This window comes from Diadema antillarum, unplaced genomic scaffold, assembly GCF_040938485.1.
Source record: "Diadema antillarum isolate AM-2024a unplaced genomic scaffold, OU_Dant_1.0 seq00000993_RagTag, whole genome shotgun sequence".
NCBI classification, from domain to species: Eukaryota; Metazoa; Echinodermata; class Echinoidea; order Diadematoida; family Diadematidae; genus Diadema; species Diadema antillarum.
Window position 1 is genome coordinate 270647 of NW_027271831.1, and position 60585 is coordinate 331231.

The following is a 60585-nucleotide window of genomic DNA, read 5'->3' on the forward strand; positions in this document are numbered from 1 at the left end:
TTGAAACATTATTAAAATCAGTCTGCAAGGGTCATCTCTCCAAAGTGTACATAGACTTGTTGTTTGTTAGACACGTTTAACCAAATCTTGGCCAGGAGGCCCTTTTTGTGTGATTCACTCAGATAAGCTGCACATAATTGTTGTGCTGGTATTACCGTATGTAATACTCACACCATTTGCTGAGTCTCTGTACTTTCAAGCCTAATCTGACGAGGTAGCATTAATCTGAAATAGCGAGAAGAGAACGGGTCATTTTGTCTTGAAAGAGTCAATTTCACTTGTACCAGGTACTGTATATGCCAAATATTTCGCGAGGTTTTTTATTTTTGCAAATTTCGCGAGTCAGGTGCTATTCGCGAATTTAAAGTCACATGAAAATATTGATTCTGACCCTGATATGAATGTGATGTGCACGTAAACATTTCTACGTTCAGTACTGTGCTCCACGATCACAAATTTAATCACTCGCAAAATCGTTGGGAAGTCCAGATTCGCAAAAATTCAGACTCGCTAAATATATGGCGTATACATTAATTCAAAATATGAATCAAATGTGCTTGTTGTATGATGATGTGAATTTATTGTCAGGTTGTTTCTATTTGTACTCATTACCAGTCAGTATTATATTTCCTCTTTGTTCTTATCATCTTTATTATTATTATCATCATTACATCATCATCATCATTATCACAGTTGTCATTATCATCATCATTATCTTTATCATCGTCATCTTTATCATCATCATCTTTATCGTCATCATTATTATCATCAAATTCATTGCCACCACAATTTTGACCATCATCACCTTAGGTGTCGTCCTAATCACCATTGTTGTCACCACCTAAATTGTCACAACTATCATACAGTTATCATTTTGTCATAGGTCATGTGATTCAACTTTGTAAACAGTGGCATATCTGTGATGGGTTGCTTCATGCAGGGCTGGCGGAGCGTTTTCAAAAGTGTGGGGGCCCGTTTCCGGGTTTCATGAACTAACAAGCAAAAAAAAAAAAAAAAAAGGTCCTCAGCTCATCTCTCCCCTTCCATTTCCGGGTTTCTTCAGCTGACAAGTGAAAAAAAAAAAAAATCCTCAGCTAATCTCTCCCCTTCCATTTCCATTTTTTTTTTCAGCTGACAAGTAAAAAAAAAAAAAAAATAAATAAATAAAGGTTTTCAGTGGAAAAACACAAGCTTACCACGCTCACACTTCAAGATCTATTTCTATTTAGTGCCACTTACGTACTTCCGGGTTAAAAAAAAGTGTGGGGGTCCAAAGTAATGACACCTTATGTATTCCTTTGTATGGTGCGCAAAAAGTGGGGGGGGGGGGGGGGGCGAGCCCCCATGGCCCCCATGGCCCCCATGGTTCCGCCGGCCATGTCATGGAGGAGGCGCTAGCACTTTTGAGTGGTAGAAATGCATGGAAGCAGAACCTTGTAGGTCAGGGTCAATCTTGAAAGGGAAGTAGGAGGGCTGGCCTGAATGCCATTGTGGGAAACATTTTAAGATTTATGATCAGGGCCCTGTTTCATAAAGCTGTTCGTAAAGTTACGCATGACTTTACGAATGTCTTAGATATCATAACAACATGGCAAGCCAATAGGGTTTCGTAAGCAATGATAATTTCAATAGTTAAAGTTGAAATTTGCAGATGATAATGATTATTCTCACATGTTAACACATGTTTTTAGTTGAAAGTTTATTTTTGCCTCAATGTAAATGAGATAGTGACATACAGTCACTTTATTAAAATGTAAGGAAAAATAATGGGCACACATATTGGCACTTCATATTCCAGTCATTTGTAAATTCATGCGTAACTTTACGAACAGCTTTATGAAACAGGTCCCTGACTGGGATGCTTTTGTGCAATTGAACAGGCTCAACCTGACGGTCACCATTATGGGCACTTGCTCTAGTAATTTTATACAACTCATCCAGTTCAAAACAAGAAGTCATTGTCTGTGATCTCAGAATGCAAATAGATACATGTATTTCAGTTTTATTTTGTGACATGGAGAAACTTCCTGTTTTCATTCAGAGTAGAATGTGTAGATGTGCATCTGATGCAAAAAAAAAAAAATCAGAAGTCATTTAAAGAGGAAAATGACTTTGAATTTAAATTCACTCTTTTGCAGTTGTGGATTTTTACTTCTGCTTTTGAACTAAAAAAAAAAAAATTGTGGCATTCGTAAGCCAGTTTCATTGATGGCTATTCTTAATATCTGCTGGGTTTACCATTATTAAAAAACAATCATAGATTATCTAAAATTGGGTAAAAAACATTAAAAAGTTTTGTAGGTCTTACCACATCTGTCATGTTCTAACTTGAGGAAATGAGTAGAAAGAAGAACAACAAATAAGAACCCATCTCTGCTTGGAGAATCTGTGCATTTTTTTTTCCAGATTTACCTCATTTTCTCCATCCATAGGTCTTAAACACCATCCCAGAGTTTCTGTAGAAATATCCTCTGTGTGGATGAAGGCAAGATGAAAACTTTATTATGACGTAATCAAAATGAATCAAAGTAATAATGAAGTTTGCACTGGTTTCAGAGGTTGTTAGAGCAATGCCTATGTCTCATCTCACTTTCACAATTATCAAACAGTTTACATTCTTTCCTCCTCTTGCTTTTGTCAGTATTATTTTCCCAGTATTATTTTGTTTCTCACTTTAGCATGTGACACAAGTCATGAAAAAAAAAAGGTCAGAGTCAAAATGGCAACTCTAAAACACTTTTTTTTTTCATGATTGACTATTTTTTCTTGTGGCTTTTTTTTCTCTCATTCTTCTGTTCCCTCAATTCCAGGTCACTTTTTCCTTCTGTTTAAACTCAGATTATTTTCTTACATTCCCCTTGTCTGTGTTCCAATCGGGTAGACAATTATTCTAGATATGTGACATGATTATGTATGTCGTCTTTACCTATAATCAGCACTATTTAAACATTTGAAGTGACTTTATCATGATAGTACTGTAGGTTTAATCTTCCTATATAGCAGTGTATTTTGTCAAAGAGAAACCATGTTTCACTATAGGGAATTGATGTGAAAGTAGCATATAAACTATATTTATCATACATATATATTCATCATGACATATCCTACAGTCTGTATATCATGTAGCAAGAGTTGTAATATATATCAGAATGATTCATGGTGTATATATATATCATATTTCATTGAAATGAATGTCGAGTGTGCCTAAAGTTGTATAACATGCTACGCAGTCAGAAAGATCCTCCCTGCCAAATCTGAGTTGCTAGATTTGCCAAAGGTGAGAAATAAACCTGAAATCAAAACATTTGTAAGAGCGAAAAGCTACATATCATTTGCTGCATTTAATGTTGTGTTGTATAGGTTATAAATGTGCAAATGTTAGTGTAATCAAGGTTCAGACACACATGATGTGCCATCCCCATGTCATATCATTGTCAAATAGGTTCGGTTAGTATTCAGAGGAAAACTTTTACCCTTATTGTATTTTTTTTTAACCAATTGACACAGATACCTAGGAACTAATTGTCAATGGAATGAGAATACCCAGTCCCCTTCATTCCTACTGTGTCTCGTTGGCCTTCTTGTTAGACTGAGGCACATTGCTACACCTGAATGGGCTTACTAACTTTACAAAGTAGATTAACTTTGGAGGGATTACTATAAAATGCTGATGAAAAAGCTTGGTGAGTTGACTGAAGTGCCTAGACACATAAACAGTTGCCATGGTAATGACAAACATTCAAGACAGGGACAATGCCATAGCACACCAAAATGTTACTCTGTGCAGAGCTTACAGAGTCATGGGGTATTTGTATGAAGATGGCCAAGCAATCAATCAGGTGATCATGTAATCAATCAGGTGATCATTTTATAGAGCTGTGAAGCAATGGACATAATCTCACATGTGTTGCTGGAATGAGTGCAAGAAAGGAGCTTTGATAGTTTCCACTTGCACTTTTGTTAGCACATGATCTGGAAGTGTGATTTGTTTGTTCTTTGCTTTTTGCTTTTTACTTTTTCCTTTTACCAATATCCATTATTGGTATTGCAGATGTTGATATTAATATTGATATTTTATTGATTTCAGCTTTCTGTCAACATAAAGTACATTGCAATTGATTGCCATTTGCACAAAGTATATTATTGCAATTTTTCACAATTCGCTGATAGTACAGACGCACAACAGAGACTGAAAGCAGAGGAAACTGCCGCTTTATCACAGCCTTGATATACTTGTAGATCCCAGTCCACACCTGTGCATTCAAACTGCCAGTAGTAAGTCTTATTATGACAAACTTAGCTTTTCTTCACAATGCAGAACCAGATCTGGAGTATAATTTTCCCTCCTCTTAATAACCTCTGCGTGCATTGCTTTTGTGGTCTTTGTGTACACGTTCAGTCGGCAACAAAAACAGAAGTCCATTCATATTACACTTTGGACACTGCACCACTTCATGAAGCCAATGGCATATATTAATAAATGACAAGCAAGAAATTATACACCTGCAAGAGAGAGAGACTGAAATTGAGACTATATTGTTTTAGAAAGTATATGTTTCTACTACTTTGCAATGATTATTTGTCTTCAATAGTAGCTTTTGTTCTACCTCATTCAAATACACAAAAAGAAGAAGATAGATATAGAAATGAATGGGTACACATGTAGCTCACGGAGTGTGTGCAAAGATAGTGTTTTTCATACTGGCTGTAAGTATCTAATGTTCATATAGAAGTATACTGTAACTCAATCGTGTCTAAGCTGAAATGCTATGGTATGACATAGCAAGCAACTCAAAATCTTCAGGGAAACCAAAGCAAGAGAAATCGCAGTCCATTTTTATTTTTGTTTGTTTTGTTTACCAAGTAATAACAAGTGTTTTCACATTCTGTTAGATTTGTGGCAGAGGAAGAATTTGTCATAACAGATCTGAAAACAACAACAAAAGAAAGATTATGTGTCAGTATATGCACACTAGGGTCATGTCGGTGTACTTACTGTAAGTGTTATCAAGCGACGCTGAATTAGCATATTGCACCTACTCTGGACTTTATGCATGATGACTGTGTGATAGGCATACAACATGATTTTCTTCCATTGTGAAGTTGTTACAATCAAGAAATTCTAAATGACTTACAGTAGTATGTGAGGATACATTGTCACGGTCAAATAACTGTTCTTGTTGTTTGTTTGTTTTTAACTGCAGTGTGCAGATATTGTAAATCACAGTAATGGCAGTTGTCGTAGTGACAAGTGAAATACTCAAAGCTGAATGGCTGTTGCCTGGCTGTTACCATGGTAGCTGCAACTGTTGTAGCTTGCTAATTGTGTCACATTAATTAGTCACATAACACCAATTAACAGAAGTGGCCAGGTCATTAGACGGCATGGCCCATGCTGAGATGAAGCCTACAGATAATATCTGTCAATCCTGTCACACAGGTAGATAAAAAAAAAGAACATGCATAGCCTATCAAATATCTTCTTTTTTGGCAATTACAGAAAATTCTATATAATATTGAGTGTATGTTAATAATGCATTCAGTTTGGCATTACATTGTTGGCAGATGTTGTGTTTCAATTTATCTGTATGATATATCAAGTGTCAAATATGGTACGGCAAATCTGTCTGTGCAAAAAAGGTGTTGTAGTTTTTGTTCTATAACACTGCAGAAATGCAGTCAGAATGAGACTGGTATTTCAAAGGCTTGGTAGCACAGGAAGCCTGTGTAATTGGAAGGTTGGCCCAATTGAATTGATCTACATTCACTGCCCACCAGAGTGTGTTAAAAAACCACACCTAGCACAGCCCTGCTAGAGCAAAATAGCCAATTGGCAAATATGTGCACCGAAGTGCATGCTCATCGGTAACATTTGACTCCAATTGAGATTCTTGGGCTGTGTATATTCTGCATGTGGAGCTCTACACATTGTATTGGTTCCCCAATATATTCAAGTTGGGACAACCTTTGCAATACACAGCCTCCCTATGCTTTGGGGTCTTTAAGAATGTGGTTGGTGGATGATATCTTAATTGTGATTGTGTATGGAAGATGGGACAGAGCAATAATGACATGTCTACAAAAATTAATCTGAGGTCAGTGGTGTACTTGAAAATTCGACCTTGGATTTTTGAAACTGCTATAAAAAGTTCTTCAAGCTTGAATTTATTTGTGCCTTTGCAACTAGCAGTGTGTGTAGAACTAGATAATGCAGCATGAAAGGTGATATTAAAGCTTTACATTGTGGCTGCTCAGCTGATAATGCCTGCAAAACTGGGCATCAATGAAATCAAACTAGATGTATTTCCAGGTACACATGCAAATAGATAAGCAAATAAAGAAAGAAGAGATATAGATCAAGCAACTTACAGTTTCTCCAATTATTTATCACAAATTACTTCCTTTTATTTTTATTTTTTTATTTTTTTTAAACCACCAATTGCCCAGGAAAAACACCTGAAAGTTAGAGGGAGTTTAGGGATCATGGTATTGGTTTCCTAAATCAACTAATCAGCAAAAATTAGGAGAAAATTGATCAAATGATAATACAAATGTTAAACACTATATATATTATATTGATGATATTTATATTTATTTATATGTTATGTATATTGCTTATATTTAGGGCCTTTTAGGACAATCTTGCAAGTGGTCAAATTTGTGATTGAGAACCACACTGACAGAGTTATTAAGGAATATTATCCCATTTCAAAAGCAAAAGTTATTCCCCAACATGAAGACGATATACAATGTATTTGTGTAACACTAGGCAATATTATTGCAAGTATCGGGTATGTAATTTTCTTAATAGTGGTCAGCTCATGAAATTCCCCCCCCCCCAAAAAAAAAGCACAGCAAAATGATATAATGAATAAACAGTATTATGTAGCTGTGAGACCACAGTATCTTTCAAAATGGCCGCCACCACCACAATGGTGTGACATATACCGTTATGCCACTCCGTCATTTTGTAGAGCCATTGCAAGGATGCCTGTTGTATGCCTTATTCAATGACACTGAAATACGAATGGTCAATCCTTCTTAATATTTGTCCAATGTCAATCTGATGTTCACTTTCAGTGTTTGCTCGTAGCTTTCTGCCTCTGTTAAAATTTGCTTCCTTTACTGCATATAAGCTTTTAAAATGGGAATGTTAATGGTTTTCTTCGTAGGCAGTAATTGTATTGCACATGATATACAAATGTACATGTTTTCTGCAGTGAAGCACCTTGTAGCTTTTTCAGTACTGAATTTCTGTTTCTTGCACAGCTTGATTTTGTGCCAATCAGGACTCAAAAAAGAAGACACGAGTCCAACCTTGCACTCACTCACCATTTGACTTTCATGTGTGCTATTATTTATTTTTGTAAAAATCTTTATGTGTATTATATCAACTCCCTTGAGTCAGCATATTGGCCCAGAATGCAAATGACATTCATGCACCAATGACTTTAAGATATAAACAGGTGATGTCAAATATTGTATACGCTGAATATGATACGAGTCAGGTACCATTCGCGAATCTAAAAACACTGATCCCGACATGAATGTGACGTGCACCCATACATTTCTCCGTTCAGTACTGTACTCTGCAGTCACAAAATCATCGGGAGGTCCTTATGCGTGAAAACTCGCTAAATGTATGGCGTATACAATTTAGTGGATGAACAAACTTTTGATTCATTCTTTCAGTATGCCAGTGTCATTTCAGTACTTACTCAAAATTTAAAGTTTACAAGGTGAACAACACCTCAAGAAAGTACCGAGTACTTAAAAAAAGAAGTGTTACCGTTACAGTACGACATGAATGCACCGTACTCAGCCTGACATCAGGTGAAATGTACTTTTGAACATTATTTTTGATCCAGCGAGATACAGGTTGTTTATTATCGCAAGCAGACAATCAGCTATATGTTATCCTGGTTCAGAGCGGATTCTTAAGGAGAAACAGTACTTTATTTTATCATTTCCTTGTGTTAGATGTTGTTTCTGCAGGTATGCTCTGATTGATTCCAGTCACTAGTTGAGTTAGTGTTCTTAATATATTTGTGTATGATGTATCTAGCTTTTTCAAAGCAAGGATTCAACTGGATATCATGTAATCACGTGTCTCATTACGAACATTATGCTTGTTGTGTGGAGTTGACATTTGTTGCTGAGCATCCATTGATATTATCATGAAATATAACAATTTTACACTTATTTTGTGGCTAGCGTGTCAAATTCTTTTGTACTTTGTTCGCATGTCAGCATTGCTCACCAGAGATCTGATGGGGCTGCTGTAGTTTCAAATTTCAGAGAAAGTGATTGTTGGTGTGAGTTTGTGAGAAACAGACAGACTGACAGACAAACAGACACTGTGGGAAGGGTAGCTGATCAAAAAGCACCAACTTTCTCTTTGATACAACAGTTCACTCCTGTTATAACGAAGATGGTTATAACGAAATTCTGGTTACAACGAAATATAAATTCAGGCCACAAACTTATCCTATTGTTTTTTTATTATTTGTTCAGTTATAACAAAATTTCAATAAAACAAAAGAAAACTGCTGGTCCGGAGGACTTCGTTATAAGGGGGAGTCCACTGTAGTACATTATCATTGGAAATATCCCGAAATCAATTCTTATGTGATTTACAGCTTTTGAGAGTTACATCAATAGCTTTTATTGTCTGTATCTTTGTGTGATGGTGTGCATGTGTATGTGTGTATAATTGTGTATGTGTATGTGTGTGCGAGGATGTGTAGGAAAGAGAGCATTATATATTGTATTCTCTTTCTCAATGCACACACATTTTCACACACACATGAAACACATAGACACAAACATTCACATACACACACACACAGTCACACCACACTAATTATGTCCCCTGGCCCACCTGATCCCACTCACCTGCTCTTCTCCCCATACACAATATGTAAGGGTATGCAAATTCATTTACACAGACACAGACATATACTTTATTGAAAATATGCACAACACCTTCACACACACACACACACACACACACACAAGCATGCGCACGCACACACACACACACACACACACACACACACACACACACACACACACACACACACACACACAGCCAAACACACAAAGACAAATACTATAAAGAGGGAAACAGAGAATATGTTTATATATGATTTTATAATAAGTTCTCTAAGCCAAATCATGATCAAAAACAGCTCCCACTCTTGCTTGACTATTCTGTCTAAAACAAATAATTTAAACTACTGTACTCCTGTACTCCCATGATACATATGAAAAGACGTGGTAACAAAGCACACATTGCACCAAACACATGAAAGGTTTTTCCTGACGGGATGTCCGTTTCCAAATGTGGCAGGTAAATTCTAAACGATCTTTTGATGGTTACTCAAGAGCTTCTGTCAGAAGTAGACTTGTAAAAATCAGTACCGGGTACTCTATATTTTGCTGGTCCTTGTACCAGTTTTAATACAAGGTGCACAAAATTCTGAACAAACTTCATTCATTCATTTCATTTATTCATATTATGCATCTGCTATGGGTGTACTGTAAATCCAAAGTTGACTTAGGAACATAATAATAATTCATCCACTCATGAAACTTCAAAGCCCATGGCTGAGATTGAGAACCACAGACACAAAACAGTGTACATGTACTTCTACGCATTGCTTCCAGTGGTAGGGGATATCACAATACCCAACCGTGTGAAGACAAGGTTCATTGCATATACATGTATATGAAGTTGACCAAAAAAAAATAAATGCAGTACTTTAACAAATCCCCTTAAATAGTACTACTGTAATGTATACAAATTAGTGTAACTGCTATTTTAAAAAATCTTCAGCATATCATGAGATATCGATCTTGTTTTCTATGACTGGTCCATCAAATACAGTAAACCCCATCTTAAGCGGTCTTCTGTCTACAGTGGCCACCTGCCATATATGGCCACTTTGAAATTCCCTCTGAGAGAGAACTCATGTTAAAAACCCTGTCTATAAAGGCCAACCGTCTGTAGAGGCCACCTTTTTTTTGTCTCCCTCGGGTGGCCGCTATAGACAGGTTTCACTGTTTATATGTACCACATTATGTGAGGATTAACATTCACTGCATGATTAAATCACCCAAGCACAGCATGGACAGCTTTCTCATGCACTAATTGGATGCACTTAACCAGCTCTCTGGGGCTTTTGAAGCTCAAGGACATTACAATGTACAAATGGAGATATTGTTTCACATGCCACATATAGCAAGTTTGCAGTGCCGCTCACAGCAGTGCACATTTACATTTACCATCCATTTCTGAATAAATCTAAAGGGTATAAATGTGCCATTTGGTAGACCATGGATAGCATGTTATCAGGTAAAGTGGTTTCAAGGTTTTTAACATTAGAGCCTATGGAATACAGCTGATATACCGGTAGTCAAATCTGCCTTGGTTACCATCTGTCTGTAGTGACTGTCTGCTTTACATGGCAACTACATTCTCTGAGATCACAGAAATATGACCTGTTTAAAACCCTAGATATTGCATTCAACTGCATAACACTGCTAGTCATCACCTAATTTGTTGTTTGTGCATCATCTCTGCAGTACAAATAATTCCACAACACCATACATACTCTGTACTTCAAAAAATGACCAAGTGCATGTTAGTAAAATACTGCACGAAAATAGCATTTCTATACATGAAAGACACATCGTTATTTTTTTTTCTGCATTTTCCTTTGGTCTCCCCCCAACCCTGCATTGCCCATAAGCTTGGCAGTAGTGTACGTAGCACAAGTAATCTACATGTATGCACTGATGAGCAGACCAAAAGCATTATCATGTACTGCATTAGGGTTAAAAATACAATTTGTAGGTAAATAAACATTTTTAAAAATCCATGTGCCAGGGGTCAAAGGTCATGGTTTCAACAGTTTGCACTATGTAAATTATGTATTCAGGTTATGTTACTTGCAGATTTTAATGTAAGTGCCAACATCCCTCTATTACATGACATTAATGCCACTACAGCATGATGTATCTCATTGGAACTTTGTATATTGAAGATGCAAATGCCATGCCAATGATACAAAACTGCATAATATCCTTCCTTTCTCATAAATGTGGACAATTGTCACACAGAATGCCTAGCAAATATAATTTGTGACTGTATGTAATTCATTTCTATTCATTGGCAAGAGTTGGCATTAGATGCCATGACTCCAAAGAACATGGGGAAGTGAGACCAATCAGTAATTAACCCAATGAGGACGGACTAATTTTGCTATAACACACATTCCCCATTGACTCCTGCCCGAGTATTCTCAGGACTCATCCTCAACGGGTTAAAGAAACATGAGCATATACATGTAGTAGTGGATCATTTATATTGTTCTCTCATGAGCAGAACATTATATAGATGATGACTGGCGGGGGAGGGAACATACCGAATGTTCCACCCGAAATAGCATTTCAAACCCTGAGGGTGGAACGTTTGGTACATGCTCCCAACAACAAAAGTCATCATCTGTTATATTATATGGGTTAGTCAAATACGTCAACGTCAACCACCAGCACAATATGATACATGCACAACGCACTCGATCGCTCGCTCGCGCAGAGCCGAATTTACTGTGCGCGCGCGGTCCTAGGCCTTCTGTCATTTGCTACGTGAAAATGTTTTCCCATGGGAGAACATTCACAAGAATGTTCGCCCATGGATGAACATAACGAATGTACCTCCATCATGTGACTGTGTTCAGCCAATCACTAACTGGTATTTGACTAACCCATTTAATATAAAGAGATGTGCTCCCAAGGGGCAGAATATTCAGAGATCTTCTCCCATCGAGAAACATTTTAAAGAAAACTAATGGCTAGTGATATGACTCAACAGAACATTTTGCAGCAAAACTGATGGAAATGGATTATCTAATTCTATACATAATGCTAAAGCTCAAGTGTCTGATGACTTTTATCATTTACAGAAATGCCACCCACCAAAACAAAAAGAGAAAAGTTTGAAAACATCATATGCTAAAATTGGGTGCAAATTCCACATATTTGTGTTTGGTCTTGTTTCCTCTCTCAGTTGCTCATTTCAAGAGGAAGAACTAACAAAATATGTCAAAAATGACAAAAGAGTAGAGATATTACATTCAAGGATACCATATACGTAGTTGAACTGATACCATCAAATTGCTATGCTTATCTAACTTGAAGTAGTGTGTTGATAAAAAAACATCTTCCACAGAAAGTATTAGAAGACAAATTCCAGTTCAACCAAAGTCTACATTATTTGCTTATAACTGGAAAGCTCAAGTGCATTACATTCTTTATTATCTATTTTGTAAGAAAGGGCTGGAGCATCAAAGGGATGTGCAAAATGCATCAACAATGTTTTTATACTATTTCTTTATAAATAATATTTTCTTTCCTTTTAAGTGATTATAATATGATTACTGTAAAGTAAGTAAGTGGTTTCTTTCGCGGTGGTTTCATTTTCGCGCTTTTCGCGCTTTGAGGTCGAACCGCGAATTTAACATCATGCGAAAATGTTTTGAACTCTCCGCTTGTTACAATGCTATTGTGCACATGCGCACACGAAGATTCCGCGCATTGAGTGTATTGATGGTCAACACACACACAGCGATACCGCCCAACGTAGGTACACTGTACAAGCATGTTATAAAGTACTCGAGAGATGGGATTTCAGGTAAGCCTGCATTTAATGTTAGTTTCTATTTAATAAATAAAAGAATAATTGGATCATAGTTTGGGTTTTCATATGCAAAATAAAACAGTTTTTGCCGACTGTGCATTCACAGATTTTGCAGACCGCTTATTTAAACACACGCGAAAAAGTCGGCACCAATGGAAACCGCACAAGTATCTGTACGCGAAAGAAACCACTTTTACAGTTACACTTGCAGTGTTTGTAGACAAAGCCTTGCCTTCAGCATTTCTACATTTCTTTAGTGTGAACTGGGTTAAACGTCAAAGTACGCAATATTTGTGTCAGTGTTTCTTGACATTTCTTTAAATATGATCGGTTGAAACCTACTTTGCAATCTTTACATTATAACTATAAATAGTTTTAAATGAATTAAATCTGTGACACCACTACTTGAGGAATCATTTTGTACTCATTCGTATTCCTAGAATAATTTCATTATATTGTGTATGCAGTATCATCTCGTCAACTTTGTTCTGATAGCAAAGGTTTGCTAATAATAACCTGTAGGGTGATCTTCTGCACAATATCTTTTTAATAATGAAAAAAAAAAACCAACAACCCAGTATTCCAAATAAAGATCTTAAGTGCTTCAAGTACACTGTTGGACATTGAACACAACATATTACTGTATGATAGAAATAAACATTGTAAACCATCCAATGATACCGTACAAGTATGTACTTTTATGCAGTTATAACCTGGCAGGCTCTTCTTCAACAACTTAGAACCAAAGTCATTCCAACATGAATAACAATGTGATTAAAGAGTACCTAGGACACCATTTTTGAGAAGCTCTTGAGAAGTTCAGGTACATATTGTATCCTGTTTTACAATGTCACAAATCATATGTGACTGCACTGATTGCCATCAGATGACTGCCCATTGAACATGGAGGCACACAGCTTACTTTGCAAGAGTAAGAATGCATTTTTAGCAAACTTTTCTTGTCAGAAAAATGGTCTTAAAACTGTGTTTTGTGGTTTACATTCTGTAAACAATGCGGGTAATGATTACAAACATGGTTTTGAAATGCGTGGTGGAGGTGCAATCAAAAGTTACATTTCATTAGAAACAAGATTTGAAAGTCTTAATGCGACTGTGATCTAAACACAGTTGTTTCATCTTTTTGCCAAGGGACAAGCTATGCATGCATAATGAGATGCACAATGACACACTTGAACACTTGGATGGCGCAACTCTTAAAATGCTCCTAACCTGTCAAACTATGTACCGGTTCTTAAATCTGTGTTTAGGGGTATGCAAAATCTTACAAGTGCAGTCTCAGTTTGGCATGATACATCTTGTACATTAAAAGCAGCATGGTCTTTTCAGCCAAGAAAAGTGAATTACTTTGTGCTGACATGTATCACTGTTAACAGCTGCATCTCTAAAAAGAAAAAAAACAAAACAGTTTCTAGAATGGTAGCCTATGGAATGATAAAAACAGCCATGTAAAAAGGTACAAACACGTAAGGTCAATTCCATTGTGACTTATGGGACAAAGTGACAATTTTCGGCAATTTCAAACCAGTATTTTGAGAAAATAGTTGCATCAAATGCATTTTTCTCAGTTCATGGTTAGATCTATCATATCACAGTTTATGAAAACACCATACTTAGTTTGAAAAGTATCATTGCATTACATACAGCAATGAAAAATTGCTGTCGTGACTTATGGGACATCTGAGGACCACCGTTTTTCACATGGGAAAGTAAGTTCTGAAATATTCTTAAACACAGAGACTCTGGAAAGATATTTTCTTTCCTGAATGTAGCAAAGGGTTGGTGCTTACCCTGAGCCAAGTGGTATGAATATCTACTCATTGGTACAGTAGTAGGATAGGGAAAACCAGTGTGACTGATGGGACACAAAAACGTGACTTATGGGACGCTATCAACTACCACATTTTGAGATTGAGAGAATAATATTTACTGATGCCGGAACAAGTTCTAGAACATCATAAAACCAATCTATGACCAAAGAACATTCAGAAAATAAGCCATCTGAGAATTACACAAGCTGTATTATGGTCATAATAGTGTATCAGAAATGATACATAAATTCTGCAAAAATTGGCAATTTTCATGAAAAATGAAGGTTTTTCGGACATAACTCCTCTCCACGTTCACCGATGTTCACAAATGAGGTATCAAAATATCCGTTGTGAAAGGCTGCTTTGAGTAAACAATACCAGATCATCTAATTAAGCTTCATTAATCATCTATACTCAATAGTTTGATTTTCAGAAAATGCAACCTTTCGGTGGAATTGACCGTAATTCAAAATTATCAGCCCACAACCAGGGGATCCATGCCCGACAAGATTCTCAATATAGACTTTGTGGTACTACCAGGATCCTGTACCATACTTGCCAACAGTTTCATTTGAGAAAGCGGTAGAATCCAGGCTGCCTATGCGAACAGCGCTAGCTTGAAATCTCTCAAAAGCAGTAGTCTACAGCCAAAAGCAGTAGAGTTGGCAAGTATGCTGAGCTGTGGACAACAGGTTAATACTGTACAAGGTAATGGAGTCCACACCTTCATGGATCTCAACTGATCATGCCATGGGTTAATAAAAAATCCTGTCAGCTCTTGAGGTCAAGCGTGGCATTATCTTGATTAAAAGATGTGGTGGTCTGGAGATATTGATACCACCCAAAAGAGCTTGTTGCCTTCTAAATTTTTACAATTAAAACATTTTCAGATTTACATTAATAGTTCTTATAAATATGAAAACAACATGTAGCTTGTAGGTTTTACCTATTACCAGGGAGGTGGAATTTCCACCTTCCTGTGGTAACCAAAGAGGTGTGAGTTTATATGTGACCTGCTACAACAAAAGGATCCGAAAGTCGGGGGAGGACAATTTTCTGAAACTGACATGACATTATTCCCTTAATCTTCTTCTTTAATTTCATATATAGCACAACTCATAAAAGTACTCGGTTGCGGAGATATCGATGATTTTATTAGCGCATGTCAAGTGGTGGAGGAAATCAGAGTTTGAGAAAAACGCCTTCAAAGTTTTCCTTCCGACGCTATCATGATCAAGGGGAGGCGAGACAGTTTTCACCGCTTGACAATAGAAGGCACGCTCCTAGCGACCTCCGCGATGTTCATTCAAGCTTAGCGCCAGCTGTGTACGCATGACCAATCAGTAATCAGGATGCCACCCACTGACCAATAAGATCACTCCCTCGTTGCTAGGGGCGGAGTCTAGCTGAGGCGCTAAATCCAAATCTTCGGACACGTTTCTGTTTCTTTTAAAGTCGGAAAATCATGGCTTAGAAAAACGGTGATCTCTTGCCTTTTCTTTGATCATTTAGCTTCGAAATTTCGGCAGATGATAGAAAAAACATTAGACTACAAAATTATGCCAAAAACAGAAATTCACTGGTTTTGACCAATTTTGATGATGTGACTTCAAACTCGATTTTCTCGGCTCAGCCGTCAGCGACTTTAGGATCCTTTTGTTGTAGCAGGTCACATATAATTTTGAGTAAGACAAAAGGGGCTCTGTTAGCGTGACTGTTGTTTGCACCCTTCTGGATTCCAACAGGAGATATAAATAATGAAGAGTGACGAGTTCAGTCCGAGTGTTACCATGAAAAGAAAAAGTACACCAAGATCAGTTTTTGAACAGTTAAGTGAGCATCCTTGAACGTAATCCTCCACATTTCTAGGCAGAATTCTTTCACAGCAATATTTACGTAAACATCCCTGATTCCACATGGACGAGTTGAATTCATTATTCTGCATCAATGTAAAAATCATGCCACCTTACATGGATTTTCACATAAAATGGGCAGATTTAGTAGTACTCTCACGCCCCTGTGACTGATGATTACTGTTCATACTGTCGTAGACTGGGATTCTTCATCATCCTCAACATCTGAAATTGAAAAGCTTCTGTTAACTGCCACGTTGTATGAATTCACGAACGGTCCGCCGGCGGGCCGCCTGCCCGGCCCCGAATCGGAGTACATCGTTGGCCCTCCCGTATGCCCGGACTCTCCTGTTACCCCGGTAGAAACATCCATACGCATACCAACATTATTATGAAGCACACCACCCGGTCCCGATGACACACAATTTGGGCTCGCCGGTCCGCTGGCGCTGCGAGATCGCGCACCGCTGGCGGCGGCGGCGCTGGCGTGACGACTTCTGACGCCTCCCGTGCTCAAAATGAGATCGTGTGCCTGCTTTAGAGTCCACACGCAACTTTCTAGAGCAGGCAAACTGTCGCATGCATCTTCAAGAAAATGGACCTTGGCTTCTAGTTGCTCAATATGAGCATCTTTTTCTCTGTTTTGGCCGAGAAGCTTTTGGACCCGTGCCTCCGAAGCCGCCATACTCTTGTGCAGCTCCGCGATTTCAAGACCTTTCTTGCGGACGGCTTCCCTGATGTTCGCCTGGCTCGTTTCATCTCTGTGCATGAGAGCCGACGCCTGTTCCTTCACAGTATTTTCCAGCTCCGCGATTCTCTGGTACAGAGCTTGTAGATGATCATTAGCCTCCTTAATGCTGGATTTGGTCGGTGAGAACATGATTTGCGGAAAGATGCGGTGATTGCAGAGTCACTGAGCATGTAAGAATTAATAGGTATTAAAATTTCACTGGGTACGCCTTTCATCGAAGTCCACGCTGAATCAATACAACACACGTGTAACCGGAAGTAAATTTCGCGGACTTTCGCAACCTCGCCCCCATTGATGTCAAGACAAGTCTACTGCCGGTAGTCAGCTGTATGCAGGTTTTTATTTAGCTGTTTATACAGGTATAGTCTATCACAAATCAATTTCATTTTATTTCCAGTCACAACTCACATCGAGCAGATCATATTTGATAGAACATCCAGATGTAGAATGCCATATTTGGGGAGTTGTAGAAACTACATTTAGAATGTCTTTCACTACAGTCCCATCTGTATAAAACAAAGTAGGTTAAATTATAGAAACTTCACAGCGACAATGTCTGGGTGAACAAGATCTAACGTTACGTTATTTGAGTACCATAACGTTCATAACACTTGAAAAGACAAATCCCGACCAACGTATCATGTCATGCATCTACTAGCAGGACATTATCACTTCAATTTTCCCTCTGTTTGCAGATTTTTAATTATCCCCCTAGCCTCGGCCTCCCCATCCCCTCCCCTACACACAAGTTGGCAGCTCTTCAGTGTTCACTCAACAGCTGCAGTACCCAATGTGTTCTGTGTGTTTAATGATAAAAAGACAATAGTGAACGCAGGCTTTACCTATTGTTGTCATCACACTGTATGATTAATGTTGTTATTCATCTCTACAGCATAATGCCAAAGTCCAAGGGAAGCAGACAGAAACTGGAGTCTACAAAGGGAACCGACTCTACCAAGACACCTTGCAACACCGCCGCCAATTCACTGGATGTAAACTCATCTCTTGATTATGGCACCCTTGTTGTAAGTATCTCTACAATACATCCCACCACCCACCCTTTGTCATTGTATTGATATTAGTTTTACAGTGTACAGTGTCTTATTGCAACTTTGCAAGTAAATGCACTTTCTATTAGGTAGTGTTACACTAGCTCACCATAAATAGCAAAAGGAGAGGATAGCAATTACCTGTTCCCAACTTTAATGCTAACAGTGAATGGAAGTACATGATGTATCACAATTTCAGTTGGCATGACATCAACAGTTGATACCCTTTATAAGTTCTTTTCCAAGTTCAGGGTGTTTAACTATTTTGACAATGACTCTCATGGTCAGAGTCAACTGCGGGCTTCAAAGTTTCATCGTGGACGCAAGCAATGAGAGTATCAGATTTGTGATGCTGTTGCACACAATCCAAGATATGAATGATTCTGGTATTTGTCCAGTCAAACACCCTGATCTGTTGAGCCTTGTCCTGATTATCATGTGAAATCACTTCTGTGTCTCATAACTGCTTAGCAATTGATTTGAGTAATGATTGAATTCATTATCATATATTCATTGTTTTCAAGTTAAGACTGATTGGTTGATATTGTGAATATGAACTATGAAATGGTAATTTTTGTGCCTTGATCAAATATGTACAAGGAACATACTGTGGTTCATGGGGAAAAAAAAAATTGCTCACACACTTTCTAATTGTGAAATTCTGTGTCACCCCTGCAAAGGTTGAGAGGGATGTCCTCACACCCAAGAAGCTGGCCGATCACATCTCAAGTGCCTGCCAGCCCGATGGCGATGCACCTGTCAAGAGGATGCCAGACAGCATCATGCTGCAGATCTTCGGCTATCTGTGCATCAAGACACTCTGCAGGGCTGCTTGGTAAGCAGAAAGCAGAACAGGGGAACCTCATTCAACAAGCTGCATGGGACTTCTGAAATTTCCTCATTTCATCAAGTATCTCATTATATCAGGGATGAAACCAAGTCCTCTTCTCTATATTCTGTTGACTTTAATCCCTCATAAGTCGAAGCTACACCGTATTTCGTCAGTCCAAATAGATTCGACTTAGGCAAGGTTGACTGTGTGTGTATATATATTGCAGCCATTCACACACAGGGCCCTGATTGGTGTTTTCATGACTTGTGTTATTGGTTGAGTTTCCATTTAAGGGATATTGCAAAAGAAATTCTTCAGGAATAGACAACCAATAAATCATTTGTTATTCAATGATTTTTCTCCTTTTTTGACAAAATTATGATAATAGATAATGTGCACATTGTATTTATAGAACGTAGGGGTTTGTGTCATATCCAAGTATTCATGAACAGTGTTAAAATATCAATATAAAATGCAATTGCATTTTAAACAGTCTTGAATAGAAATCATGACTGTAACCTTCACCAAGTCATTTGATTTCCACATTATGACCTTAAATTCATCATCATTCCATAAGTAATGAGTAACACTCTTGGAAAATGGTTGAAATACTTGAACTGAAGTTGGAAGAATACCAATATGATAGATTCATATTAAATTTTGGATATGGAAAGAAATGAAAATTAGGGAAGAGAGTACAATGTAGGAATGAAACCATAGGGCTTCCTGCGGTACCTCTAAAATCACAGCTGTTTAGTTCCTTCTGCTTAGATTTGCAATTTTTATACAATTGTCAAACCCATGAGCCTGAAACGCTTCATTCTACATTTTACTAATGCATATATTTTGTTTTTCTATTCCGCAGTGTCTGCAGGGGTTGGAACCATCTTGTCAGACAGAAACCACTCTGGCGTCATGTAGACCTTTCTCCGTACAAAATCACGCTTCCAAACATTCGTAAGCTGGTATTTGCCTACTTCACTGACTCCGTCAGGAGCTTGAGTCTCACTGGGTTCCTCCAATCTGTGAAGAACACGGAGTGCATCTCTGATGCCTTGCTCATCGAGCTTGGGAAGCGATGTCTAAATCTGTCGGAGCTGTGCATCTCTTCGGCAAACCTGTCTGAAGTGGATTCATCAAAGCTGCCCACAACACTTTCCACCCTCAAACTTTTTCGATGCAACTATCCCATGTATTGGCTTTCAGCAGCTTTCAAGAAGTCTGTCTTAGGTGCCCTCCAGCACCTTGACATGTCTCACTCAAACGGCTTTGGTTGCAGGGACCTCGAGGTTATCCTTGAGAAGCCGCTGACTTCCTTGGTGACTCTTCGCCTCACTGGGTGCTATCGCGTTGCAGATCGAGGTGTGGGTTGCATCGTGAGCAGCTGCCCAAACTTGGAGGAACTTGGGCTCGCCCGCACCTCTCTGTCGAATGAGGCACTCCAGAAGATCAGCACGGGCCTCCCAAAGTTGCGGACTCTCGATCTGGATGGGACTGTCAGCAAAGATGGTGTGATGTTTGATGTGCTCCATCTCTCCTCAATGCGGAACCTTGAGGAACTGTTCCTCATAGGATTAGATAAGTACAGTGGGGGTGTTCTTGTGGGACTCGTCAATGTTCTACCCAAGCTGAAGCTACTGACAGCATCCAAAGATGTGGTCACTGAGGCAGACGTCCAGAAGATGAAGAATGTTTGTGTGATGCCATCAGAAGAAGCACAGACTGCATGGAAACTTAACTTTTATCCCCAAGACAAGTTGAAAAAACTGGCAGCTCTGCAGTCTGCTACATAACATGTTTCACTCAAAATGTATCATTTATGACCTGTGATCTAAAGACAAATATATCTTCTTAAAATTGACTGCGGGATATATGAAAATGATTGTCAAGTGCATATTTACCATATTTCCAGCACATGATTTTATTTAACAAATGAATACATGGTACATGTATTTATGCAACATGTATGTGTATCTTGTGAGTCTTTATACGAACTTGCCTTACTGACAATATGTCAGTACGCAACTGAAATTGTTCCTATTTAGGAAAAAATATATGTGACCGTGCATCACAAAACAAACAAAAAGTCGCACACACTGATTTTGTGTGAGAACTGAAAATAGGTAAATTGGGTCAACCTAGCCGATCTTGACTTTTTCATATTTTCTGAAAGAGCACGTCTTCTTCTACAGTATGCTAAAATTTGGGATCATAAAACGGGCAGGAAAATTAATTTTTTACCAGTTTATCTCGAACATTTTTTCATCATGTTGATAGAATAGTGCGTGTCTTTAAAGTCCCCTTTTCATTTCTTAAAAACCTTGTACACTCTCTTCACTTTCAATTGTAATAACTTTTGAAAGGATGATGCTACTGCTTTGATAGTTGGCATTTATTATGGGCCGAATGTGTTAATAAGGCATGCTCAATTTCACTTAAAAATGATAATCCTATCATTGTTGTTACTCGGCTGGTTTACATCCTGTTATTTGTCCCATTCATCGCACAGCCAGCACAGTTTGCCACTGTACTTCAGAGCCTCTTTTCTCAGTTCACACTTTTCCTGACTTTGTGCTTTCTTTCCAATATTTAGATAGGTTAGGAGAGTCCATTTGATAAGAGTTATACATCATTTTAAAGCTTAGAGTCTGCTCTTTCAGGATATACTCTTTATTAAAATTTCATGTCTGGCGACTTTCTTGTTTTGTTTGGTGATGCAAGGTCACATATACTGTATATATATATATATGAATACATAAATTATATCTGTATGCATTACATCAATTAATTGTTTTTTTTTTTCAAAGAAAGCAAATAAAATGGAAGTTCAAGTAGAATGTGAGCACAATTGTTAGTAGTTCAAGGCAAAATTAATAAGAAGTGTTTGACACAAACAAAATTTTGTGCATACTTTGTTGTTTCAATGCTCTTTTGAAATGCCAGTTCTTCAAATGACCAGAGAGTGTAACATCATAGAAATATTGTGCAATCTGCATATCACATACATTGTAGTTTGTCACCATACGTGTATCAATTTGTCTTTCATTTCATTTTTTTTTTCTACTCAGCTAATGCAATGGAAAATATAGTGAGTGTAATTACGTATCAGGAGGATATGTGCATGTATTAACCCATTGAAGGCTAGTCCTGAGTATACTCTAGCAGGTGTCTGGGAAATGTGTGTTATAGTAAAAATCAGCAGGTCCTCAATGGGTTAAGCAAGAAGATTGTTACAAAAGGTCATGTTTATTGTCCTATGTCACTCTGAGGAGGTACATGTAGCTTGACTACACATGGAGTCTACAGAGGCTTGGTCATTTTCTTTAGAGGACAGCATTATATTATCTTTCGTAATAGGACTGTATTTTTTGGTAGTTTGAGTGGCAGCACTGCTTGTTCTTTTGACAGGTAAAGTGACTGTAATGCAGAGAATAAAGCATGATTACAGACGTAGCCAAAATTTTAGAGTATGCAGGAAATATTAACTTAGATTATGTAGGATTAAAAACAAATGTAAATATATGTTGACAGGTAACATAAAGAGCCTTTTTCCCTCACAAAGGAGATATTTTCTACAATCTGCCATGTTACTTGTACATCCACTGTACAGTGTACTAAAGAATCCATTAAATTAAATTCTCTATCATTAATGTGGCGAAAGTGGAAATTTTTGCGGTGTTGAAATCTTTGTGCATTTTGCACAACCAGAAACTAGTGCGAAAAAAGCACATGAATATTTTTGCTTGCTATCTGTTCCAGCAGTATTTTATGTCCTGATTCCGCAGTATTTAAAACAAACAAAACTCATCTTACCCAGCTGAGTGCCAAAAAATTACTCACACAAAAATATCCACTTTTACAGTAATGTCAGAGTACCCAGACATGTTTCCAACTCATTGAAGATCAGATACAGTTTGTAATGCAAATGTTTATGAATGCAATCTTCTTTCATGACATTTATGTGTATGCCTATATCTACATGCATACAATGCACATGCTTATGTGTGTGTATATGTGTGTGTGAAAAGTGGAAAACGTTGTATATTGGGATCGGTTTATTTTACAGAGGTACGTTCAAGGAAGTATCGTGGTACGCAGTTGAGTATCATTTAGAGAGTAATTTATATGAGAGGTGTTTGGGAGCGATATCCTCTCTTTGAGCTTTAGATTGCAAGTCCTTATTCCAATCATACAAGTCTCTTCCTACTTTGAATTGTACACATTGGTTATACAGTTGTAACATATTATGAATGGGTGAATGGGGTGAAGTCTTGGAGTTAAAGGTTTTCAATCGGGCAAAACTTTGGTTGTTATAGAAACAAGGGTGGGACTAGTTCCGTAAAACGGGGTGAAAAGGGACGGCGAGGTGAATAGGGACAAAACCGAGAAAAGTTTTTTGAATGTGCATGTTTCAAATTTGCTTGAACTTTTTTTCTTATTTTTATCACAGGATGGAAGGACCATCCAACAGTGTCCAGAAAGTGGTCCTCCTGATGTGAAAAATTCTTTAAAGGGTAATGGAGGTCCAAATAAAAAGTTTTCAAAAAATCACAAAAAAATCAGGGCGGTCAAAACTTTTCTGCTCCTGTGGCCATTGATTAATGAAATTCGCTAAAAAGGTTCATGAATCAAGCCTATTAGGTCCTACAACACACCTTTAAATTTGAAATAATTATTTCAACAGGAATTTGTGACAGCACATTTTTTCTTCTCTTGGGCAAAAAATCAGTTAGACTGGGGTGAATAGGGACACCATGGTGTCGTTTGACTGGCCCTTTAAATTTTCTGTATGATTAACTATTATATTGTCATAAATTGCTCTGAAATGTTTGTTATGTCCAACTATTTCCAAAAGTGTGAATTTTTATTCTAAATCTCTTGACAAGAGAGCAATAAGATCTTTGGATATGTGGCTTCACTTTTGTATACATAGATGAGAGTGAACTTTGCTGTCTTAACCCTAACTTGGGGAAGAAGGGTCGGGGAACCCCGGCCCCACCCACCCTCTTGGGAATTTTTTTCACTGCCTAAGACAGGCTAGGACTTTTCCACTTGTATTTTATGACACTTTTTTCTCTGTCTTCTGTATGTTTTAATGTCAATAACACATCTTTTTGGGTCAGACCCATACTATAGGTGCCAGCTTATAATTGCTGTAAGAACTCCCAAAATATCCCCGACATCATAAGAGTCAAGTTACACTGAATTTAGAGTGTATGAATAAGATTGTACATCATGATTTGCCACTTGAAGAAGAAGTGGGTTAATATTTGAGTGCAATTCAATGGATTAATAAAGTTTTGACTCACTTTTCAATTCTTAACATTTGACCTGATGGGTCACATTTTTTTTTTATATCAGCTCATTTTTTGGGGCTGTTGAAATTTTTGTTAAAGATTGATTTAAAAATGGAATAGATTGCTCTTAAATGTTTGTATATCATTTTTAAACTCTGTAGTTGTTCCCTTAATCCAATTCATTGGATGGATTTTTAAAAAAATGCCTCCAAACAGCTTTTTTGGGATCAAAATTAGTGTTGTCCCTGTTGACCCCAAATTTGGGGTCAACCGGGACAGCATCATTTTATCAAAAAACATACTTTTCCCCAAAATATTCATTTTCTTTCACAATACCAAATTAAAGGTATTTTAGGTGGACATAAAATCCCCACATAAGATTGAGTCTCTGGGCTGCATGAAAAAAAATACAATCATTAGAACTTTAAATTTGTCCCTATTCACCCCGTTTTACGGTTTTAGAAAGGAGGTAGTATTCTTGGATTTGGATTCAGCAACAATTCCAGGTAATCAATGCATGGGGGGGGGGGGGGGAGGGCAGAATGTTTGGATTTGACTCAACCTGGTCGTAAATTAGATAGGGCTAGATGTTGCTTGATGTTACTCAGGGATTGTGAAGGTCGGTGACTACCTGAAGGTGGAGAGTTTTGAAATACTGCAAAGCACTGGGGAACAGCAAACGGCAGCGAAGGGATCTGAAATTTCGCTGCCAAGAGTGCCAAGTTGGGCTGCATGGCACAACAAGTCAAACGTCATGAAGTAGGAAAGGCAGAGAAAATAAGTGAAAGTGTTCTGACCCAAGAGGATCAACTGAGTTGGAAAAATGTACCCAGGCGATAGAAATTGCCGCTGTTAAAGCTATTGACAAACTGATGGAGCAGACAGACATAATGGCCCAAGCATGAAGTCAAGGATCTCGGTGATTACCTGTTTGTACAAGTGCTTCTATCATCTGCTCACAGAGGAGGTGTTCCATCAAATACAGTTCGATCTCGATTATCCGGCCTCCTTTTATCCGGCCTCCTTTTATCCGGAAATCTCTATTATCCGGATGCGTTCACGCAGTGAAGGACTATTTTATTTTCATCCAAAAATTGAGAAAAAACATTGACTTTAAACTCAATTAAAATTTCTACAAAACTCACACGATTTACCTACAATATTCCCGACAGAACTAACATAAATTCACATCACATAATCATCGTAAAAGTAAGCAGTCATCACGACCGTTGCGGGGTACGCTACCTGCCTAGGTGCCAGTGCACTGGGACAGCAGCTTGGACGGCAGCTATATACATTAATATTGCATCTCACATATCCGGCCAATTCGCTTATCCGGATAGTATGAGCGCCGGTCCCGACATGGCCTTATAATCGAGGTCGAACTGTATGACTATTGAAGAAGTTGCGAAAAACTGAGCATCATACAGAAGAAGGGGTGTTTGTCATTGCGGTGGAAGATCACAAGACTTGCGACACCTATGGAAAGGCACACGTCATCTTAAATTGTGCTGTATACAACTGGCTGCAAGTGTACTGCAAGTTTGGAAGACGCAGATCGCGAGGATACCAGGCCAGCTTGGATGGCCCTCAAAGGCCTGTTCTGCTAGGCACCTGCGTGAGGAGGATCAAAGCTGGCCAGGTTTTGTAAAGGAGGGGGTAGTGATAACTTTGTGTATTACACAACCACATATACAGTATTTACACCATGTATACGCTTTTAGATCAATACTTCCTGGCTTTATTAGACTAGAACAATTTCGAAATCTTTAAAGTACGCGTAGTATTGTACAATAACAAACTGAAATATAATGTACGAAGAAGTAGATAGAATGAAGACATTAGTAAACCTCAGGGTCGGGAAATGTATGACAAATCGGTGATCTTATCAGTTTATTATGTGAAATTGATTGTGTAATAAGACTAGAATTTGATAGGAAAGGAAATTTGTTTTGTTTGTAATAAAGATTAGAACCCCAGACAAGTTATTAATGTTACTGCTTACTGTTTGTATTCTTTGAGGTGAGTTCACATTGTACTTTATATTAATGTATGAAGAGAAGCCTTATGGTTGGAGAGTGAATGTGTTTATGCAACAAATATATGTGCATCTTGTTGGTCTTTGAATGGACTGGCCTTACGGACAAAATATCGCTGCACAGGTACAATTTCTCCTATTGCGAGAAAATTTTTATTGTCAGAATGCTTCAATTCTATCAAAATATTTGATTCAAAGAAAACAAATGCACAGAAAATTCCAAGTTACAGTTCTTATTACATGTTCATAATCCAGTGATTTTTTTTTGTTCTTTTTTTTTGTAGTCAATCAAGTATTTGTTAAACAAAGGATTGGCAAAATAGAAAGAAAAAAAAACATTAAATCAATCTATACCAACATGATATCATATCCCTGACAACGATATAAGATGTGTCTATTGTCATGATTGTGTTACTGATTACTTCATTTAAGTCAAATGTTGGCGAAGCAAAGTGTTGTCGTTTTTTGTTTTTTGTTTTTTTTAATCCAGCCCCAGTCGATATTACTCATTCAGAGATTGAACAAATCATTGTACACAGCAATCATAATACCAGTGAGGTGAATGTTTATGACTATCATCTCAGTTTTCCTTTGCTTATTTTCTAATACAAGAGAACAAATACATTAATCAAAGAGAAATCTCCATATATCAGTTGACAGTCTTTGTTTTGAATACAGAGTGTAGCTGATCTTTGCAAGGTTAACACAGATCAAGTACACCATCAAAATTGAAGCAATAATAAAATGGAAACAGTCGAACTAATGTACAGAGGGTCTATTCAATGCACCTTTTGATCTAACTCAGCAAACGTTTGGTAAAGTAAAAGTGTACATGCATCTAGTAAAGCTGCACTGTAGCAAAATGACAGCCCAGGGTGACTTTGAAAATTTTTAGCCTTGAACACAGCCTTAGTTTATAGGGGACATAATATAAAAGGCCTGAGTCTTGATTGGTCTTGTTGTTATGCGGTACGTCATCACTAGCATTGTTATCATTATCACCTCATCATCATCACTTGTCAATTTGTTCGTCATTATTAGGTTAAAGTCACTCATTCTGTTCTTTATGATACAGTGCACTACCGTTATAACGAAGTCCTCGGAACGGAACCGGGGATTTTCGTTCTTTATATCAAAATTTCATCTTAGCTGAACAGTAAAGTATGTAAAGATGTAGAAATAATAATTTTTGGACCTGAATTTTTATTTCGTTGTAACGAGAGTTTCGTTATAACCGTGTTTGTTATAACGGGAGTGCACAGTACGTGTGCTGTCAAGAATGAGGAGTCACATTGAAAGACTGGTGACGTGGGGTAGAGACAGAAGAGGAGTCAACTATAGAGGAAAAATGAAACGCAGAGTACAGGGGTCACTGGGTCAGGGGTGTAAACAGGTGCAAGTGTAGGCCTATATGACTGTATATTCAGCAGTTGGATAATGAATTATGATAATATGGAGGTCATGAACATTAGCGTATGGGGATTGAGAAATAATACCTTCATCATTTTCTCATATCGTCATCATTTTAATCTACGTAGTATAATTATCATCTATCCCTACACCGATGAAATTAAAGTAAGCCTGTTTATAATCTTTCCTTAGGATACCTAATCATCTCTATATTATTTGCTTGCACATAAAATTGTACATGATTAATGCATCGTTTATACAGGTTTACCTGCTCATGTCATTCTTTATTGAATATTGCTTTGTTTGCCTTTTTTCTGTTCTAGTGAAATATGAAAATAACTATGGTAACCAATCAGACAGTGAAAAGTAAGGTGGATGACTGTGTGCACCATCTCCCCCGCCCCCTAACTTTACCAACACATTTCTCTCCCCCTCCCCGTTCATTCCCCTTTCCCTCCCACGGGAGGAGCACTGACTGCACCCCTATAGGCATCCCGGTTCTTCCCATCTTCTTGCTGCGGTTGCTGCGGCGGCTGCTGCTGTCGGTGAAAACGCAATTCGACCGCCCTGCGGGACTCCCGCCGAAGCCTCTCGCTCAGAACACCTCCGACCTCGAGGATGAAGATGAATACCTCACCTATGGACATGAACGACACGCCGATGAACAGACCGGCGATGCCGCCCAGATCCCCGAACAAGCTCTCCAGCTGGGAAGGGAGACGAAAATGCTAGTAGTGAAAGGCATTCTTCATCCCAAGAAGTATCAAACTGCTCTTGCTCCAACGACCAACTCCCATTAACGACCTCACATGAGAAATAAACACGATGTTTATTGTACACAATGTTTATTTTGATAAATGGCGTGCTTAGCAAAAGCGTCGGTTAAAAAGTAACTCTTGCAGGTCGTACTGAATTAAAATATTGTATACGATATATTTGTATATACAGCTGTATATCAATCTGTTAATATAATATGGGAGTAATGTTTCATGACAGGCTTAGTGCGGATGGTCTCAAAAGAAGTGAAGACGATGTGTCTTTTTATTTGATACTTTTGAGATGAATCATCTGATATAGACGTGACTGTATATCGGTATTGGCGTATACGGCAATTTGGGGGTAAACAGTATCACACGTTTGTTGTGAAGCAAACTTTAGGGTTCATTAAAAAATATTATAGGCCTATATACCGGTATTGATATGATATGATATGATATTCTATATTCTGCCACAGCTTACCGTATAGGATGGAAACTGTTGATTGTGTTCGTAGTTTAGTTGCTCAAAATAGACGATTAGATTCACCACGTTTTGCCTGCGATAGGGAAAAATAGTAGTAGAATGTTATGTCATATGTTCACTGTACGTCTATTATACCTTTCCGTTATTTATGATATCATCATAAGCATATAGACAACACCCATTTTGTATCTGCATGTTTTATTATGTTTCTGGGCGAATTTGAAGTCAGAAAATGTTTGTTTTGTTTTGTTTTGTTTTGTTTTGTTTTTTCGCATCAGGGCCATATACCAATGCATGTATAGGCTGTATAAGTCATTTCCCAATGCATCGCAAATTATAGAGGTCTTTCGGCTCTTAGCACACAATGTCATAGAATTCTGTTGTTTGATATCGTTTGCCATCATCACAGACTGCTCTGCTTATGACCCACTATCACTTGATCATGTTTATCCAATCGTTGACTCCTATTTAAACAACCGTATGATATTGCACATCACCGGCACATGCCATAGTCAGTGTCAAAACATTAATATACATCGTATCTTCAATTCGATAAAAGTATTTGTCTATTTGTCTTTCAACTTCATTGCCAAATGTAACTGAACAGATTAATGAATACAAGGTACGGTATACAGTAGGAATGATAGCAGGTGTAATAACACATCAGCATGGAATGACAAAACAAAACAAAAAAAAAAACCAAAAAAAAAAACCCAAGAGCATTTCATTGGCAAAGACTAATCTCAGGACAATCTATTATGGCATATATGCATAACTCATGCTTCGGGGAAAATCGTCAATTTTGTTATAAAGTTTTGCACAAAGATGAAATACTGTGTATGATCGAAAGCGAGTCACACGACTCCCCTTAGATGGTTCCATGACATAAAATTTGCTCCTGCGACAATAAATTTGCACCCATATGAAATATCTGCACGCTAAGCCAAACATAAAACTTACCCACAAGCCTAACCCAAACCCTAATCCTAATCCTCACATCAAACTAAACCTAAAACCTTATCACAACCCTAACCCTAACCCTAACCCTAAGTTTTTGGAGATAATAAGACCAAAGCAATGAATTGTCGCAGGAGCAAATGTCGTATCACCCGTCTGGATACAGTACCTGGTCCTCTCAGAGTTTATGAGAATCTTTCCCGTCTTGTTGTTAATCTTCACCAGCTGTTCCTTAAGGTGGCCCTGGGCAAGCAAAAAAGTACGGCACACTCTGATTTCAGTGCATGATGGGCAAATGTATCCAACTTGTTCCGTAAAGACACATTTTTGTGGTTTAGTGCGATATCTTTGTAGATCTTCGTAGATTTTATTTCTACATTTTCCATGAAAACCATACATGAATTAACGATGCATGTAAATTGAATAAAAATCCACATAACAAAAAAATAATTTGCAATGAAATGATCACTACAATCTTACAAATATTGTGAATGAAGTATTATTCATTGTAGTCTCAAGTGTTTCCCAGGGTTCAATTTGAAAACCATCTTTCTCTCTTTTCATTTTACCCATTTGTTATATTCTTTGTTTTGTTTGCAGAATTTCAATTGATACATCTATAATTGATTCATAAAAATTGGTATCACATAAATTATCAGAAGATAAATTGCTATTTCTCTCTCCATCGGCATAGACTTTGTAAATGTCTTTCTTACTTTGTGCAAATTTCATAGATTTAAAAAGATCCGTCTAATATTTCTCCAAAGATATGCAGGAAGATTTAAAAGTACCACTTTAATGCCAGAATGATGAATTCTACTGCAAAAACGTCCCATCGGATTTAATGGGCTAAAAAGAACAAAGGCAATGTCTCATCCACACCAATATGGCTCAGGATTAACATTGCGCTTCCGACGTTACCATGGACATTGTGATTAAGCTAACTTACCTCAAATCGTTTGGAGGGCCATAGAGAAGACGAGATTGAACGGGAGTACGACAATTCCCTGTAAACGGAGGGAAATGGGTGCATGTCACGAGACCGACACCCACGAGTCATACAGGTCACAAGTCATACAGCCCATGAGTTATACAGCTCACGAGTCATAAAACAACAGCCCATTAGTTCGACACTAAGCTAACAAGGCCCACGAGACCGACACCTTGAGCCCCGTGTTGTATCTGTCGAACTCGTGGGCTGTTTTCACCTAGTCTCGAACTCATGGGCTTTATTTGCCTTGTGTCGAACTCATGGGCTTTATGACTCATGGACCTGTTTTCAATGTCGAACTCGTGGGCTGTATGGCTCGTGGGTGTCGGTCTAGTGGGATGACCCCAAGGAGATAGCACATAGATTTTGTTTGTTATTGAATGCTTTCATCATGATCGACGATGTACTGTTATCGTCATTATCGTAGTAGTTATCATCATCACCGTTGTATGAATCATTGATTATACTTTATCATTATTTCTGTCGTGTCAGTAACAAAGGGGCCTATCTTATTCCTGGAAATATTTGTAACTGGTACTTACACAACAGCGTCATCCTTCCTTGGTCTCAAGCACGAAAATATTACAAACTCTGCTCTAAAAGATATCACAGGCAGTGGCGTATCTAGGGAAAACGGCGCCCGGGGCAAGCGCGAAAATTGCGCCCCTAATTTCTGAAAAAGTGTTCAACCCCAACCCCATCCCGGTAGGGACTTTAAACAAAGTCCACATGATATGCTTTTTCAAGCACTTTAAAGGGGTCTTTTGAGGGGTGATTTAAATGTAATGAATTTTGATAAATTTTGGAGAGCGAGCCGAAAATTTTGGTATTTCAGCTTACAAAACATGGAATTCTTGTCATTTTTTGCTAATCAAATCTTACAATTCCAATCAAGATATAGTGACGGTCTTATAGACAACGATTTATACCAACAAACTGCATGAGGAATTTCAAAAGTACTCTAAATTAGTACGCGCCAGTTAGCCGAAATTTGTATATTTCCACGTCATCATCACGTTTTATCAACAAACTGAGGACTTATAATACTATAATAGTACTCTAAATTAGTACGAGCGAGTGAGCCGAAATTTGCATATTTCCGCGTCATCATTACGTTTTGTTCTTATCTTTTTTGATTTGTTTTTTTTTGCGCCCCCCCCCCATATGTTCGAAACCGTTGGCGTCCTCTCTTGATCCAATAGGCGATCGCTTCAGAACGGATGAAATTGCAGCCGCTGCTCCGTGTAACATTTTTCCTGCTTAATATAGAATGACATGTGTGAACACAATAGACATTGTCACTTACTACGCGTCATCATCACGTTTTGTTCTTATCTTCTTCTTTTCTTTTTTTTTTTGGATACATTTTGGCGAGCGAGCGCAGCGAGCGAGCTGAAAATTTTTGTATTTCAGCTTACAAAACATTGAATTCTAGTTATTTTTTGCTTATTTAATCTTACAATCCTAATTAAGATAATTAGGGTGACGGCCTTATAGATAACGATTTATACCAACAAACTGTGGGCTTGAAAAAAATACTCTAAATTGTACGAGCGAGTGAGCCGAAATTTGCATATTTCCTCGTCATCATTACGTTTTGTTCTTATCTTGCTTGATTTTTTTGCGCTCCCTCCCCCCTCGAAACCGTTGGCGCATTCTTTTGATCCAATTGGCGATCGCTTCAGAACGAAAGAAATTGCAGCCGCTGCTCCGTGAAACACTTTGCTTGCTAAATATAAAATGACATGTGTGAACACAATAGACATTGTCATTTTGTCCTCATCATCACGTTTTGTTCTTACCTTCTTTATTTATGTAAATTTTAGCGAGCGAACGCAGCGAGCGAGCCGAAAATTTTTGTATTTCAGCTGACAGAACATAGAATTCTTGTGTGAACATAATAAACATTGTCATTTTGTCTGCGTCATCATCATGTTTTGTTTTTATCTTGTTTGATTTGGTTTTCTGCCCCCCCCCCCCCCCCCCACCATTCTCCCCCCCCCCTTTTTTTTTTCGGGCGAGTTCTTTTCTTCTTCTTCTTCTTCTCCTTTTCTTTTTTCTTCTTTTTCGCTTTTTTTTTCTTCTTTTTTTTTCCGGTTTTTTTCGGTTTTTGCGCCCCCAAGGAGTGGCGCCCGGGGCACGTGCCCCCCTTGCCCCCACCCCCCCCCCCCCCCTAGATACGCCACTGATTACAGGTATAGACACTGAACATCTCCTTTAGATGTGGAATCATTACAGTATGTCATGTTTGTACATAAACGCAATTATAAAATAATGTATATCACGCGAATCAGACATTGGTTACTTGGGTAATCACCCTCTTCCTTTCTCTCTTATAATTGTACTGTTTTCTTGTACTATGGAGAGGGGTGGCGTGTCTTTATTTCCCCGCAAATTCTCTTCCTTTTCTTTCTTTCCTTCTTCCTCTTGTATTATCATATTCATCATTTCCAATTTTCTTTTGAATGTTATTGTTTTTCGTCTACCTATATATGTTTTCATATATTTCGATTTTATTGATGTCATCGTATGGGCTCTCCGTACGTAATCTTCCTGGACGTATTTGGTATCATGAATGGGTAAAACCGACACGTGACGGAGACGAACCGGAAGTGGCTTGTATACATGTTTAAAAGTGTGCCTTTGGGAGACAAATACTTAACCTTCTAGAAATGTGATATAAATGGAAATGTTTAACTTAAATAACGAAGCTTAACTTAAATAACGAAGAATATTACTAACACACATTATTAAGTGAGGTTACTGTAAAATTTCAATAAAGCAGATAGTATACACTGCGATGGGAGTACCTTTGCCTCCAGCCCCCCCCCCCCCTCCCCCCCCCCCCCCCCCCCGGCTGAAAACAATTTCATTTTTATTCCTGCGTGATTATGGTTACACACCTGCATGGGATAGGGCAGCGACACTTGATCGAGCTGCTGTGATATAGATGTTCAACCAACTGTCGACATCGCGCTGTCGAGGTAATACAATTCAGGAACGAACAAGAGAAAGGGTGAGAAAGACATGGTATAGTGAGAGGGAGGGGGTAGCCATCAGAGGAGTGAAAAACTTATGTGAGGTTAATACGAAGTAGACGTTTCCAGACCATCTCAGAGTGTACGAGATGAGGTACCATCACAATACTGGTGATGTTTAGTAAGTATAAGGGACGAGCGACCTCTATTATTGAATAATCCAGAAATGTATTCAAAAGAGACCTCATAATTATCGTAATAGGATGGGAGGCAATATCATTTATTATATGGGTAAATTTAATTTTATGAGAGCCTTTCACAGTTGTCGAAAAGCATGTCATCATTAAAGAGCCCAATTAAACCAACTCTGCCATAATGGATTTACCATCAACGACACAAAAAGGAGCTTCCACAATAGAAGTTAAAAGTGAAGCAGCCCTAACGGCGTATACGAGTAACAAGCAAAGCATCCAATTATATTTGCAGCTACATGCAGGTGAAAAATGACTACCATTGGATGGTGCAGATAATTTCAATGCCTTTGTTTCAGAGTGAGGATGTGACTTGCTCAAACACATCCAGGTACCTTGAGTGATATAGGTCATTATGAGGAGAAATTTATTCTCAAAACTCGGATGTGCTTTATGAACCGTTCCTGAGGCAGAGGTAGTCTTGAAGAAAGCGTGAACTGTTAGAGATCTCCTCGTCCTAAACAAGGCACCTCGGCGAGCTTCAACAAGGTGCTTTCTCCCTTCTCGTCCTAAACAAAGCGCCTTGGTGAGCTTCAACGAATCGCCTTCTCGCCGAACATAAAGCTTCTCTGGATAGTTGAATACCTCAACAACTTTGTGTATAGTTTTACCTTGTGCCGGATCGAGCGTGCTGCACTGCGTTCCGTTTTTCAGTCTGATATTGGTGACGCAGCCACAGACTTTGAATAAGAATTCCTGCAGACACATCTTCATACACGAAGCCATGGTGTAGGAGAATCTGTCCGAGGAGAAATTTGTGTCCTCCCCTGTGTACGTGCATGGGACATTGTATTTCTCCCCGAGACGGTCAATCAGAATCTGGGGTAATGATGTTATCGAAGAAAAAAGGGGGATTGATAGCAACTCTTTGACATAATTATGAGAAGAACAATCTTATAAACAATTCTCTCAGATACTGCTTCAACATGGGCGTATTAATATACGTTATAATTTTAGGGGGAGAGGGGGTATCTCTCTATCAGGGGTGCCTTATAAATCTATGCTAGATGAAATAACAGATGCATGTATATCAACATCTCTGCATAATCTAGTCTTTTTACTCAAGAAATTACGAATCTGTGCGACTTCTGTGTCAATCGGTACTTGGGGCAAAGAAACGGTTAACCCCTTCTGTGCCAGGGAATTTGAACAGCGTATGCCACGTTATTGGGTTTTCTGTGCCAATCGGTACTCAACATGCTCAAAGCACACAATGGGTTAAAGCGGTCTTACCTGTCTCAAGCTGATGGTGGTCATCTCCCCAGTGGAGGCTGTCAGTCCCTCATCCTCCGGGAAGGGCTGCTCGGTGGGAGGGTGAATGGACACCTTGACACCCGACTCGGTGGAGAAGAGACCTACGTACTCAGGCTGCTCCACGAACAGAGTCAGGTGCAGCCCTGCAGGTTAAGAAGGAATTCATCGTAATCAGGTATGATGGATGCATATTTAATGTACTAGTATTTAGGAAAGACTCCAACCGGCGTGAATCGGCCTGTTGTATGTCCTACAAAGACCAAATGGGAAATCCCCTTGTCACTAGCAAAACTGAGCAACACCATCAGCCGGGCGAATCGTGCAATACGATAGAAGCTTTGAGAAAATTACCTTATCGTTGGACTGCTAGTCGAAGATAGGGATTGAACAGGAATTGAGTCACTGTAAAGTTTCAGGCATATAGGCCTACCACACCTCATGCGGATGTACCATGTCAAACTAATCTTACCAAGATCATAATTTATGGCATAACGTTTAACACCTATATATTGTGCTTAAATATATAAGAAAGAAGCCAGATGTAAAGAGATTCAGTGGGCGAAAGGAATTATTACTGTATACATCATGTACATGGTCTATATAAGCTATATAAGCTATATAAGCCTCTCTTTGTTTGTCTTATTGCATGGTGCATATTTTCTAAAGCCTCGACTTTAACGCGCGTTATAAGTGGACTTTGGGAATTTTGAGATGAAAACTTCTTCATACATCTGGGTACAGGACATCATGAAAGTAAACACCATAGCACTTGGACAGGTGCAATGTGCTGTTGTTCTAGCTAGCGCACCTACATAACTAACTTGACCCCTTGAACGCGAGGCCTGTCCTTACCGTACTGTGCTCCCGTTTTCCCTGTCATCACAGCTTGATGGCTTTGCTCGTGCACACTTAGCCCGTTGAAGGTGAAACAATTTCCGTAGTCTCCATGTTGAAATACCGTGAAGTTTCTGCCGTAAAATTATTTGATAAGGAATGATTGTAGATATTAAGGTGTGTACATACACGTGGACGCATAGCACTTGTAAACGTTATGTCAAAGAAGTCATAAAACGTTTTACGTTTGTGCTCGCAACAAAGAGATTCAACAATGTGAAGCAGCATTGCGCGAAAATTCTGTACAACCAACAAGAAGTACAATATCATACTAAACACCTTAATGCTGAATCAATGAAATGTGGTCACTTTGTTATGTTCGAAAAAGTCTATAAGATACTGTTTTTCGACATGATTGACCATCAATATTGGAGGAATCATAAAGTGTCGCTATATAAGGTAGGTTATTCTATCTTTTAAACACCATGCTCAACTTTATAATCTTATGCACCTTATGTAGATTCTCTGTGATCTTCAGGATCTCACCATAAATCTTCCTTATCATTTAACCATCAGACCATTATTCTGCTTACGAGTTACCCCGTCAGTTCCGTTGATAAAATTTCCACCCCTGAAATGCATTCATATGTATCTATATTTGTGGATTTCGATTCTGATTTCCTGGTAATCTCAAACACCCATGTAAATACTGCGCTTTTAAGGCTGGTCAATAGTCTTCTTTGAAATGTTCGGTATCGTTATTTTTCATCGCGCATTAATGCAACAAGGTGAGTCAGTTCGTAGCGCGTCCACCTTACAATCGAATGGTAGGGGTCCGAGTCCTATGGTGAGCCTTGCAACCATGGATGATATAATTGCGTCGTCCTTCTAGCAAGAAACAATACACTCTGTCTCTCGGAAATATTATCGTGACATACGTAAACAATCCCGTATAGATAAATCATGTGCTACCCTTGGACAAGACACCATCCTATATAAAGTGACATAACTATACCTGTAACTGCATTGCCGTCTGTCGAAGTTGCACTGGAGGATGAAGTCTTCGGGCTGGTGGCCGAAGAGCCGAAGTTCCTCGAGTGTGGGTTGGAGCAGGTCTCGGACGTCCGAGTTGTCAGGGAAATGGGCCTGCTGGAGGAGGTGGGCCCAGTCGTTCTCCCCTGCAGAAGAGTCATCCCGTTTGGCCCCACCAGCAGTGCCACCAGCAGAGCAGAATGGGGAGAGGACACAGTCCGAAATCAAGGGTAAGAATCGCCTGAATTAGACACGGATCCTCCTACAAGATGTGACTTTCCCGTATCGGTACATGTATAAGGATTATCTTAGAACTTCTATCTTTATCTACCGGTGTTTCTTCCTTAAATAATGGCTGTTCGTTTAGTTGATTGTGATTAACCGTGATTGCCTCTTCGTTCTATCTTGGAGTGGATTAGGGTATTCAAACCTTTTTCGGGTCAAATTACGGCAAGAAGGAGCACACTGTTATTGGATATATTGTCAATTTGTTACGTATTTGACGATATGAAAACATGTTTGTATGTCACTATAACAATTCTTTGTGATGATTTTGATGTGTAACAATGAAAATGTTATTCAATGTATGAAATACAGAACCACAATCAGAAAAAAAAAATGAACAGCCTTGGTAACACTGCTTGTGCTCGGGGTCATCGGATCCCACGAGTCGATAGCCACGAGTCATACAGCTTATGAGCTCGACACTTGGCAAATAGGGCCTGTGTGTCCGACAATAGGCAAATATGGCCCACGAGTCCGACAGTTGGTAAAAAAAAAGGTCCCCGAGACCGACACTGCATACATTAAGTACCATGGTGTGCTGAGTGTCGACCTCAAGGGCCTTGTTTGCCTAGTTTCGGACTCATGGGCCTTATTTGCCTCTTGTAATGTCGAACTCACGTGGGCTGTATGACTCGTGGGTGTCGAACTCATCCTTTTTTGTGTGTGTGGTAATTGCTTGCATTTTACTTCTGTCATATTTTCTTCTGTGGTTTGTATATATGCCGAACATGTTTTCTTTTTTTTTATTGATTCCACAGCGTTTAGCTTCTTGTAGAGAAGCCAATGGTCTACTTGTTGTTTCATATCCCTCACCGTGGATGTTGCGCCAGTTGTAGTCATAGAAGGCGAAGTCGTGATCGTCCGCGGCCAGTTCCTCCGGTGACATATTGGACAGGTCCTCGATGGTCTGCTCCTCATGACCGTGCGCGGAGTCATGGGTATCTTCTTCTGCTTCGTCGATGTTCCCGTCATCCTCGTCATCATTGGCCATCACACCACCGCCAATCTCCTCGTCACGACTTTGGCCACGGTTCTGTTCAAGCTCCTCGCTGTCTTCCAAACCGTCGCCACCTGCTCCGTCATTCAAAGAATCTCCCGTCTCGTTGTCACTGTCGCCATCAGTTTCAGACATGATGTCATCGTCGCCTGGGCCAACGAGGTCTCGTGTCCCGTTTGAACCTGTCTCGCTGTCCGTGCGATTGTTGGATGCTTCGGCGCTCATTTGAGGAGTTACTGTGTTGTTTCCTAGTGTAATTGCACGTAAAAAGTTGAACCATCATGTCAAGCTAACAAATGCACGTGTGATTATAGGTAAGTTTCAACTCTGTGGTTATTTTCTAGCAGTACTCGTAATAGAGAAGATCAAGGGTTCCTACATCCACATGGCTATTCGTCACCCTATACTCGTACCCTTTAACCTCTTTCCGTGCCATGTCAATCAACATCTAATTAGCAAGCAAAATGGTCAATCTATAAGGAAATATTACCAGCTACTAAACCAAACCAACATAATTTTAAGAAATGGAATACGGTGCACTCCCGTTATAACGAAATGCTCGGGACCGGCAGTTTTCTTTCGTTATAACGAAATTTCGTTATAACCGAACAAATACAATTTATAACGAAAACAAGGAAGCCACGCATATATGATATTTTGTATGTTGAATACTCGTCATACGCTGGAAAGCTATGTGAACAATAAAACAAATAGATAATCAATTTCAGATTATTGTATCACAATAACGCAAGTTCCCCTCGGAAAATGTGCGTGACACACCAAGCGAACACACAGTGATGTGACGCGTTCGCTCGTGCAGAGATGCTGTAAATGCATTGTTCCGCTACGTATTTTCGAAAGCGATCCGCATTTCGTTATAACGGAGCACATTTCTTTTGTTTTTCTTTGTCAGTGGTGCTCGGAAAAGACTTCGTTATAACGAAAATTTCGCTATAACCGTGTTCGTTATCAGGTAATTTTGTACCATAGACTTTAATGGCGATAATTTTGGGACCAGAAGTTTTACTTCGTTATAACGAAATTTCGTTATAACCGTGTTCGTTGTAACGGGAGTGCACTGTAATTCTAATCCAACAAGAGCATGAAGAGAGATTGAAGATGCGGACTTTGGCGCATTGCATAGTTTTGATATGCCGTAACCAATAAAGAACATATAATAAAGCTTAAAAAGAGGGTCGCATGCACCTTACATTGAATATCAACATTCTCGAGTATTCACGTGTATGGTCATGCAGCTGCACAAAGAATAGTTTCCCTTCGTGCTCCCGAATTCTAACAGGTTACTGTAGTGGTATACACATATGCCCTTACTACTTGTATCAGTCTCATCTGCTGTGATGATTTATTAGAAGGCACAAAAAAAAAAAACAAGAGAAGGAGGAGGAGGAGGAAATGTTCAGTACAGCAACTCGTATGTGTAAATTGGTCATTATTAATTATTAAGAGACGTTATTGAGATGAGGTGAATCACTTCCATGACTTCGATCAATTCAACGCAGTCCCCCCCCACCCCCCCCCAAAAAAAAAAACAAAAAAACACCGCGTTTGTTACTCGTATTTCCGTAAGTTCCGTTTGCAACTCTCTCCTCGTCGTCATGATGATCCGAGTTTGCTTCAAGTTCGTCGTAGAAATTGTCGTCGAACCACCAGGCGTAGTCTCCTGTGGTTTCGTTATCTACATAGATTGCGAAACATCGCCAAAAAAAAAAAAAAAAAAGAAAATCATATTTTCCTTTACTTTCTCATCAAAATTTAACTGCGACTCTGGAAGAGATGATACGGAATTTGAATAAACTCGACAATCATAGATTTAACTTTACCGTTGCAGTCCAAGCTTATATACAGAACTCGACGGACTACTATGTAAACGGAATTTCCCAAATCACTTCATGATAACAGAGGTTTGCCCAAAAGTTGTCCGACATTGCACCGATTATATTTTATCTGCATTCTAGCTTTAAGGTTGCCTTTCACATTTTGAACACTCGCCCGTCATCATGCCAGGGGTTTTGGGGTGTCACGAATTGTCCTGCGAGACCTAACCTGTCTCCTGCGTCTCGGCGTGCGTATCAGATATGCCGTCGTTGTCGAGGAGGACGATGTGCGCAAACCTGGTGTTGGCCAGCATCGACCGCCGCATCATGTTCACGTTGCAGATGCTGACCGCCGGGAATTCTAGCTCGCTCATCGACACGATATCGTTCCTGGTCGAGTACGGGTACGACAGAAACGTCTTGATGAGCCGCGTCCCTATTCGACCGTCAGAACGATAGGATTGCCCATTTAAGACACCAGCAACATAAACAAAATAACGCATATACGCACATATATAAAAAAGACACTGAAAGACAGAGTTATAATAACTTAACTAAATATGTCCAACTTCAATAGACAATGATTTTTATCTATTGGAACTTGCAACTGTCAAAATGTTATTCTTGAAATTGGAGCCTGATCTAACTATAATATAATTTAGAAAATGCCCCTCTGTCAAAGCCGTTGACCTCTGTATACTTATCAATACAAGAGTCAAACTTAGAAGGATATCACTATATCTTCTTCACAATACGATAACAAAATTTGATTCATTGTCAGTCGCACGCATAATATCAAAGCCTTGTTTAATGACGTGTCATCCTGAGCAGAACTTTCCCCTTTCAAACCGTGTATGTCATCATCCCTCTATTTTTTATCCTTGTTTGTTCAAAGGGTGCATGAAATGAGTATGGGTGCATCTGTAGACATGTGGGTGTGATGTGCATATGTGTTGTGTGTGTGTGTGTGTGTGTGTGTATGTGTGTGTGTGTGTGTGTGTGTGTGTGTGTGTGCATGTGCGTGTAGGCCTACATTGATAACTATGATATTATTTGAAAGTGATATGTTTTGTATAATTGTTCTTCTATTTGCGTTTTGATATTTTTTTTTATTTTGTTATGTTTATGTCATTCTTATTTGTCATTTTTGAAACGTTACATATTCATAATAATTATATGTTGTTTGTTATAATCATGTTTTACAATGTAATGTAATGCATTGTTATTTAGCCTTCGGGTTACTACTTTGCACGTGTTTTTGTTTGTTTTTTTTTCAAATTGAAAACAAAAATCAATAAACTATTATCAATCAATCAATACTTCCATTATTGCACAGACAACAGCACACTCTTCATCTCAAAACCTCAACAATATCTATCAATCATACGTATCCACGTGTGCAGTAATCACTGGTAATAAACCACATGTGTAAAATTATTGGTTATCAACAATCTTGAGCATGTCCTGGGGCCCGTTTCATAAAACTTGTCATCAGTGACAAGATGTCATAGATGTGACAAGCTACTGAAATCCTTGCATCTGATTGGCTGAGAGCAAATTTGTCATAGAAATGTAGCAGTTGTCACTGATGACAAGTTCAGAACTTATAGAATACACTCTTTGAATTAAATTCATAACCGGATAATCTGTGCAAAAATCAAGACATTAAAAAAAAAAACCAAGATCATCCAACAAAAGGCGTAGACTCGACACTCATTAGCCGCTCATTGTAACACTATATTGATATAGAATCAGGTCTAATGATATTTCTTAGTGGGTGGGAGAACCATTGATTTTAAGCCCCTGCCTCTCCCCGACAGCGACTTGAGGTTAATTCGCTCGTGGAGTTGGGAATACATCTTTACATGCATGATTATAAATTGCATCTTTTGGGGTCCCCCAAATTGTGTTCAAAGTGCACATAAAACTGTATTCTAAGAAAGATAATTCCCAAATTTCCCCTATTAGGACAGTCCCATTCATTCCGGACTCTACGCGCCCTCGATTAGACCTAACTATTAAAATGTCTGTATATCCCTCTCTTCGCTCATTCAAATCAAATTACAAAGTCTGCATTAAAAATGTTCATAAGCTGGAATAAAAGCTCTGTACATAGTATCTATCAAACAATCTATATCTCATATTATGCACATGACTTTGTTACAACTATATTGTACACGAAAGATGAAGAAAATGATTCACATGAAATATGGTAAACAGACAACAATAAAAAAACCGCCCATTAAAATGAGACAAATTTGCTTAACATATTGCCTTGCGAAACATATTGCCTCTCTTCACCACGTGACTTCATTAATGGCAGTGCAACGTCATTGATACAAGGCTTCTCTGCTTTTTCTTTTGCAATTGATTTACATCGCATGTGCTGTTAATACATATTACCTGCTGTATACATGAAATAGCACGTGGAAAGGATTCCTTGAAATAAACTACATGTGTATTATAGTTTTTATTGATTACAGGTTAAAGAAGATAAATCAAATTGTTTATTTTTTTTATTGCAATCTTAACATAATGTGCTTTCATCTCGCATGGCGCTTGAATAATCAATATGAGTTGCATGTAATAAAATTAGATACTAGTATTAATGAGCCTGGTCAAAGTGACCAAAGACTTGGATAGATCTGCATGATCGCAAGTTCTCGTATACATTTCTCTGTTTGTGAATCTGTATAATATAAAATCTTTATTTCATGCATCAATTCATATAGTGATCAAGCAGCATGAGGGGTATATGAGTGGAATACTATACGCCAGACCCCCCCCCCCCCAAAAAAAAAAAAAAAAAATGGTATAGCTATAGCTATCATTTTTCTGGTGTATATTTATTGTGTTATTGTGAATGATATTGATGTTATCGAACGAAATTCGAATAAAGATTATCGAAAAAGTGTGTGTGTGTGTGTGTGTGTGTGTGTGTGACTGTGTGTGTGTGTGTGTGTGTGTGTGTGTGTGTGTGTGTGTATGGGTGTGTGTTATGATCAAATAACATTGTACCTTCGAGGACAAATGCGCTGAGGCAGACGAGCACGGCTAATGTCCAGAAAGCTCGCTGCATCGTTGACTTCGAGCGGTATATATTTGGGATGCCGTGTGCCGTCGTAGTGTTGACGAAGTTTTCGATTAATCTGTTCAGCACTGTGGCCTCGTCTGTGGTATCTCGGTCTTCCGGCGCTTCGACGTCACTGGAAAATCACCATAAGACGCATAAAGTGAGGCATTGAAGACATTTTTTTTTTTGTTGATAGAGTGTATATAATTGCAGGCTATTTATGTATTAATATAGCTCACACTGCAAAAATATTGGTGTTAGATTTAACACCATGGGTTTAAATCAAACACCAATCAAGTGTCATAGAGGACCACACCGACAGGTGTTAGAAAGTAGGTTGTGATGGTGGTGAAAAGTGTTCACCTGGCACTTCGTGGTGTTAATTTGACACTGTGCTGGTGTTGTTTAAACAATGACACCGCATGGTGTTGATTTGATATTGATGGTGTTAATGTCAATGGTATAACAACCGCCCAGCGTCTATATAGGAGACCACACCACACTGGTGTTACTGTTATAGCCTTTTCCCCCAAAAAAATCAAGCACTTTTGATCATCGGAAAGTTCTTGATCGTCTTGTTGAAGTTCAAAATCAACAAGAAGAACAGTAAGTAATTATTAAAAAAAAAAACAGTTTTATATTTTGAAGTGATACCCGAAAGTATTAATCTAACACCACAAATTGAGCACCGGAAATTTAACACCAGCTCGGTGTTTCATATTTAACATCGGACTTTTTGCAGAGTAATGTTTAAGGCAAAATGATGCTTGTTGCTCCGAAGGTTCGTTGGTCCGAAAATGAAATTTGTAATTCGTAAGGCTCGTTTGCCAAAACACCCAGGTTCATTAACTATTATCCCAATATTTGTGGCGTTATTCCGAAGATTCGTTAGACCAATCCGAAAATAATGATAATGATAACAAAAATGATAAATGCATAGGACCTACAAACAAACCTTCGGAAAATGATCCTTATTGCATATTCGGAATAACATACCTTCGGATAACAATAATTATGTAACCGTTCTTACTTTGTGCCACGTGTTTATGCTGGGTTCCGATTGCAAGCGGCGTCTAATGATTTCGCAAAAAACTATACAGATTTCCGTATTCCATGCGATACTGAATATCAAGGCAATCGATACAAGTATAAAATAAACAATGGGAACTGATGAAGGCTCAATATAGTTTTTGCTTTGTTTCAATTGTTCTCCATTTGTTAGCAAATTGTGTAAAGAAGCAAATATTCACCTATTAGAATGGATTTAGATTTTGCATGTTTTTGAAATCACTGCCCTGTATACCCATCTTTATTAGGATTTTCAGTGTATCTTACACATTGTCTTATAGGTTGATTATCGTTCGTTACAGCCAACAGTATAGGGTCGACACTCTAAGAAAATATAAGTGACTTCTCATTTTGAAGCTCAAATTGATTTAGGATTTATATATCAACAGATGTTATCATGAGATTAGTCGCAATATTGTTTAAATCCTCACTTGTTAATATTTGCCATTTAGCATGAAACTCCCTAAAAACATTTTACTTCGATGAGTTCCTAAGTACACATAAGTACACAACATGGATGTGGGATATTGATCGATAGATTATACAAGAAATATGCCACGTCATTTACCCGCTGTTCTGAGTACGTTCACCATTCTTAAGTGGACTATCCTTTCCCTGGACCTGGTCTTGACTTGTCCCTTCTTCGAGTTCCAGAGACTCCCTTGGTCTGTGATTATCGTCTGTCATGATTACTTCTCCGCAAAATTTTACTCCTTCGTTTTACTATCACGCGTCTTATTGTGCTCTCCACAGGTACTTGATTACTGTCGCATGATAACCAATGTGATCCACTCCAGTGTGCTGCATCGATATCGAACGATATCTTATTGCTCTTCAGTTTCGTTAGAACAGGACGATGGTTCAAATCCCATGTGTAAACGGCTCTTCATTTATTTATGAGTCGTTGGACTTTCACATGTCTCCTTACATTATGTCTGCATGCGTCTTATGCAAAATTGGTAATGATATCGCATGAAGTCATTCCACAGAACTATATATTTCGGGTTGTTACTGGTAGTCATTGAGTGATAATTAACTAACGCCTCAAGGAAAAAAAAACACAACCTTTTGGCCACAGTTTGTTGTTTTTATGTTGTCTTTTAGCCCTTTTAGCCCATCTCATGTCATTTGATGCTGACGATCAAACATGAACTGTTACACAAACTGTCAACTGAGTGAAGCAAAAGAGGCCCCACCATACGCTTCTGAGTATGATAAATAACTAATACATTAGTGTAAAGCACTATGCTAATTTTGTTAGATGTATATTGTTTGTTGATAATAAACAACTGTTATTGTCTCCTGTCATAAAACACACACACACACACACACACACACATACACATACACATGAGTACATTATTTGATATAAACAGTAAAAAGTATATATATTTGCATGTATCTCGCAAACGTAACACATTAACTGTACATCACCAGAATAAAGTAATGATCTATTCAATGTCATATACTGAAAATGCACTCACTCGTACAGTATTAATAACCTTCATGTATAGCTAAGAAGGCTGCAATAACAGAGAAATTAATGCACGAGTATATACCCTATAGCGAAAATGTGTATTAATAATGATTCGAAGAGTTCTGCTTTTCATTTTGTTGTTGCTGTGCTGCTTGCTGTTTTGAAAGTAGGTTTTCTGAGTATCATTAATGTTGAAAGTTTTATTCTCTATCACTGCTGTGTATAGTTGCTGAGGTCCTTAGATTTTTGTTGAGGTGACATTAGATATTCGCATGACCCCTCCCTTTTAAAGGCCACTTTATGAGTCAATTTTAAGTCTCACATCTGATGTGAAGTGATCCAGCCGGAACCTTATCACTTTTTCGTATACCACGTATATATATAATGTACTAAAATGAAACTGGAAATTTTTAGCTCTTTATGGAAGAAGATGTTGAGCTCAGCAGTGCAGTGGCATCATAACATCACAGCTCATGACACACACTATATACACTATAGTGATCTCAATGTCACACACAAACATTAGCATCGCAATATACGCATTACCAGTCCAAGGAAGATGTAAAACAAGTGATCAAGGCTCGAATTCTGATTCTTAATTCATTAGGCCCTACTGTTCAAATGGTCATGGTGTTTCCATAAAGATGTAAAAAAGTGTTATTATTATCATTATTGTAATTACGGTATAAAAAACACACACACTGTCATAACATGAGTGAATTGGCATTGGGATCATTATCGCAATATATATATATATATATATATATATATATGTATGTATGTATGTATATATATACACTTGGTGATTCTATCCTTCTATGAAGAGTGCTCGATATCCTCAAAGGAAGAGCTTTAGACAGAAGTATTGGAACAAGTTCACTCGGTTGACAGCAGGTTCATCCGTTTTCGTGGAATAGTTGAAGTTCACACGGTTTAGATGATCCATAACCGAGTGAACTTGTTCCAATACTTCTGTCTAAAGCTCTTCCTTCGATGATATCGAGCACTTTTCATAGAAGGATAGAATCACCAAGTGTTTATCTGCTCCTGGTACGTATTATATATATATATATATATATATATATATATATATATATATATATATATATATATATATATTGTAGTTGTTCCGCGTATTGGCAGTACTAGAAATAGCAATAATAAAGTCACAACAGAGGAATGCAGGGAATGCATTAATAGCCAATCTTGATTAATTTTAATGAATAATCCGAATTTTCGAGGAACCTTCCTCTTCTTCAGGGATGACAGTGCGAATATCTTATATTCGCACTGTCATCCCTGAAGAAGAGGAAGGTTCCTCGAAAATTCGGATTATTCATTAAATCAAGATTGGCTATTAATGCATTCCCTGCATTCCTCTGTTGTGACTTTATTATTGCTATATATATATATATATATATATATATATATATATATATAAGAGAGAGAGAGAGAGAGAGAGAGAGAGAGATATTCTAATTTGGCCACCATGACTATGATGATGTCCAAGTGTGTATAACTGTGGAATATTATATCTTACGAACACGAGAACACGAAGTATGAAAGTACCCGCGGGATACGGCGTGGTGCGTCATAACGAATTGAATAAAATGTGGCAATAAAAAGGAGAACACATCAGCGAAGTTATAGAAAAATCGGACAATCCTTTCAAAAGTTTTATAACTTTCGATGTCGCCATCGCTGGATGAGAACACTACAACAACTCGTGACGGCAGTGTAGGTCTATATGAAAATTCAAGGAACATTTTTAAAATGAAAAATATACGCATTCCCTCCTCTTGATCATACAGACATAATGTTGAGGGTAATCCCCCCCCCCCCCGTTTTCTGAAAATGAAAAACAATATGTTGACTTCTCATAATATTTTCTTTGTATTCTTGTCCATGCGTGACGTCACAAAATGTTGTAGTCTTCTCATCCAGAAAACGGTGGCACTGAAACTTTAAAAACTCATAACTTTTGAACGGATTGTCCAATTTCCTCAAAATTTACTGATGTTTTCAACTAATTGCTGCATCAACTCAATCCAAATAGGCCCTATATATTTGGGGTTCAATTCTTCAAAAACAAATTAGGTGTGGTTGGTGAGGGTGAATCCCTCTACAAAATACGCCTTATTTGGCGGCTTGACAATCTTCCTTTCAAATTTAGGGAGACTACATCAATGGCGGATCCAGGGGGGGGGGGGGCGCACCGGGCGCTCATCCCCCTCTTTATTTGTTGTTAAAACAAAAGAAATAAAAGGAAAAAATAAAATGAAACCCGGAAGTAGCACCAGAAATATATATATATATGTATATATATATATATATATATATATATTTTTTTTTTTTTTTTTGCGCCCCCTTTACGGAATTCCTGGATCCGCCTCTGTACATTTTGTGGGGGACGGGCGTAGCTTCACAATAAACACGGGACATTTTTGAGTGGTGGGCACTGATCTCTATAAAAAATCAGTGGTGACATGGTGGGTGATATATTCTTTCTGTACGAGTATAAGGAACTCTGAGCGGAGTTTGAGCGAAGAAAAAAAAAAGATCAACCTTGCAAATTTCAGGACTGGAGTAAATATTGTGGTTACTTATAGATAAAACACAAAAGACAATATATATTTCGTTCAATTTATATGATTTTTTTAAATATTTTGAACACGTGTGTTTGTGATGAAGAATTACTGTATAAGTGTATTTGCAGGTGAGAGACCTTTTAATAGTACTGTTATACATGTACGTATATAAATAGGATGACAAAGAGAGACGCTGTGTGTACAGATTCCGAATTTAATATTAGTTACACTGACAGCACTCCATAGTATAAATGAGCGTGCCATACACAAACCGCCTATGTCTAGTGTGTCACGCCAATGCAACGTACCGTCTCCGTCAGCGGTTCCCGAGCTTCTGCATCGGATATCTGCTACATGCTAGTGTGCTGCCCACTTTTATTGCACACTGCAAGCTAGCTGCACACTACATACACAGAGCCAAGGAAGGTGGTGGGACTGCCATGCAAATTTGCCTGAGAAGCTGTTGACCACTTTGCTGTAAACTTTCTCTTCTAGGGATCAAGAAAAAGAAAACACCATGGTGAGTATTGTATGCAAATGGTGCTGTTAAATGATATTCTACATTGTATTTTCTTGATAAAGTTCCTGAACATTCTGTAAATTTTATCTTCATAAAAAATAACTGTGTCACTGCGTCTTGATGTTGTTTCTCCATAAACAATAATATTGTATACTGATTACCCAGTAACTGTTTTAATTGGACCCTTCACCTGTATCCACTGATGTTGTATGATGAGTTAGGTAGTGCACGACAGACTTTGTGATGACCACTTCTATCTGTGATTAAAATTTACACGTAAATTATATGCTGTCACTGACATGTCAAAACTGCATACTGGTCACCTCCCCTATCATCAGCATACCATAGGCGATAGCCTAACAAATTTACATTCACATTCCATATTCCCAAAGTCCCACAACATTGGTGTTTGTTTGTAGAACAATTAGGTAAATTACTGCAACTATCTAGAACACCGACACCTGTTATGACACTTTTACCACTATTTGTACGCCTCCAGGTATACATCTAAGTTTTGTACCTGGTAGCGTACCAAATTTCTGTGAACAAAGATCATATGGAAGAAACAATCAAACAAACAAACAAACAAATAGTGAATGAATAGCAAGATTGTAATAAAAAAGAGTGTTTCTTGTGACAAATTCCAGCCCAATTTCCAGCTGTCTTAACTTGCCTCTTCTGGTACATTGATTTTCTAAGAATGTTTAATCACGAGTTCCACTCATCTTCTTATGAAGCATTCTAATTTCTTCAACAAAGGTACATTGACCACTGATGAAACAAATGGAATGTTGATTAAATGTGACCTGTCATTCTTTTATTTCCAATCGATTGTTTCTTTCTGGAACCCTCCGCATGAAATTGATGATAAAATATTCTTGATCCAAGTTTTAACTTTGAGAAAGTATGTTTTTGTTCTTTTTAACTTAGTTTCATATACATGTATGCTCATCTGGACCGTGTCATACAACGAAACATTTGAATATCCTTTACCTTCTGTGTTTTCTCTGTCATTTTGAATAGAAAGTTTGATATCTGATTCTACTGTTAAATAAAACTCACTTTTTTCAAACCAATTTTCAAACAATTTCTTGTTTTATGAAAAGAGCTTTGAATTTTTTGAAAAAAAAAAGATAATTGAGGTGTATTGTTGATTGTTATTTGAAATCGTAAAGGTGTGATGCTATGCTGCCTTTTATTTCTTCTGACGGGTGTTTGAGACAATTTACAGTTGACTTAAGACAGTGAACAATTTCAGCCTAACAAAAATCATGCTGTTCATAGAATGCATACCATACGTATGGTCCTTCTAAAGGTAACCACTCAATGACACATATAAATTGTCTTTGCATTCAGGCGGAGCGCAAGCAAGTGAACCGCTACTACCCGCCGGACTTTGATCCGGCCAAGCACAAGAGCATCAACAAGTACCGGAACTCGCACCCGCTGAGGGAGCGAGCCAAGAAGCTGAGCCAGGGGATCCTGGTGATCCGGTTTGAGATGCCCTACAACATCTGGTGTGATGGATGTGGAAATCACATTGGAATGGGTGAGCATTTGCTGTGAAGCTGCCTTATTTTTTTTTTCCAATTTGATTTCAAATGTTCGACATTTATTCATGCAGTGATATATTTCCTCCTTCTAGTAAGTGGACTATTGTTAAAATTTTTACAAGTTGGTTTATATCTCTTAATTGCCATTTTACAGATTACTGTAGTGCTGTATTTCTCAGTGATGTATTGATATCTGTGTGAAGATTGTTTTCCCTCATAGTGCAGCATTATGTAGTAATTATTGTTAGATAATTAGATTCCAGCTCATTTATATGACCTAAAAAAAGTTGTTTCTTAAGACCTCATAATGCAATTTTGTTTGCTCTCTGCATCATAAAATATATTCCTATCATTACTCATTGTTGGTGTATTTGCTTAGACAGCTGATAGCATTCTGAGATAACGATGTTCCTGCAATGGATTTTAAGAGCAGATATATGGAAATGGCAGTTACAAATAAATATCTCCATCGCTACCCTACAGGGGTGAGGTACAATGCTGAGAAGAAGAAGGTCGGCAAATACTACACGACACCCATCTACCGCTTCAGGATGAAGTGCCACCTGTGTGACAACTACATCGAGATGGAGACGGACCCACAGAACTTTGACTACACCATTGTCAGCGGTGCCCGGAGGAAGAACCAAAAGTGGGACATGGCAGAGAACGAGCAAGTCCTGACGGAAGGTAACTGACATCTTTCATCGGTCTTCCACAACTAATATTTCTCAAAATATCTCTTTCCTTGCCCAGTATTTTTTTTTTGGGTGTGACTAAGTTTAATACTCCTCCATTTATTCTTGACATCATCTCTCTTAGAGAAGAGATGGCAGTATTAGAACAGAGGTCCTTTTATGTGAGCATTCTTTTACAATCATTTGTGAAGTGTGTAAATGATAATAAAAGTATTAAAAAAAAGGGAGAAAGAGCAGTACACTCTTGAAAAGTTCCATAGAAACAAACTGTCTTTCGTGAACTTATTTCTTCGTGTGTATAAATAATTGAAAAACACAGTGATTATTACAATGGTTTTGTTTACTTTGTCAGTTGCATACAAATGCCACTAATCAGCAGCATTCCAAATGGAAGAATTAGTCGACAGAAATCAACAGACATGTGTAATAGATGCATAATGTGCAGAATACATTTATGCACATACAAGGAATACCAACAAAATGTACTGACATGTGTGTGAATATAAATATGTAACATTTGAATGATCTAAAATTCGACAGATCGTGAAGCTGTGAAGAAACTGGCCAGGGATGCAATGTACAAGCTGGAGCATGGCGTAGATGACACCAAGAAGCTAAAGGCAGCAGCTCCCACCTTGTCTCAGATTGCAGAAGTTCAGGCAGGGAAGAAGGATGACTACAGTCAGAATCAGCTGCTGAGAAAGAAATTTAGGGTGAGGAGAACTTTTGCAATGACTTTTCGACCTCGCATGAGTCGAATAATCTCGAGTCGAAGGTGGAAGGTCTTTTCGAAGTCGAAGGTCTTTTCAAGTCCTCTTCTCTTTATATTCTATTGATTTTAATCCTTCATAAGTCAACTTTCCCCTAAGTCAAAGCTATTTCTTCAGTCCAAATAGATTTGACTTAGGCAAGGTTGACTGCACTTAATTACATTCTTAGGGTTTGCCGCAGATGTTAGCAACAGTATGAACATACACTCTTCAATCCATGTTTGCGCTACCTGCCTAAAGTGACACTTTTGTCTGTTGTACGATGGAGATGTTTCTTATTATGGGCATTTTCCAGACACCTGACCAAATTGTACTTCTTTTTAGCTTCTGAGAGAAGACATATTGTCCATATGACAGCCCTTCAGCATGGCACACATACCCTTAATTTTAGATTAGATTGCATCTACTGTGAAACATGCTGTCACCCAAGATGACGGAGAATTGTGCAAGCACATACAATCAGCTTAGTACAATCTAGAATCTAGTAAGAAATTAAAAGCGAGAAATTAGGTAAGAGTCTAGAATGTCAGTGGTCTAGAAATGTCTAAAATGTATAGAATTTCATATGACATGCTGAAAAGTGGTTTCATGCATACGTCATTTACGTCACATCAATATTCCTTGCAGTAACACAGATATTCAACCTCTTGACTGTTTCCCACCCCTTCCACTCTCATGATATTCCATATAACTGTGTAATTTTTGCAATTTTCTATTTATATGCATTCGGTATTCCCCCTCCTAGGAAATAGAAACAAAATATATGCAGGGCCGCCTTCACCTTTTTATGAGAGCAGTGCTACTTATAATATTTGTTTGCCCTTGGCTGATTTGTGTATGTAGATATTACATCTTTATGACCATGGAAATAGATTTTGACTTGTAGTGTTTTCCCCATTTGTTTGCAGACTGAGAAGAAGCAGCTTCTGGCTGTTGAAGCCTCTGACAAAGCTCTCCTGGCCAAATCTTCGCTGGATATTGAACTTGTACCCGAGGCAGAGGAAGACAAGAAGCTTGCTTCTCTCCTGAAGTACTCTGCAACTGAATGTGAGTCATGTGATCATCTGAATTCTCTATTTCGTTATTATTGATGTTGTTTTTGTTGTCATTGTCACGATCGTCATTGTTATTGTCCCCGCCGAACGAGTTCGAGCAGGGGACTATGAAACGGGCTCCGTACGTGTGTGTGTCTGTGCGTCCGTCCGTCCGTCCGTCCATGCGTCCGTCCGTGCGTCCGTCCGTGTGTGCGTCCGTGTGTGATCAAAATGTTCAATTTGCTACTTCTCTGTCATTTATGCTATTCCTTTGCCATTTCTAACCCGATTTCGATTCCGTTTGCTTTATATGATGGCACTAGTTGAGGGCTTCAAAACTTCTACACAGAATTTTGACCTTTGACTTCTTTGACCTTTGACCTTGATTTTTGACCTATATTGTGCATTTTGCTACAAAATGCTACTCCTTCGCCATTTCTAACCCGATTTCGATTCCGTTTGCTTTATGTGATGGCACTAGGTGAGGGCTTCAAAACATCTACACAGAATTTTGACCTTTGACTTCTTTGACCTTTGACCTTGATTTTTGACCTATATTGTACATTTTGCTACAAAATGCTACTCCTTCGCCATTTCTAACCCGATTTCGATTCCGCTTGCTTTATATGATGGCACTAGGTGAGGGCTTCAAAACTTCTACACAGAATTTTGACCTTTGACTTCTTTGACCTTTGACCTTGATTTTTTACCTATATTGTGCATTTTGCTACAAAATGCTACTCCTTCGCCATTTCTCACCCGATTTCGATTCCGTTTGCTTTATGTGATAGCACTAGGTGAGGGCTTCAAAACTTCCACACAGAATTTTGACCTTTGTCTTCTTTGACCTTTGACCTTGATTTTTGACCTATATTGTACATTGGCTACAAAATGCTACTCCTTCGCCATTTCTAACCCAATTTCGATTCCATTTGCTTTATGTGATGGCACTAGGTGAGGGCTTCAAAACTTCTACACAGAATTTTGACCTTTGACTTCTTTGACCTTTGACCTTGATTTTTCACCTATATTGCACATTTTGTTACAAAATGCTACTTCCGGCGGGGACATATATTACGCACCGCGTAATTTCTACTTTTCCTTGTTGTTGTTGGAGTGTATACGACTGTCAACAAAATGATGTGATTGTGATTTGCTTAATCATCTCATCACATGGTACAAGCTGGAATAAGTTGCAGTTTGATATGTGAAATGATCTGGGAATACTGACCGTCAGTAACATTTTTAATCCAGCATGTCACCTGTGATTGTGCTGAAAAATGTAAAATCTTTATTAGAATGAACGTGGTCAAGCCAGTTAGTTTGCTTTGACATGGAGTAGAATGCTGGATATATGATCAAGTTTTGGTTATTTTGGCTAAAATGTTTTGCACTTTCATTGAAATATTTGTCTACTCACATTTTTTGCTAGCATATGAAGAGAAACGGCAACAAAAGCGAGAGGAAATCAGGGGTAGAGAACTCTTTGCCACGGCAACCATCTCCTCTCCGTCCAGCTCGGAGCCTTCCCTTCTCCCCTCGCCCAAGTCACAGACAAACAAACACCAGGAGGCACAGAGAACGCTTATGAGCAAAGTTTTGAAGAGCAAGAGCACTGGGGTCTTTGGTGCCTTTGAAAGTCCGGGCAGTAGCAGAGGCAGCAGCAGCAGTGGTGGTTTGCTAGGAAAAAGGACACAGATGATAATAGGTGGGACTACAGGCATTGTTGTAAACAAGAAGAGGAAACGTGTGGATCATTCACCCAAGGAGCAGAGTGACAGGGATAGAAAGAGGTCAAAGGTCATAGGTGGCATAGATGATCGTAGCAGAACTGAGCCTTGCAAAGAAGGCTTTGAAAAAGATTGCAGCCATTTGCCAACAAATCCTGACAATGGGATGTGTATGGAGCCAACTGGAGGAACGGTGGCTGAATTCAAGTCTCAAAGTAGTAGCAGTGTGATTGACTTGGCTAATGGGAGGAGTACAGCTGATGCTCATCGGTTAGAATCTGGAAGCAGTGCTGCCTCGGTTGACTCTTTGAGGAATAAATCAGATGAAAGTGTAATGGACTCACAGAGAACAGAAAATGCATGTATGCCAGATACCAGCACAAGTGAAAAGAGCACTATTGATACAAGAGAACAGCCTGAACAGGTGTCATGTGCTGATATGAAAGTAAATGAGAATACAAGGCATTCAGATATGGGTGTGAACACAACCAATGATGAGCAGAATGTTGATGCACTGGCATGCCATTCTGAAACTAATATGTGTTCAGACAGTCAAGACAACAAGGACATGACAAGTGATTCAGGGGTTAGTAACCATAAAGCTGTGTGCAAGACTCTTGAAACCACCCCCAGTGGGAACAGGAGTGAGGCAGAGGATTCAGATGTGTCCAAACTTGGGCAGAGTTCGCTGTCTCTAGTTTCATGCTATTCATCCAGTAGTGAGAGTGACTCAGATGAAACATGAAAACAGCCGTCATTCACAGGTTTTTGTCAGATTTATAATTTTCTAGAAAAGCAGTTAAAATAGAGATGCAGGTCATTCAATTGCTGCATCTCGAGCAAAGAGTTACAACAACAAAAAACGACAACTAAGTCTGTTTCTTGGATGTTTCACGTCATCCAAAACTCTGTCAAACATTTGCAGTGCTCCACTCTGTTATGTTTTTATTAAATGATGAACACAAGGGAAATGTATCATAAAAGTGAACATTTTTGTGGTGTGGAAATTTTCATGCATTTCGCTTGACCAGAAACTGGACAAAAATAAAAACTTTTGAATACGTGTGCTTATATGAAACACTATTTCATGTTTAAATTCCACAAAATTAAAAAGAATACAAAATTCATTTTACCCAACTTAGTGCGAAAAATTATGCGCAAGAAAATTTCCACTTTTACAGTACTCCAGTTCATAAAAGCTCTTTTAAGGTTTGCTTGAAGCATGTGCTTATCTGTGGTTTTAATCCCATTGAAGTGAAATGAAGCTGTTCTATTCTCAGAATATATTCCCAGTTGACTTAAAACTTGTCCAGGTGACATTTAAATGTGCAATATATATGTAGGAGGAAGATATGGTTTAACTTGTTGAGGGCGAGCTGATTTTACTGTAACACGCATTTCCCATAGACACCTGCCCGAGTATACTTGGGACTAGTCTTCAACAGGTCAAAGTGCCGATTCAATTCTGAACACTGATGACTGGTGTGAAGTTGCAAGGAGTACCTACTGCAGCTGTGGTTACGATATAAAACAAAGTGGAAGACACAGCTGTACAGAAATTTCAATGTGATAGATTTCAACTTTGCTTTTCTCAATAAAGTGCAGCACAGTGTGATTTGCTATCAGGCAATTTTGATATGATGCCTAGTGCAGACTCCACATACTCATGACTGTGAAGTGGGTACTCTTGACATACCACATGTCACTACAAATTTGTCATGATGTCACGAAATCTGGAGATATGTCGTAATTCATCGGGGCAGAGCGATCTGCAGCGAACATTTTAGAGACTTAGAAAAAGTGTTTACTTATCTAAATGAATGCCGGAACGAAACAATGTGCTTTCTGGTATACTACTTAATGATTTTATACAGGCTTTCATACTGCATGTACTATGTACATTGTCTGCATATCAGAACTGCATATATTAAAAATCCATCAGTCATTAGGAGCTGGTAATGGCTGTTTTTGAATGGCATTTGTGGTAGATTGTTTGTTTTTGTCTGTTTGTTTTGTTTGTTTGTTTGTGTGAGTGTGTGAGGGGGTGTTATGGGGATGGATTGATTGATATAATTATGAGTGTTTGCAGGTCGATGTGTGTGTGTTTGCATCTAGTGTATACGCCGAATATTTCACAAGGTTTTTATTTTCGCAAAATCGGGTGCTATTCGTGAAATTAAAGACACACGAAAATAATGACTCTGATCCCAATATGAACTTATACTCCACGATTGCGAATTTAACCACTCGCGAAATTGTTGGGAAGTCCCGATTCGCAAAAATTTAGACTTGCTAAATATATTGCATATACAGTATATTACCTGTCCCTTTCTCTCATTGTGTCACACTTCACGAGTGCCTGTTCTTCTTCTTTTTTATCGATTGGTTTCAACTAATATATATTTCATGTGCCTGACAATCATGGGACTGACAGCTTGCAGTGTCCTCCAAGGACAAGGCAGCGAAGTTTGTGCCTTGCATGGGAACTTGCACCATGGACCTTGTGATACTGTAAAAGTGGAAATTTTCGTAGTGTTGAAATTTTCATATAACCAGAAACTAGCGCGAAAACAAAAGCATGCGAATACTTTTGCTAGCCATATGTTCCAGAAGTTGATGTCTTGATTCCACGGAATTAAAAACACGCAAAACTCTTCTTAGCCTGCCGAGCATGAAAAATCAGTTGCACGAAAATATCCACTTTTGCAGTAGATGGTACTACATCTTTTCGTGCAAATCAAAGCTTATCACAATGACATTGAAGAGAGATCAAACACACTCAAATACAGCAAGCAGTATTCTCCAGTTTCCAGCCATATTCTGCATGTGCAAATTTGCAGTAGACAAGTGTGTCAAATGTTCTCGTACGATATCGATACATGTACACACACACACACACACGCACGCACACACACATATATATACAGAGAGAGAGGGAGAGAGATTATAGATATAAAGATATACAGTGCATCCCAGAAAAAACGAAACCAAGTTACATTGCAACGTTTTGCTGTCATAATCATTAATTTGCTTTATAAGATCTACGTGATTGGAAAGATACGCTTCGCGATGCCTTCCATTTGATGCACAACTCGATGTTCATATTTCATGCCTGACTGAGAATGGACAGTGGTGCTACCAAATTTTCATTTGCATGTGCAAATTGTGACTTAGTTTTTCAGACTTTTACCATTATCTTTTTGAAAAACAAACTTCATAACCAAAATATCCATTCTTTCTCCTTTCGTACGAGACATTATGCGTAAAATATGAAAGATGCTTGCTCAAAAAAAAGTTGCATGAAAGCATGCTTCATTTCTACCTATTGTTTGTTAACTATCCTATTTGGGTAAAAGTGAAGCATATATTCAAATCAAGTTTTCTCCAGCAGGTTTTAATCATTTTTATGCATAAAGCGTAAGCTGTCATATGAAAGGAAAAATATGGACATTACGGCGATTATTTTCTTTTCTGCAAAAGATTACCGAAAAAGCGTGAAAACAGACTCAAAGTCGCAGTTAGTTTTTGCAAACGAAAGTTTAGTAGCACCATTGCTCATTTTTCTAACTCGGTCATACATGAATTTTGAACAGCGAGTTGTGCATCAAATGAAAAGAGAGAAGCGTATCTTTCCATACTTGTACATCTCATAAAACCAATTTACCATTATGACAGAAAAAAAAATTGACATGGAGCTTGATCTTGTTTTTCATGGGACACACTGTATACTTCGTCCTATCTGATTGGTTTCAACTGATATATAAATAGATTAGATATACAATTTGTATAAATACATGTATGTTTGATATGATCATCAATTCATAGCACATTGACATTGAGGAATTCAGGAAGCACATAGTTTTCCTTCTCATTTTCCTTTAAAAAAAAAAAATCTCATTTTCATGACAAAGTATTTTAAAGAGCTATCAGAGTAATGTGATCCTATGTGGTCATGGCATGTGTTGTCTGAATTGATTGGTATTCAGTGTTTGAGTTTCTCTCTCTCTCTCCCTCTCTCTCTCCTGCATTGATACTTGATGGCAACAGGTCACATGTCTTGTCAATATATGACACAAAAAAACAAAACAAATCAGAAGAGTACAGAATAAACACATTTGTTGCATCAATGTGAACCTTCAGTTTATCAAACACTTACATTATGTACATGTTCATAGTACACAATTGTGAATTGCTATACTGTTCGATTCCAGTCTTGTTTCAATCAAACAATTTATAATTTTCATTAAATTATATACATGTGAGTACAACGTGTCACTGAATGTATATAAATAAAATTCTCCTGACAGTTTCTTAAGAAGAGTAGAATATTTTTTACATGAATGCAAAGTGGACAGACAGAAGTCATGACTGCTGCAGTTATTTTGTCAACTATCAAAGTTAAAACTCCTCAACAATCTTTTCACTTCTTTTTTCTTCAGTTTGTGCAGCCAGGAAAAAATTGGCTCATGCAGGAATATCCATGTTAAGTAAACATCACAAATAGTTGAGTGCAGTGCCATACATAGAGAGAGTCTGGCCAACTGCTGACAATGCCGTTACCCAGCGCAGAGTGCAATAGAAGATTAGTGTATATAGGCAGACATCCAAATTGAAAGCAAACAAAGTAGGGAGCAGTGCTGCACTGCGATGTGTTGGTTGACTTTGTACTGTACCAGGGCTTTGTACTTTTCTTTGATTTTTGTCACTGAACCATCTGAATGTAAACAGTAGTCACAAAATTACATACCCTCAAATATATCGGTGGATACTATAGGTTTTGGATAGAGAATACAGTATATTATAATTCTCACATCACCGTATCTGGTACTAGGGATGTCCCAAAAGGCAAGCAAAGTAGCATGTAGTTAACAATAGGGACTGCACGCGAACTCTGGTCCCAAGCGAGAGGTTGCACTGGGTAACAATATGGCGCCAGATGATCACAGGACCAGTTTTTAACCAATCACAGGCTTCAAAGTTCTTTAGCTGAAAACAGAGTTGGACGGACTCTATCAATATACAGCACTGGTTGAATGTAGTTCAACTATTTCCTTTCTCTGTTTACAACTTATGAAGTGACATCTCAGTTTTATACTCCAAAGTTTGTCTCCCTCTCGACATTGCAGTAGAAGTAACACCAATTCAAACTACCCAGTATTCCAGCTGTTCATATATCTCTTTGGTGGAGAGATTTCAATTTCAGTAGAGGTGTTGTGGTAGCTGCAGCACTGACCTACTCAAAATCTTATCTTTTACCACCAACATTGGTACACAGTCTATGGAACAGTAAGAGTAACCATATAATACGAAATTTGCAGAATTGCACTTATTCATTAAAACCTTCATTCAATTAAGTACACTATACATCAAACTTTGTTCTTTGTCTGCAGTTTTAATACCACTTTTTCTCCCCACAAGTTATTGTACAATGCCCTTGTAGACATTTTACTGTAAAATCAGAAACTTAAATGTGCATGAAATTTTAAAGAAATTTACGAGGAGCCAAGATTTGTGAAATTAAAATGCAATGCGAAAATTTTTGGAAGGAACCACTAGCTGTCACAGGTAGTGGGAGTTCCTTATTACAGGAAGCTCCAATACCGCATAGCAGTTTACGCATGAGATGGAAGATTTCTGGATGTGAAAATTTCTGACATTT

At 38.3% G+C, this 60585-nt stretch overlaps 4 protein-coding genes across 4 annotated transcripts; 2 read left to right on the forward strand and 2 right to left on the reverse strand.

The window, feature by feature from the left end:
• Positions 1-15535: 15535 nt before the first annotated feature.
• LOC139742277 (vimentin-type intermediate filament-associated coiled-coil protein-like) lies at positions 15536-17354 on the reverse strand. The gene has a single exon (XM_071652856.1). The coding sequence runs from the start codon at positions 17263-17265 to the stop codon at positions 16570-16572; it is 696 nt and encodes a 231-aa protein (XP_071508957.1). The 5' UTR covers positions 17266-17354; the 3' UTR covers positions 15536-16569.
• Positions 17355-17432: 78 nt separating this feature from the next.
• LOC139742265 (F-box/LRR-repeat protein 12-like) lies at positions 17433-20810 on the forward strand. The gene is made up of 4 exons (XM_071652844.1): positions 17433-17495; positions 18029-18161; positions 18866-19020; positions 19883-20810. Exons 2-4 carry the CDS (start codon positions 18033-18035, stop codon positions 20808-20810), a joined length of 1212 nt encoding a protein of 403 aa, XP_071508945.1. The 5' UTR covers positions 17433-17495; positions 18029-18032.
• Positions 20811-28202: 7392 nt separating this feature from the next.
• Positions 28203-45246, reverse strand: LOC139742267 (uncharacterized). The gene is made up of 13 exons (XM_071652845.1): positions 45128-45246; positions 43437-43624; positions 40648-40854; positions 38400-38831; positions 37285-37447; positions 36288-36403; positions 35415-35578; positions 34793-35000; positions 33856-33928; positions 30911-30968; positions 30131-30204; positions 29002-29077; positions 28203-28469 (listed from the first exon to the last, which is right to left on the reverse strand). Exons 1-13 carry the CDS (start codon positions 45244-45246, stop codon positions 28203-28205), a joined length of 2145 nt encoding a protein of 714 aa, XP_071508946.1.
• A 3806-nt stretch (positions 45247-49052) lies between these two features.
• On the forward strand, positions 49053-55767 carry LOC139742268 (uncharacterized). The gene is made up of 6 exons (XM_071652846.1): positions 49053-49144; positions 50501-50693; positions 51181-51384; positions 51933-52105; positions 53071-53209; positions 54629-55767. The coding sequence occupies exons 1-6, from the start codon at positions 49142-49144 to the stop codon at positions 55669-55671; spliced, it is 1755 nt and encodes a 584-aa protein (XP_071508947.1). The 5' UTR covers positions 49053-49141; the 3' UTR covers positions 55672-55767.
• The last annotated feature ends 4818 nt before the right edge of the window (positions 55768-60585 follow it).

Coding starts and splice junctions, on each gene's coding strand:
- LOC139742277 (XM_071652856.1), bottom strand. CDS start 17,265: ATGTTCTCACCGACCAAATCCAGCATTAAGGAGGCTAATGATCATCTA.
- LOC139742265 (XM_071652844.1), top strand. CDS start 18,033: ATGCCAAAGTCCAAGGGAAGCAGACAGAAACTGGAGTCTACAAAGGGA. Junction 18,162..18,865: donor TTGATTATGGCACCCTTGTT/GTAAGTATCTCT, acceptor ACCCCTGCAAAG/GTTGAGAGGGATGTCCTCAC. Junction 19,021..19,882: donor ACACTCTGCAGGGCTGCTTG/GTAAGCAGAAAG, acceptor TCTATTCCGCAG/TGTCTGCAGGGGTTGGAACC.
- LOC139742267 (XM_071652845.1), bottom strand. CDS start 45,246: ATGACAGACGATAATCACAGACCAAGGGAGTCTCTGGAACTCGAAGAA. Junction 37,448..38,399: donor CAACTGGCGCAACATCCACG/GTGAGGGATATG, acceptor ACTCTTCTGCAG/GGGAGAACGACTGGGCCCAC. Junction 30,205..30,910: donor GGCCCTCCAAACGATTTGAG/GTAAGTTAGCTT, acceptor TTGCTTGCCCAG/GGCCACCTTAAGGAACAGCT.
- LOC139742268 (XM_071652846.1), top strand. Junction 51,385..51,932: donor CGAGCAAGTCCTGACGGAAG/GTAACTGACATC, acceptor AAAATTCGACAG/ATCGTGAAGCTGTGAAGAAA. Junction 53,210..54,628: donor GAAGTACTCTGCAACTGAAT/GTGAGTCATGTG, acceptor ATTTTTTGCTAG/CATATGAAGAGAAACGGCAA.